Raw genomic sequence first — 72,089 nt, forward strand, 5'->3', positions numbered from 1 at the left:
GGAGAATAGTATTTAGACTGAGCTGAAACCCATCCTACACACCGTTTGTGGGAATGCTCTGTAAGATAACCCATAACCTTTTGTCTGTTGTGGTGTTAGATGCCTTAGGAAGCTGAGAATCTGGAATTATTAGAATATTAAAATTATAATTAAATTAATTGGAAAAGAATAGAATATTCTAATTACTCACAGAGGGTATCAAACAACTGTCCTGAAACAGACAAAATCTAGTATTTGAGATGTGAGGGCTAAGCCAGAGAATTCCAAACTGCAGGATTAATATTTAAGCATAGTGGTGCATAGACAGTTGGAAACATGTAACAAGCAGAGTGGTTCTTATAGCATCACCAGAGAAAGATGGTAGTTGGATATGTAAAAAATAAATCCAGAAACATATGTCAAATAATTAAGGGTTGTTGAGTATTCACCATGTCCAGACAATATCTAGTTAGTACTTTATAAACAGTAGCCCCTTTAATTTTCTCAAAGACTTAGTGAACTATAAACTATATTATCCTTGTTTTAAAGATGAGGAAATTTATGTTTAGATGATGAAATAATGGGCCTAAGGAAATATAGCTGTGGAAAAAATGGAGTTAGGATTTTTAGCTCAAATTCTGAGCATAACCTATTAGTTCTGTCAGTCTTACTAATATACGTGTATTATTTTCTACACATCTAAATATCTGTTCTCTGAAACTGGTCTGTCTTCTGATGTTGTCTACAAAGAGCAGCACTCTGGAATCTAGAACAAAAGCTGCCTTTTCATTTTGCCTTAACTATGGGTAGTAAAATTTTAATTACCTTTTGTTTAGAAAGTGCTACAAGACCTGAACTGTAATCAGTGCTGGAAGTGGGCACACCGAGGGGTTGTTGATTTCCCTGGTGAATTCGAGTATCATTTATGGAAATGTAATTACAGTGGAGTCCTGTTATAACGATCAATTTGGGCAACCCCCATTTGATCATTACATCCAAATGATCACCACATACAGCCCATAAAACAGTGAGCCTCTCAAACCAGACAGGCTCCACAGTCAAATATCCATCTTGCAAAAACAGTGTTATTACCACTAAGTACTTCAGATCCAGCACAGGTCAGTAGAGTTATTGGCTCTAATTAGCCCCTCTAAAGGCCTTAAGGTTTTTTAGCTAAATCATAATGGCTTATATAAAAGGCTTGAAATTCAACTAAGTCAACAAGTATTTATTATGCACCTGCTGTGTACTCCAAATGGGCTCAGCCACTGTGGAGAAAGCAAAGTAAATAGATATTTCCTTGTGTGGCTTACTATGAGCTTAAGAAATTGTGTAAACCAATCAAACAGTTCTGCCTAAGATTAGTAGGTAGCCACCAAACCGCCATGTTACATTACTGGTTAGTGTCAGAGGTAAGAGCTCCAATGCCAGTAAGAAAAAGAGTTTGGAGCAATATCTTCTATGATAAACGTGACAGAAAGGAAGGGGAAAGGAAACAAAAGTATAATCGTTCCCACTGAACAGGCAGTGCCTTAAATCAAACCGGGTTTCGTTTCACATTCCAGATACAGCGAATCCTAACCCAGCAGAGAGAACAATCAAGTTCTCTCTTCCATACAGATGTCCATGACTTGTAAATGGCTTTCTACTTTGCTGAGTTCTGAGGGATCCACAGTCCAAATTCAGCCTCTTGGTGGGAAAGCGAAGACACTACCGATGTTCCAGACGTGGGGACCACAAGTTGATGCCATAAGCACCATGCTGAACATGTCCTCCCTGTGGATTCTTGGCATTTCACACTCTATGCATTGGTAAGCATCCTGTCTACCTCTGTCTCCCATCACAGGGATGCTCAATTCAGGAAATAGAAGAGAATCTGTGTCCTGAGTGGAGACCAACTGGCCAGCTAGACAGGGCCGAACAACCTGGGGGAAGAATCTTTCAGGAAGGATGAAGCACCCTTGAAAGTTTGGCTTATCTTAAGCCATGCTAAAGAGATGGTGGGATAATTATCCTTTTAATGAGATAATATACTTTTCCCTTCCCAGAATTCTCTCCTTCCGCACAGTAGCTTACCGTGGCTTTGTAAGTCTGCTGACTTTTTCAGTTACTCGAAGTGTAACATTGCTGTGTCTCCTCCTCCTTTCTGTGTTCTAAGCACGCTTCCTCTTGTGGCTGCGCTTCCTTAATCTAAAGTCCTCTCCCTGCCATGAGGTTGCTTGTTCACCATCCGGCTGGCTGACCTCCATGACGGCTCAGCTCAAAAGAGATGGCTGTTTTTCAATCTCTTCTTTTGTCTCCTTCTTCCAGGCAGCTGCTGAGCTTTACAACTTGCCTGCACTGGAGTTTTTCACTTAAATTTTTAAAAATAAAAATTTCCTCAAACTTCCATTTGAATCTGCTCTTCAATTCCTTTATTAATGAGACTAAGGACTCCAAAAGGGCACATCAATTTCCTTTGCAGGGTCTGGCATAAATAAATAGACAAAATCAAAACTTCACATTAAAATTACACAGAAAACACTTCACATAGCACAGCTCATAGGAGGCTGTTCTCCTTCCCAGCTTTCCCATGTTAGTTTCTGTCCCTCGCTCTCACATTACCTGGGGTATATCGCCTTTCTTGGTCACCATTGGGCAAAAATTACAGTCACACAATAATTCCCATGATGGAATTAGTCCTCGAATTCTTTGGGTATTTAAAGAAGAAAGTCTAAATACTTCTTAAGCTTCACTATCTCTGTTTCTCTTTTGCCCACCCCACTCTTGACAATACAGGAAAGAAATGTGGTTCAGAGAAATCAAATCTTATGGGCTCCTTTTGTTCTGAGAACCAATACTGACATTTGCCCTGCACACTGAAGACCCCGCCACCATAATCACTGAAAATGGGTCCCCAGTAGCTTCCTAGGAAGAAGACAGTTGCAGATGGGAGCTCATTCTCAACAACAGGGTGGTGACAGAAGGACAGTCATTCTAACAACTCTAAAGGTGATTTAGACTTCCTGACTATGGCTCAGATGTTTTCGGCATTGGGGGACACTTATTCCTAGACCCACAGTTCTATGGGGTAAGACTTAGAAAGCGAGATTGCTTACGAGTGCAATGATTATACAGCAGGATTTAAGAATGAAGAAAGAGCTTCTTTAAATTTAGAATCAAGAAAATGGCCATTTTTAAAAATAAATAGGCATTGGAAAAGAGATCATAAATTTTAGACTCACAAGAAGCCAAAGAGGCTGTGGCTGCTCTGGTAAAAACAAATGAGCGCATCGTCTTGGCAGGCCCCCAGGCGGGAAGGGACAGCCAGACGACCTGCACCGAGGCTAGCATTTTAAGAAGCACATTTGGTAAATGCATTCTTCCCCAAGAAAAATAAAGAGACGAAGAGATTGGGATCAGCCGAAACTAGAATTCCTCCAATACTCATAGCAAGCACAAAAATAAAACCAACACATCCTATTTTTCTATGACTTTTTCCACATATCTCTTTTTGAAACATAATTTTTCCTATCTTTTTTACAATCCACAGACACAAGTTACTTCTTAGATTATCTTCTACTGATGTTTTCTAATTTTCTCTTAGAGTGGTGAGACCCAAGAGTTGGGGTAGTTTCCTACTTTGAGAGGTGACTGTAGTCTTTCAGCTCAAAGGCATGAGCAGGTTTGAGAGAGCTGGAGCTGAGTTTGGTCTAAATCCCTTCGCAGCTTCCTCATCATCTAGTTCAATCAAGCACTGGGGTCAGTGCAGAAAGCACAGTGCTCCCAACCCCTAAGGCCTCTGCTAGTGTCCCCTCTGCAAAGTCCTGGCTGGCACTCAAAGGTCGTCTGAGCATGCGGGAACTACTGGATCCTGACACCATTCCTACCTTAGCTGTTAGTGATTGGAGTTTCCAGTGAACAGGCTTATAAACAGGAACTACCAGCTGTCCAAGTGCTAAGTAGATGTTAAAATGACAAAGTGCCAGGAGAGGTTTACTTCACAGGGATACCTGTGACCGGGGCGGTAAAGGGAGGAGGGTGTGCTAGGTTTTCTTGGACTATCTACACCTGTCTATAGATCCACAAGAGTTTGAGTGAGACACTTGGAGTGCAATCACAGATCAATCATGATGTGTAACCTTGGATAATTTATGAATTTCTGATTAAGGGGACCAGCTAGTAATTCTCTAATAGAGTTCTGAGGCCTCAGTCTGACAACACATTACCTAGTGTTGCTCTACATTACCTAGTACCACACATGTCAGGCCATCCATAAATGCTATTTACGACTTTTTCTTAAGTATTTCCAATTTTATAATGTTACCAAAGAGGTAACCTTTAATGCATTCATTATTCTGGTGTGATTTCTCAGAGTTTTTAATTCAGGGTTTGATACATGTTTAAGAAAGACAGCACCCCTCACCTTGCTTGTCTTTGAATGCTGAATATGAATTCTTCAGTTTGCCCCTCCACCAAGTAAGCCCTTAAGCATCTCATATTTCCCTATCGGTTGCTTATTTGCTTCACTGAGCTCATTCAAGATCCAGAAAGACACAGCCCTACATGTGCAGAAACCCTCATGAGTCTAAGGCCAGACAGGTGACAGCTTCAGGCACCAGCCCCTCCTGGGAAGAACCAACTTAGCTTAAAGCAGTTATTATATGTGTCATTTGGAGCCGTTCCTTTGCCCAAGACAAATATGAGATATCAGCCTCAGATTGGGAAATGCAGACACTGATGGATGACAAAGACTCATTCAATTACAATTAGGACCAAACAAACAGCCTTTTAAGATGAAGCTCAAAGTGGAAAGTGGTGGTGGTGGTGGGGGAATCCTGTCCTGCTGTACTGATAGGTTCCTGTTGCTAAATGAGCGTGGCAGCAGACAGGTTACACAGAATGCTGTTGGCAGTCAAGATGACAGTGACATTAGTGGCATTTGGGAAAGAAAACAAATTGGCATCATCAAAATACAGCATACAGCTTATAAATTTATTTCTTTGTTTTTTTCTTTCAGAACTTACATAGCATACATATGTACAGCAACAGCTGAGTGGAGTGTGGTGATGGTGCTGTACAGAATACTTAACAGCCACACATATTTACATAGTTCTGAGCACCAATCGTGCTGTTACATATTGCTTTTTTAAAGAGAGTTCAGCAGAGCGAGAGCCACTAAGGAGTTATAGAGTAATTTGGGGAGTGACCTGAACTCAGTTTGGTCTCTATGACATGGTAGTTTTCCCTTTCTTCATTAGAAAACGGAAACAGTAACACCTACCATAAAAAGTAGTTGCCCTTACTGAGCTCAAAAACAGCAGATCTTGTTGTCTCTTAGCTGCCTGCTACTCTCATTATAAATAGAGTGTGAATATTGGACATCCTTCCTTTTGTCTGCCAGAGAATTTAATGTACCTTAATTTGAGACGTTTACCCTAACCATTCTGAATTATAAATGACTATTGATTTTGTCATCTCCCCTCATCCGCTGACACCTTTTTAAGAGAGGGACTCAATGAATATTTTCTGAAAACATAAATTGGTGCACGGATAACATTAATTAAGCAGTCAAAAGTCAGGCTCCTCTTGCACCTTACCAAACATTATCCACTCTCTGATGCTCAGTTAAAAGATCATCAAAAATATTATCATCTAAATAATTTCTCCTGTGGGCCATCAGGGAAAATCAACTACTAGTATTATTTTGGGTAACTGTGTTGCCTAGTTCCTCCTCACATTATTGTTGACTTAAAACAAACAATATCAGTGCTGAGACTAGAGAGTCCCAGGGTTTTCATGAATAATTGCTGCATTTATGCACATATGTCTCAATTTCATATTTAAATGTTAATATATCTTTATCCATAAAGTATTCATAAAATCCAAGTGTTATATATTGATATTAGAAACATCAAATAATTTGTATTAGAAATATGCAAAATTCTATTTTTGCATAATAAGTTTCCTAAATATTGATGATAGAATGATAATCCACACAAGGACCTATATTCTTGGGGAATAAGCACATAAGACACAGCCTTTGCAAAATTCTACTTGAGCCTAAAGACAATATTTATATATGTCTCCTGGAAAAAAATATCAAGCTGAAAAAGACAGTAAGGATGAATGTAAACAGATAGTATACATAAACTCATACAATGCTAATGTATGTGTTTGGATATAATATGTATGTATATGCATGTATGCCCACAAAGGCACACAAATAGAAATATATTAGATTGTTAAAATGTGTGGCCATGAAGTTAACTCTAGAAAGAGATTATTGCTGGGCCATTTCATTCATTTAACACTACTCTCTCCCCTAGTAAGTACAATGCAGAGTGTAAATGCAGCCACTTGGAAACGGTAATGCCTTCCCTCAGTGAAAAAAGCATTCCTTTCTATTTCCAAAGGGCTGATAAACACTATTCTTAGAAAACCAAGTAACCATAGGCCAAAAATGAAGAGAACTAAAAAAGAACTGAAATATAATTTCATGATGAAAAAATGATACTCCAATTAGTTTCCCTCAGCAAACGTTGTGCCATATTGAAGTGCTTTTTGCTAAACTTCCAGTAGTTTTGTATTGGAGGCCATACATCCCTGTGGATTGTCATCCCCTTTATGGCCCCATCAACCTTTGACCCTATCCTGCATTCACTGCATTGAGAATGAATTGCACTGGCGACGTTTGTATTCCATTTTCTTCCTCTTCGACGTGTGTTATTCAGATGCACTGAACCCATACAATGTTATGAAGTAAAAGCTACCCTTATGACCTGTAAAGATGAATGTCACTTTCTGAGGTATTGAGGAAGGTTTGAGCCCTGGGAGAACATGCTACCCTCCCTAACAGCAATCATGCATCACTGTGATGTTTCAGAAGAAATGATCTTCTCCCCTCTCAAAGAAAAATAGCAGGTATGTGAGGTAGTTGTTTTACTCACAACAAGGTCAGGGAACAAAGCCCTTGGAAACCAAATGAGGAAATTGGGGCAGGAGGATAATTATTTTAGAATCTTTCTGGGAATACGTTAACCAGTCAAGACAGCATTTATTTTAAAGGGTGGCATTATAAATTTGCATGGAAATTTTTCTGAACATTTTTGTCACTTTCAGAGAGATCTATTACAATATGTAGTGCTGAAGGGAACATGTTGACATGTCAGCGAGCTAAAACAAATGTGAAGAAAGAAACTGAAAATAGCTGGCTGTGAAGAAAGCATTAAAAAGTGATGGGTGGCACTCAGCATTATACACTGAGTTTTCTTAGAAGGAATTAGGAAGGTGTGTGTGTGTGTGTGTGTGTGTGTGTGTGTCTGTGTGTGTGTGTCTGTGTGTGTGTGTCTGTGTGATTGTGTCTGTGTATGTTTATAGGTAGATAGGTAGGTAGGTAGGTAGGGAGTGAGTGAGTGAGTGAGTGAGTGAGTGAGTGAGTGAGTGAGTGAGTCTTGAATATCTCAGGCCGGCTTCAAACTCAATGTTCATCCAATAATGATCTTGAACTTCTGATCTTCCACCCTCTACCACATGAGTGCTGAGATTACAGGCATATGCCATTTACCAGGATGGTAGGATGAAATCCAGTACTTCCTTCATGCTAGACAAATATTCCAAGTGAACAACATCCTTGGTGCTAACATCTGCCTATCTTTGCTTTTCTGTTGCCCGTAGGGAGACAAAGGAAGAAACAACAGCTAAACTATTCTTTGCATAGCTTATTCCTGAAAAAGCTCTGTGCTAATAAATGCCACTATAAAATCCCAAAATGATCCCTCTTTCCTTATTGATCTTCAATTGGAATTCTTCTTCATATTTGACATTAGGAAGCCTTTTTCTGAGCCATGTGAGGTTCAACTGCCTTTTCTGTTCTAGTGGTTCCTTAAACATGCGTTTTCTGGGAAAAATTCACTGGATTGTGGTGAAGCAAGAATTTTAGAAGGTAATTTTATTCAATTTAGATGGCTTTGTTTAATTCTGTTATTTTGCTTTCTAGCTCGATATGCTAGAAGCCTTTCCTCTTAAAATAATGCTAACACTATATGTTCATTTTCATTGTGCTGCCTATAATTTCACTAGACTACAATATCTAAAATAATCTGGACCACCATATGCAGCCATGCAAGACATTTCTTCCCAACCTCCAATAAAGTCAATGAATCAAGCAGTTATCTACACATTTCTTTTATAAAGAAAATATACTATGCTTTACCCTGTAGTACAAAGGAGTAACTTGTAGTGCTTATGATTTTAACAATGAGTGTTACACACATCCCTTCTCTTTTAAAAAATCCTCATTTTGATAGTTTTGATAAGGAAATGTGAGAACATCCATAAATTTTTAAAAATAGTAATTTTATTACCATATAATGATCCACAATAATATGGGTCATATTAGTCATTACTACTAGTAGCATGTACCAGGCTTAAGTACTCTGTACCTTTTAGATCAATGATGAGAGGTAAAAGAGATAATGCATGTGAAATGTGTGCTAAAGCTGAGGGAGTTATTTATCTGTGAAGATTTTAATTATCGTAGCACAGCCATACAAACTACAGGAAAAACTGTGGCAGAATTTTAAAGTCACAGTGCACATGACAGCTGGCACATTCTCATCTGCTGGGCTGAATTGGTTCTGGCTGAGCCTCTAGATCAGGATGCAATGTGCTTTTGTTCTCAGACACGAGTCTTTATTCTCATTGCCCCTCTTTCAGCCCTTCACCAAAGCAGAAATCTTATTCAGTGCTCTATACCTTAGTACATATGCCCTGAATGTTAGTGAGAATGACTGATATTAATCAGTATCTGAAATATCATTGTAAAAATCTGCATGGCAAAAGGAAATGTGGGACCAAGGGACCCAGCTTGGGTCAGTAACTTCCCTGAGGAGGTGACATTTGAACTCAGATTAATAGCATGATTAGAATTTAATGAAGTATTCCCTGCAAGGATAATGGTTGGGTTCAGGAGCCAGGAGAATGCATGATGGAATAAAGGAATTGAAGTCCAGCCTGGCCATAGCACACTTAGAAGATGGAGAACTATGTCAGGATAGGGTAAAAAAGTAAATTATTCCATCAGTACTGTGGAACAAATTGATATGTGTTCACAAACAGATATAAATATTTAATCTTTGACAAATAATAATTTTAACTAGAGTACTAAACTCAAAGAAATTTCTAGAAAGAAATTTGGATAACATAAATAGATGTGTGTGAGAGTGTGTATGTGTGTGTATGTGATATCATTTCTGCTTTAGCAAATAGAATAAATAGCAAAAAGAAGTAAAACTCAAAGACACAGAAATATCCTCTGACATAAATCATTGAAGAACTGAAAAGATAGGCTTTCTTAGCACAGTGATACTTTCAGAGAAAATAAAATTACAAAGGTAAATTGTGCAACATCAAAAATTGCAATGTAGTTTTTGCAAAAAAATTAACCTGGAATTCTGTTTAAATGGTATTTTTATTCAATTAAATTGTAAAGCATATTAAAAGAATATATATAGACAGCTTTACACATATATTAATGATGTCCCAATCTCCAGAACACACACATAAAAAGTTACTCTTATGGGTATTTTGTATAGCTATATAGGAAGAATAAGACACTAATAAAGAGGGATTAGAAACAGCTCAGCACTGAAAATGAGCTATTTTCACATTGAATGACAGGGAAAGTATAAGAAATTCAAACTCAGATATATCATGTCAAAGCACCAGGACTCCGGAAATACACCAACTATGCTGAAAATTACTAGAGGAGAAAAATAGTTTATCTATAGAAGAACAAACATCAGATAGATAGACATCAACAATAACAATGCCAGAAAGCAAGTAGAGTCAAATTAACTATCATTGTAGAATTCTATGAAAGAATCACTCATAATTGAGAATGAAATAAAGATATTTGCACTAAAACAAGATCTAAAATTCCCTGTCCCTCAAAGACCCTCACTGAAGGGAACAGTCACAGAGAAATGAGAGACATGTAAGACATATGGAACAACAAGAAAAGTAAGGTACACTTATTAGTCAACTTAACTAAAGCCATGTAAATAAGTAGTCAAAATCATTTGGGAAAGGCAAAAAGAAGGCAATCAGTTAACCCAACAGAAAAAGCAAGTTTTGTGGAGATAATGATTTGCTTGATTTCATGAAGTTAATTTGAAACACTAAAGGTTAGAGGTACTTTTCCAATAAGAACTCTTATTATTCTTGAGCAATTATTTTATTTACATCACTTCCTCCCCACACTTCCCCTTCCAAGTTCCTTTCCTACCCCCTCTACTCTCCGTCAGCTTTATGACCTCTTCATTAACTATTACTAGTACATATGTTTGCATATAACTACATACGTATGTATAAGTGTATCCTGCTGAGGCCGTTTAGCCTTGCTTGTATGGATATATGTTCAGAGGTGACTACTTGGGATTGGATAACCTATCAAGGGGAGTTGTCTTTGGAGAAGACTGATTCTCCCTCTTTTAGCAGCCATTATTTGATAGTAGCTTTTTAATTATGTGTATTTGTCTGCTTGTGGGTACGTGCACAGGTGCCCATAGTTGCCAGGAGAGGGTGTGGAATTTATAGGATGTCATGAATCACCAACACAAGGCTGAGAAACAACCCTCATCCTCCCCACCACAAGCCAAACCTCTTAATCATTGAAGAAACATCTCTTTAGCCTTCAAATAATATCTTTAAAACTTCAAAACCAAAAAGCTGAAAAACAGAGTAGGCATTTGATTAATAGAATTTGATTTGTCTACTTAAGGCAGAACAGATAGTATAAAAGAGAAAACAATCAAAATAGAAAATAATATTAGGATGACAGTGGTAATTCAAAATATGTCAAGAACCTCAGCAATAGAAATGTCTACATCTATTTGTAAACAGGAATCTGATGACTAGATGGGCCTAAAAGAACAATAATAGAACTGGATTCATTTATGAGAAATGTAGATATTTAAGAAAACAGAAATGTTTACAACAAAGCCGTGGGCAAATGGACGTGTGACAATCAGGTGATACAGTAACACACTTTAAACTTGATCACTAAATTGTAGATGGTTACTAATAGAGACAGTTATTTTATGAGAGAGAATTGACAGGAAGTGACTAAATCCTAGTACAATATATGCTTAAACATATAAATTAAAGGTACACTAAATAGCAGAATTATAAAGGAAAACTTTAAAATAAATAATTCTTACATTGAATTTATAAGAAAGCTCTTTAAAATTCACACAATTATGGAAACTTTTATTAAGACTTTTATAAACAAGCCTTCTCTTTTCTGATCTTCAGTTCTCTTACTTAACATATTTTCTAGTTTTGTCCATTATCCTCCACATATATAATCTCATTTTTCTTTACAGATAAATGAAATTTTTTTGTAGGGATGGGGAGGTGTAGTGGGCTTCTGGTAACTGTTACACCTACAAGGCAGGGCTGAGACCGGAGCCCTCAAGACCTGAGATCCGGCTCTTTTAGTTCCAGGATCCTGGACACTGGAGGTAGACCAAGCAGAGTTCTCCAGAGAACACTGCTGGACTGCATTTCACCTCTCTCAGACCCTGTAACCTATGCCTTTACTTGTAAGTCACGCCACAAAATAAATCTCCCTTTTAACTACGTGGAATTGTCTTAATAATTCAAGCACTATCTGGTGCTCATGTGAGGAAAATTCCAAAGGCCTGGCTGGCTCCCACCTTCAACCTCGTCTGTGGCTGCTGTGGCATGCTTTCCACACTTCCCTGTCTCTTCTTTCCTGCCTCTTTTAAAATCCCCCATCCTCCTGGAGACCAAACACTTACCCATTGGTGTCAGAAGTGGGAGCCCCACCCCTTAGGCTTGCCAGTTACCGGAAGCCTCAATGGGGGTAGTACTTCTGGGTCAAAGCTGGAACAGCTACCCACTACAGGGAGATTGCTCAGAACCTAGACTCCCTGCTTTGCAAACCCGACTACGGGCGTTTTGATGTGATGTGAAAGGGCTGGGGGGGTGACACTTACCTGTCACTCCAGCACCAGAAGGCAGAAATGGGATTCCTATGGCTGGGGTAATGATCCCTATAAGCTGGATAGCGAGGCAAGCCTACCTCCAAAGCCCTGTGTTTGATTGAAAGACTAGGACTCAAAGAATATGGCGATAGAGCACTTGAGGGAGATGCTTACATACATCCACAGGGATGCACATGTGCATTTGTACCCACAACCATGTGTCCAAACGCATGCCAATGTTCATCCACAATCATACAAACATGTATCCATACATGCATGAACATCATGCACATATACATATGAAAATAAGAAATAAATAAAATAAGAAAGAGTAAAATAAATTCTATTGTGTGCAGGTACATTTTCATTAGCCATTTGTCTGTTGATGACTGTCTAAGCTGACACCATTTTCTAGCTATTGTGAGCAGAGCAGAAGTTCACATGGGTATACAAGTATCTGCAGTAAGACTTAAAGTCCTTTAGGTATATACCCAGGAGTGGTTCACACTGAAATTCTGTTTTTGGTTTTATGAGAAACCTCCACACTGAGTTCCATAGTGGCTGCAGCAACCAGTTTACACTCCCAAAACAACACTGGGTCTTTTCTCAGATCCTTCCCAGCATTTGGTGCCATTTGTTTTGTTTGTTTGTTTGTTTGTTTGTTTGTTTGTTTGGCTGGTTGGCTGGTTGGTTAGCTGGTTGGTTGGTTTTTGTTTTACTTTTGATGACAGAAGTTCTAATTAAGATAAGGTGGAACCTCAAAGTAATCTCAAATTGCATTTTCTTGATTGCTAAATGTTTTGATCATCTTTTAAAATATTTTTTTGTCATTTGTTTCTCCCTTTGCCAACTCTGTGTATGGGTTAGCCCAATTTTTTTAAAAGTTGGTTGTTTCCTCATTATGTAGTTTTCTTCTAGACCGAAAACAAGAATTGTCTCTGATAACTAGACATATTTTCTAGTACCTCAATCTTTATTTAAAAAAATCCATTTTAAAGAATCAATAAGTTATAAACATAATAAACTTCATTAATTTTTTTAAAAAATGTGTACAAATATATGATAATACTTGTATTTGATTTGCAAATTTGAAAACAAATTATGAATAACTCAGGAGAAAAATTGGCAACGAATATCATCAGACAATTTTAAAGGGACCACTTGTGTGAACATGAATCACAGTTAGGGTTGTTTATGCAAAGGAGAAATACACATTTAAATGAAGTGAAAGATCCTATCCATCAAATTGCTCCAAAATAACTACTTATGTTAGATGCTGGAGACTAAACACAGCATCAGTAAATTTCATAGTATACAAACACAGGTAGTTAGAACAACTATCTTTGAGAAACATTGTCCCTATCTGCAAAAGTTAAGATATCTTATGGCTTCACAAGTCAATTTTGACTTGTAAAATCCAGGACTTATAAACTGTGGCTTTCAAAACATTTTGACATTCATGCAAAGATAAACAAACAATGTAAAAATGACTCCAAATTGCAAATCAGAACATACTTACAGTTGAGATAAAATTTTACAAGTGAGCTCCTCAGTCTTCTGTATCACACTTGAGAGAATCTTATTATTCTGAGCTGCTCTGATCTATCCTGTCCAGTTCTATTCTACTTCACTCCACTTTACCTCAATCAATCAATCAATTCTACTCTGGTCACAGACCATTCAACTGATGACATGACATGGATGTGTCTCTCAATTTGAAAGTCATCCTGTTATAGACATTCCCACACATATTCACAGTTGTCCACAGTGTTGTTTATTGAAGCTCTGTTGGCAAGGATGAAATATTGTCAACATTCTAAATGTCATCAAGCCAAAGAACCCATAGACAAGTAATTCATATTCATAGACTAGTGCTCCCTGGGACAGTTAAGCCATCCTTATACGTCTGGGACAGATTCTGCCCCATCCTGTTTTGCTAGTGTCCCATCTGGTTACTACAACCTCTACTGGAGTGTGGCAAGGATTGAATGAAAACTTAACAAGCCTATTCATAGGCATGCGAATGACCAAAACAAAAGGAAAAGACTCCATCCACAAATGCTCCTATTGCTTGGCTAGGTGTTAGTTTTCGGCATCATAGCATTAGTGATGTCTAATTTGTTTTTTGGAAGTTTATTGCTGGGACAATCAACAGTGGAATACATGTGGGTTAGGGAAGCTGGAAGATTCAGGTTCCAGGTTGTCCCTTCCTGGATGTTGTTATCCCTTCCTCTGCCCGGCGGTGTCTGTCGTAAGTCCAACAGGACCTCCTCTTGAGCTGCTTTCTCTGCCGGCCACCCATTAAATACTGACTTGCACTGTCCTAGGTGCAGGGTAGGTCAGAGACTATAGGAAGCCCAGGAACATTTGTGTCCAGGGCCAAGTACAGGGAATCACATGAACCTCTTCTTCAACTCCATCCAGGTGCCGGTACAAAGGTTATAATGTCTTTAGTATGAGCCATCAGCCTAATGTGAAGGACAAACATCCTTCAAACAGCAAACAAAAGCCCATACTGACAAATAAAGACAGCGAATGTGGGAGACAGAGTTTGGTGTTGTCTGCTGTCAGGCTTTTTGAGAAAGGAATCCCACAGCCTTGTGGCTAAGGCTGGCTGAATTATATGACCATCCTGTTCACATTTAATTCTTTCACAGCTCAAAAGAAAGCCATGATAATGTTGTCATCCACATCATAGCCTGATCTGATTTGCATTCTAGAACATTTGCCCTTCAGCTCCTGCTCCTGCTGCGGCTTCTAGCCTCCTTCTCTTCACCAGAATGCAGCGTGTTGACGAGGCCACTCCTTGGATGCTGTCTGCTAGCTATTATAAACATCACGTCTTCTAATCGAAGCTGAATCACTACAAATCAAAAGAAGAAAGAAAAGAGCCATCTCCTGCCACTTGTCCTGTCTTCTTCCTGCTCTGTGTCCACTCCCCCATTCAGGTGTTTCTCTTCTGTTCTGATTGCCCTCCACGTGAGCCCCCGTGGCTGGTGGAGGGTCCTTCTGACACACTGCACCTGGAGTACTTAGCTTACCTCCAGGTGATTACCTTTGCTGATTAGTGTTGTCAATTCCTCTTATCCTTTCAGCAAATTTAGTTGGGTCACCTTGAGGGCACTTCAGTTTTAATTTGAATACCTTTTTTGAACTTGCTTGTAGTCACTGACAGCTGTTCTCACTCAGTTTGCTCTGTGAGATAGATATTCTGCAGGTTTGCTCTTCTTGTCTACCTTCTAAGATATATTGAGTTCAAAAGCACTATCATGAAATTGGACTGAGGGTGGCTTCTGGGGTCACTACAGCTCTCCCTCCCCATAAGGACTGCCAGGGAAGTTGTGTCTAAAGAATGAAGCCTTATTCCATTTGAAGAAATTTCTGAAGAAAGGAGAATTTGTGGCCTCCTACAGTACACATTTTGGGGTGAAAGATCCCTGCCAGGTTATTTTTCCTTATATCTAAACTAAATCTAGCTTAACATTCCTTTTAGGACAGGCAAAGAACAAGGTGTTCATTTAATAGTTGAACTAAGATTTCTTTTTGCTCTGACATGCCCCAAGGTATTTTAGGATTGTTGTTGGATATGTCAGAGAGAAAATAGGTTTTATGTTATTTGGTCTGAATTTCCATTAGGTACCTGTTTGTCTGGACAAACAGGCAGGAATGCCCATCTTTAAATAATGAGCTTGGGGTTACCTGGGGAATTACTTACCAATGAATGTTACCTTCAGCATGAGGAAAAATAGCTGATAAAATCATTACCGAGGCTTATAAAACACCCAGGTGGGCAGTATGTGCAGCTTCAGACTGGATAAATCATGTTCCTCTCATCTCTCTGGGTTTTTTGAAAGAGTTAACAAAATACTGAAGTCTTGAGATGTAGCTGGCATTAAATATTTAGGCATTCAAAAGGCTTTTGATCAAGCCCCTAACCAGAAGACATTTAGGATCCATTGCAGCTTTTTGTAGGACCCAAGAGGTGAGAGGTAAAATTTTGTCTTGTAAAACCTTGATGTAAAAAAAAAGGATAACAATGAAAATGAAAGGCAGAAATAAATGATGTTGTTAGCCAGAAAGGAGGTTAATAGGAAAGTGCATTAGGGAATGGTATTGGAACCAGGATTCCTGTATATGTTAACACCAATCAATGTGGAAATGTTTCTGAATAATGAGGTTGCAAAATGTGTTGGTAACAGAGAATTATTTAGGCTAGTCAATGTGGGGTACATTTAAGTGACTCTACAAGGACCCAATAGAAATTAGATAGTTGAATAATCTGATGTCAGATAAAATTGAGTCAAGACAAGACAATGGACTTTATATTATAAGGAATAATTTAAGCTACTGATGCACACTGATAGATTTTGAATTAACCATAACCTTTCAGGAAAAAAGGTCTGACAGTCATTACATACGTCTCAATAAAGAATCTGGTCACAGCTAAGACGCTAGGAAAAGGCTCCGAAGCACAGAACTGTGATTATGAGATGCATATGAGAAGAGATGAGAAAGGCCAGGATTAGAAAGCAAAAGGAAATATGTTAGAAAAGGGTAAAAAAAAAAATGAAACATTAAAATAAAAAGGCCTATACAGTGCTTCTATTCTCTTACTCATATTACTAAATATCCAAGGAAATTAAATAACCTGAAGTTTAAATGAAAATGAGGGGAAATGCTTATGTAATTCATAGTTAACATTAAGAGTTTCCTGCATGGACTGTCATTGAGCTGGATGCCGACTACTGAGCAAGGTATCAGATGGGTTACAGCTTCACAGGGGTAGGCTGAGATTAAAGCTTCTCCATGAGATCCCATTAGAGACGGTGTGCGAATACGTCCTCTGAAGCTCTTTGCATGGCTTCTCTTGTACTGCTTCTGTCTCTCTCATTGGGTTAGAAATTTCTAAGAAGCAGAGATGTTTTTCCTTAAACAAAACCGTCTCCCTTATTGAGTGTCTAGGGACAGCTTTGCTTCTCAGGGAATAAGTATTTACAGATTTAGATGCTTTGTCAGGAAGAGTACAAAGGGTTAAAGAATGGAAAGGGGTGTTTTCTTACTCAAATCAATATGCCCCCACTATAATTGATATCTGCTTAACACACAGCACAGACATTGGGGGGGGGGATTAAAACAGGAAGGAGGGAAGAAAGAGAGGACACGGGTATTTTCTCATTTCTGACAAGACGCAGTTTAAGGTAATATATTAGTTGCACTTTTGCTGCAGTGATAAAGGGCCACTCACACAGAAAAGACTTTATCAAAGCTTAGGACTTCAGAGGTTTAGAGTCTACAAGAATGGAGACCACATGCCAGGTAGCAGGAGGAGCCTAAAACCGGCTGATCACATTTCATCCACACACAGGGAACAGAGAAAGCAACCTTGAAATGGAACAAGGCTATGAATTCTCAAAACACACGCATAATGATATACTTCCTATAGAAAGAATCCATATCTTAAAAGTTCCATAATATCCCCCAAATAGTGCCATCAACTTTGGACCAAGTTTTCAAATATTCAAAACTATGTGAGACATTTTTGTTCAAATCCTAACAAGCTGGAAACATTTATTTTGGCTTAAAGTTCAAGAATACATTCTGGCTGGCAAAGAAGTCAGAGTCATCGCAGCAAAACTGGGACTGATTGGTTACACTGTAACAGACTTTAAAATAGAGCGTTAGGAAATGGGGTTGAGCTTTAGAACCTCAGGTGCTATCCTCTGTGAGCACCCTAAAAATAAAATCTCAAAACCTTGCAAAACTACATTACCAGGTGAGGACCAAGTTTTCAAACACATGAGCATCTGGGGGACATTTCACATTCAAACCACAACATGAAGAGACTGAAACCATTGATCATGCCTGTGTTGTTTTACCAACCACTAAAGAACCAGACTTAATAGCCACTAGGTTCCACCTATTTGGCAAACGAAATGGTGTTTCTATGTGTCTTTCTTGTCTACTCTCTGGAATATACAAGACCAGAAGGAGTTGATTTTCATGCATTCCTTCGGGGTTATCTGCTTTAAAAAACAAAACAAAACAAGAAAAGAAAAGGAAAGAAACCATACACAGGAACATATGTAGTCATCTTAGAACAAATTTTGAAGAATCCAGTTCATTACAATGCCTTAGAAATACATTATTTTTCTTTAAAAAAATGTCATTTCCTTGAGCCTGGTCATTAAATAATATTTATTGAGCACCTTGGACACTTGTGAGAGAAACAACGAACAGATAACTATTTGTCATCTCCAAAAATTTGGGAAATCTTTGGAAATCAAAAAAGTTTAGAGGCAATTAGAATATAGTGTAATAAGCCCTCTAAGGTGATGTCAGAACCCAGAGAAATAGCATGAAGCCCGGGATTCAGGGCAAAGCAAGACTTCCTAGGGAAATCTATATTAACTTGAAAACTACAAGAGTAGAAGAACAAGGGTGGAGTCTGGAAAGTTGGGACCAGGGCCAACATGAGCTGTGAAAGGCCAAACAGCAGCTCCAGCCTGTACAATAAAGACAAGATAAATATTTCACCCAAGACATCTTAGAGTTAATGCTGGTAAGTTTTCATTCAGGGAAATGCCAATGAGCAGTGCAAAAAACAAAGCTGAAAGCAAATGCAAAAGTCGGAGCTGTGGACATTGACTTAATTTTAAGTTTTCCTAGGATTGGATAGTATAGCAACAGTTGCAAGGGATCTGTTGGTGGAGGGTGCTGGAGATGAGGGGCAACTGACCATGGCAGAGATCTGAGACTCATCAAAGAAGAAGAAAGAAATGGAACCTTGGTTAAGAAAAGTCTTAGGCTAGGGTGCTACTCTAAGAAATAGTAAGACTAGCCATGAGAAATTCTGGAGCCCACATTGACTTTGAAGGAGTCCATATTACTCTGCAATAGGCATGTCTTCACGGGTGTATCTGTTAAAGTTCACCAGAGAAACTTAACTGAGGTATATGTGTGGAAATATGTGTAGTTGGTTTTTTTACGCTTTGCTGTTTGGGGGCCTGTCACCTAGCTCCCAAATAAATACATGGATTCTTGTTCTTTCTTATGAATGTCTGGCCTTAGCTTGGCTTATTTCTAGCCAGGTTTTCTTAATTTAAACTATCCCATCTATCTTTCACCTCTGGGTTTTTACCTTTCTCTATTCTATATACCTTTCATTACTCCTTACTCTGTATCTGGCTGTCTAGTAGGGTGGTTGGCCCCTGGTGTCCTCCTCTCCTCCTTTTCTCAATCCTCACTTCTTCTTTCCTCCCTTGAACCTAGATTTCTCCTCCTATTTATTTTTCTGCCTGCCAGCCCCATCTATTTCTCTCTCCTGTCTAGCTTTTGGCCATTCATCTCATTATTAGACTAATTTGGTGCTTTAGACAGACAAAGTGACACAGCTTTACAGAGTTAAAGAAATCCAACATAAAAGAATGCAACACATCTCTGCATCATTAAACAAATATTCCACAACATAAATGTAACAAATCTTTAATATTCCACAACACATATGCCTTTATAATATACACACATACATATTGCATATATATATATATATATATATAGTCACACAGAACATAGCCATATTCTGATAAGATAATGTTACCTAGTAATAAAATCATCTTAATTTGTCTAAACTTGGACTGTATTTGTACAATGATGAAATTGCCCAATCATACACTTCTCAGAATGTATTTATATGACTAAATGACCATAAAAATATAGAAAAAGAAAGGAAATTTCAGGGAATTGGTTCTGACTATTGAAGCTGATGATTCCAGAATCTGTAAGGCTGGTTATAAATCCAAGGAAGAGTTGTAATTTGAATCTAAATGCTATATGATGGAAAAGTTTCCTCTTTTTCCAGGGAGGCCAGATTTTTTCTAGTGATACTCTCACCTGATTGGATGACACCCATCAAAATCATATAGGTTAATCCAAGCTTTACTTGAAGTCTACCAAAGTAGATGTAAACCACTTATTAAAAATATTCACAGAAACATCTAGGTCTTACAGGCTTTTCCAGCCTTTTGACTTTGTGACATGTCAGTATTAGCTGCAAAGTTTACAATGAAGCTACAAAAATTTAAACCACCACCTTGGATCATGTTGGTGCCCAAGGGCCATGCTGCAGCTGGGGCCATACAGATCTGAGTGGCACATACTGCTACCCAGTGCCATGGTGACACCCAGGCCAGGGCTGTAGCTGGGGGTCATGTCTGGGCCCATGGCCCTACTGCAGCCAGGGTCTGTGCTGATGTCCATGGCTCCTGTTGTCATGGAAAGCCATACTGATTACAGGGGTCTAGGCTGCCACCTAGGGCCATGATGATATCCAGATCTAGCTGCTGCTAAGGACCATGTCTGGGTCAGTAGTCCTACCTCAGCCTTGGTCTGTGTTGAAGTTCATGGTCCATATTGCTACCAGAGCCCACACAGAGGCCTGAGGTCTGGGCTGCAACCTGTAGTCTTATTGGAGTCTAAGGGCCATGCTGCAACCAGTGCCCTACAGAACTGGGTGACAGATGCTGTCAAGGTGTCATCTAGTCCCAGGATGTTTTTGAGGGCCATTTCTAGGTCCGTGGCCCTATAGAGGCTATGGTCTGGATTGATGTCTGTGGCTCCTGTTGCCACCAAAGGCTGCATGGATGCCTAGGGTCAGGTCAGTCACCTGAGTCCATGTTGGTGTCTGAGGACAGTACTGCAGCTAGGGCCACACAGATCTGAGTGGCTTGTGTTGCTACCCAATGGTATGGTGATGTACAGGCCAGACTGAGGCTGAGGGCCATGCCTGCGTCAATGGCCCTACTGCAGCCATTGAAGGCCATTTGAATGCCCAAGGGCTGAGGCCATATTGATGTCTGAGGGCCATGCTGCTGCTGGGGCCTTGCCAATCTGAGTGGCCTGCACTACCACCTTGGGCAATGGTGACATCCAGAACCGGCTACCACTGAGGACCATATCTGGGTCCTCAGTCGTACAGCGGCTAGGTTCTGTGTTGAAGTCCAAGGTCCATGTTGCCACCAAAGGTCACACAGAAGCCCAGGATTGGGCCTTAAACCTGGGACCTTGTTGGTGTCCAGGGACCATGCTACCACCAGAGCCACCTGATCTGAATGGGCAGTGCTTCCCACCCAGAGCCAGGATGTTGTCCAGGTCCCGAGATGCTCCCAAAGGCCATGTCTAGGTCTGGGGTTCAGCTGTAGCTGGGGTCTGCTTTTGCCTAAATAGGGAAGAAATTGAGTTAAAATCCATCTTCCTGCTATAGTCTGAATGTGAACTACCCACTATAGACTCCTGGTTTGAACACTTGTTTCCTGGCTGGTGGTGCTATATGACCTTGAGGATTAGAGCTTAGGCCCATTTATGCTTCTTGTCCTCTGTCTGCTTCCTGTTCTGCCAAGATATGAAAAGATGGGGAGTACCTACCAGCCCCATGCTCCTACCACCATGAGCTTCCTGCTGCCATTTTTCAACACATGTACTAGTACCCTGACAAACCATGTACCAAAATAAGTCTTTCCTCCCTTAGGTTCAGTCTTGTTCAAGTACTGATTATAGTGATGACAGAGTAAGTAGTACACTTCCTTATCCCAAATCCCATCTTTTCCCCCACTTCCTTATCTTTGGGGAGCAGTCCAACTCTGAAGTGAAAAACCGACATGAGGTAGCAAACGATGAACATATCTGCCATGAGGCAAAGCACATGCCTCAGCTCACAAGCTTCATGTCTTAGGACAGTAGCAGTAATCCCTAGGGGAGTCCATCCTGGGTCCCATGGGTGAAAGTAAGTAGCCTCAGTGTGGAAAACAGTGGGCAGGAGGGCGGGATGTGGGCTGATCCTAGCACATCTTTGTGAAACCGAAATGAACTCACACATGGAGGCAGCTCTCCTTTGAAAATCTGTCACATTCACAATGAGGGTGATGAAAGCCCCTGTTCCTTGCCTTTTAGGGTGACTTCAATATGGCCAGACTTTGAAACATAATGCGGTACTGAATTTTGTATTGAATGTGGTGGTGCAATATTGAACCATAAAAGAAGGGGCTGGGATGGTGCTTTTCAAATACTTGCTGCTTAGGATCCCTTTGCCCTTTCCCACTTACAAGGTATGATCTTATCTATTGATATTTTCTGTCTGAAAAGACCCTCTCTCTATTCTACCAGGTTGCCCTATTTTTCATTGTGTAATAGGCTGTATTTTGAAAATGAATAGCCCCAAACAACTTGGATATATTGCTATTACTGTGCTTTTCTTTTGAAGAAATTGTCCACTTGGCATTTGCACTTTAATCAGACTCCATGCTGCTCTGATGGCAGCCCTCCTCCTTTGCTAGACCCCCTCACCACTACCACCCAGGCACTGACTCTTTTGTACATTTCAATGACTCCTGTCATTCCTAACACCAAGGGTGCCCCTCCTGACATCCTGAGAGGGTGTGACACAGCTGGAAGCTTTCTTCTGCCCTCTTTCCTTCAAGCCCCATTGCTGCCACTCTGAGCAATCAGCAGATGCACTGTTCGGCTCCCTTTATTCTTCTCATCGCTCCACTCTGCCCACCCTTGCTCTCGATGGCCACTTGAAATCCTCACGCATCACATGTGCTGGTCCTCATGGGCCCTGATTCTAAAGAGAACATGGCCGCAAGAAGCCGTTGGCAGGCCCAAAAAAATCCAGCAAGAGCTCTTTGCCAGTAAAATACTTTAGAGACAGCCTGCTCTGTAAGAACCGACTGTGGAGATGGTGGCATTTTAGCTGCAGCTTGGAGAATTTCTAAATAAGAATGATCAGGAGGCAGAATACAGTCTTACAGATAGAAATATCAGCAAGGAACATGCTGAAACTCAATGTTGCATTAATTTCAAGAGGCACACCTACCATTGAAGTGTTAACATGAACCTCAATGGACAATTTACACACTTTGAGAATTACAATAAACAGACTTATAAAAACATTGAAAAAAAGCAGAGAAGGCAAGGAAGGATCATCAACCAAGGTCATGGACTCCTGTGACAAATGGTTGATGACCTGATACTTAGTCATAGTCTAATACACACTGACCAGATGGGGGAAAAAATCCTTTAACTTCTGTTTCAGTCACAGCTGCATTGTGGTGAACACATATCTAAAGTGACTAGTTTCGGAAGGTTTAGTCCATGGTCACTAAGGATGAGCATCATGGCAGGGTACATGTGGAGGAGGAAGCTATTCACCTTATGGCTGTCAGGAAGCAGAAAGACCTAGGAAAGAACAAAAAGAAGACAAGCCTTTCAAACCATAGCTCCCATGGCCATTTCCTCCAGCTAGTCCTTATCTTCCAGTTTCAACCACCTTCCCAATTAGCATCACTAACTGGAGACTGTCCCTTAACACACGAGCCTGCAGGAGGACCATAGCACTTCTCTGGAGCTCACCCACAACATAGGGATGGAAGGTTCCTTTTCGAAACTTTGCTTTACAGTGGTGAAATTTGTCAAAGCAATTTATATAAAATAATTGCATGACCTCTCATACCCTGTTATCATCATCATGAATTTTTAGAGGTCCTTCCTACTCTGTCTATTTCATGTTTGTTTGTTTTCTTTGTACTTTTTCAGATTTGTATTTGGTGCAGCATGCTGTAAGTGTACAGTGGTCTCTGTGCATTCATAGGCAACACAAGCATTGTGACCCTCCATCTGCATCTAGGGCTTCCTAGCAACATGCAGCCCCTAGCTCATGCTCAAATTGCTTGGGGTTAATGTTTAAAACATTTGAATACAAATACTTCCATTTGGGGGCAAAATGACAAGATCTCTTTGTACAGTTGCATGTCGCAAGTTTACGTATTTAGAAAATGAAGAAAAGCCAGCAGAGTTATTTGAGAATTCAAGAGACACTGAACTTTAAAAATGATGCTTTGAAAATTGTAGAGCACTCTATGGAAGACAGACTGGGAGTGTGATATTGTGATCTCTTGTCTTCTCTGGGTATGTTCAGATACAAGTGGCCATTTCTTATGTTGTCTGCCAGCCCCTCTAATGAGATCTGAATTGGAGGGAATGGGAGCTGTTATGTGCGTCTCTTCCACACAGTGATTGGTCAGGTTAGGTCAGTCAGAGACTTTCCTTAAGTTTTTCCAAATTAGAAATAATACAACAGAGATTTTCCCTGCAGGAAGCCAAACGGGACAGCTTTCAGTGGCCCTTGTTCAGCCCCAAGGGACAAGCTGTTTTGAGTGAATGAACCCAACAGACAATCAAAAGCATAGAGTAGAAACAAAGAGAATCCTGAAGTGCCTTAAATCCCTGAAGCCTCAGAAGCCAGGCTGGTCCCTGATTTCTCCAGGCTTGGCTCTTCTGCCATTTCTTTAATTATATAATACTTTCTGTTAGTACACTTTTGAAAATTACTTTGAAGCAGATTTCTATCACAGTATAGAGAAAAACACAAAACTTTGGACTTCATGGAGGCTAGGAAAAGAAATCTTCATCTGCATTCTGATCTGAGTTGCCCTGAACCTACCCTTCAGGTTTTCTTACTCATGAAAGAGATGCCATCAATATGACCTACCTGCCTACAAGGCCAGGGAGACTCTGCTCTACAATGGTCTGGCCTCCTGCTTGGGTAAACACTGGGCTCTTTGTGGATTCCCCAGAATGTGTCTTTAAGAAGCCTAGCTGAAAGAGACACCAGGAGCAGAGCCATTTGGGGTAACTGGGGAGCAGGTAAGCATGAGGAAGACACTGAAGCAGGGGAGAAATTATCTTTAGCAAGACAAGACTGCTGCTGCCTGCCCCTTTCAGCCCAAGGCACCCAGTAATAGTTCCCCAAGTTTCCTATTTCCTGCCTGTTCAGTTCTGTAATCACATGTGCGGGGAGATTGGAAGTACTGTGCTTGTCAAAGAAGAAGTGTTGTTTCTAAGTGGAGCAGTTGGTGTACTGCTTTGTCTTCAAGTCAAGTGAAGGCATCCACCAGAATAGAAATGAGACAGTGTGGAGACTTAGCATGGCCAGTGAGACAGGGAGGGCCTTTGTTTCACCATCTGATCATGGTATTTTGATTCAGGCCACACTTTCACACTGGAGCTGTGAGCAAGCAACAGAGTTCAAGTAAAAATTAATTACCTGTATAAACATATTTGTAGAACTGCCACCCTCAAAACACAACACTCTCCACAGCTAAATAGGCCTATCATGATCCTTAGAACAATGAACTCTCTCAAAATGTCACCAAGCAAAAAGCATTCATTGCTTTGTCTATGGAATTGTAAAACTCTTCCATAAGAACACAACAGGAACATAGGCCCTTCAATATCACCTTCTGATGTCTGCCCTCTATTGCTACTGTTGCCATTTCATTGCTTATATTTGATATTACAGAGTTTTCTCAGTACTTTACATGAAGCCAGGTTGCTGTGTTTTTCCTCAGAAAGTTTTTAGCATGTCTTTTTATGTTGACCCTTCAGAATAAAGAAATGTTCTGAGCCAGCTGTAAAACACTTAACATTATCCTCATTTTTAAGGGTGTGAATGATAATAAATATAACTAATCTTATGACATTTATCTATGTTACTTTGATACGTCATACTTTTTAAGTCTCCATATCCTCATGTAAAATGAAATAGATATTTCAGCATCATTTTATAGAAAACAGTCATTTTCCCTGTAGTTATGTCTTATTCAGGGTAAATATTTATGTGTACACATTTCCTAGTAAGCCAACTCTACTAAAAATAGATTTATAAATGTCAGAACAAACAATTCCTTATATGTGTCACTTAATAGATTTTTATTTTTCTATTTCAATTTTTCCCAGATCCACTCAATTTTTTTAGATAATTAGATTTTAAGCATTATCCCTGAGCTTTTCAAGCTATATTGATCTAAATATGATTCATGTTGTCAATTGGGTTTTCTAAAACTTATCAGCCTGTACTCACACAAACCCAAGATGCGTGTCATTTCCTAGCTTGCTGCCCCTTTGCCCTGAATAATGTATAGTAAATCTGTAAGTACAGTAGCTTATGTCAAGGTGAATTATTGAGCTGAACGTTTAATATATGATCTGTAGAAAACAGTATATTTTCACCAAAGGCAAGCCATGAATCTCTATTGGGGAATGCACGTTCACTCTTTACATGTTTCTTTCATGTGTTGTGTTCTCAGCATGTATCAATACTTGTGGACAGCCTTAAATTTTCTGTGCATAAATGTGTTCCAGAATATATTGAGGTCTTCCATGCTTCTACAAGAACCTGGAACATGCTGGTTTATAAATGTATGAGACCATTAGTGGAATGCTCTGATGTTTACAACACACTTGTCTTAAAACAGCTTTACTTATCATGCCAACAATATGCTAGCTCATTTCTAAGCTAAAATGAGAGAGAAGCATGGAAGGAAATAAAATGAGAGCATCTCTTCAGTCATCATGGCATCATATGTATGCATATATATGTATATATTATTTCAATGTAATATATGTAGATAAACATGCACTGCGTGCGTGCGCGCGCGCGCACACACACACACACACACACACACACACACATATGCATACATGCACACACCTTCCAGATCTTACTTCCTTTCACAGATATAATCTCTTTTTGTGTTTTGATGTACTTCCTTCCAAAATATGTCTATCTATTTAAATAGGCATATCACTAACCCCAAATACATTTTTGTTTTCTTTGTTTTGACAGTCCATGAATTTATACCCAGACATATTTATGCTTTATATATCTTCTTGATTTTTTCTGGAATGTTTTTCACCATAATATGCACTAGGCTTTACTGTCTTATCCTGTTTCTGTTTAATCCAAAGTCTACCTTTTTGTGGTTTCCCAGCTCCTGTTAAGAAGGAGACCATGCTACACAAATTTTGCTTCCACCCCTTAACCACAACTTGTGTTATCAGTTCTTTTTACCTTATAGGTAACATTACATGCACAAAGCTTTTGTTTCTATACACTGATGTGCAAGATCTGGCCATTTAGGGGTCTGGTTTATTTATCATTCTGTTTCTAATCTCTGAAACAGGCACCTAATAGAAGCATATATTTGTTATGTTAATGAATTGTGAAATCCAAGCCAGATTCCCTGGCTTCCATCCCATCCAGCTCCAACATTCACTGGTAGTGTGATCCTGGCAGCTTATTTAGCTTCACAGTTCTTCAGTTTCCTCTTCAGTAAATATGATATATACCTATCATTTGAGTTGTAATTGATACATTCTATACCTCTAAAGTATATGGATCAGTGCCAACCATGTGGACCTCTCTGACTGTTTTGGCTTATAAATGTAGTGGTCACATCAGTGTAATTATAGGATGGAACTACTTCCTTAATCAACAAAATCTTAGATTCCCTTTGACCTCCATCACATATAGGCCTACCCTAGTTTTTGTTGATATACTTGTTTAATATTGGAATAATTTATCTCAGTGGATATAACCATTTCCATTTTGTTGGGGGAAAGCATTCTGGACAATTCTGTGCTATCAAGAGAAAATTAAAAGGCAAGTGAACATCAATGTATATACTTCCACTCATGCACACACAGTGTCAGGCTGGTTCCTATGTCTTCCATGAATCTCTTGGTCGTAGAACGTAATTACTCCAACATTTGAATATTGCTACCAAAAAATGTTGTCACTACATTCTTACCACAAGCAATGGAAAATATTGATTTCCAATATTATTATAAGAATTAAATAATTATTGATCTGTTGGGCATCAAGTAAAGTGTCTAAATGTGCATTTTATTAAAAGCTATTCATGTTAGCCAACTTTTGTGTTATTACTAAATTTCTGTATTCTCACACTTCTTTTTGTAAGATTACTTGTGATATACATACAATAAATAAACCCCAATTTGTTCTGTTTTGTAGATTGAGGAAATGTTTCCTGCTGTAGAATTTCTCTCTCTGTTTTCTCATCTCCTATACTTTCCTTCCTGTTGTTTATTGCTTTCATGTTCAGTTGTTGAAACAGTATAAAGTATCATCAAGTTTGTCCTTGATGCTTTCTAGAGCTAGTCTTCTATTTCTTCAACTCTTTTCATTGTTTTGTTTAAATGAACCATTAATCTGTAGTCCTTTGGTAGGTGTGTTTGGAGGTGTTCATACATATGCATGGGTGTATGCTCATATATGGTATGTATATGTATCTACCTAACTTAATTTTCTCTTGGAGAAACAGGCTAACTGTACAACAGTAACATACTGACAAATTTCTTTTCTAATAATGTTGACATCTTTCAATACCAAGCATCATATACACATAAACCTGCATTAAGGCTCTTGATTTTTATAAAGGGATTTGTGCATATATAAATATTATATTATTTTAATTACAATATTTTCATAAAATAAAATGGGAGTTTTGTTGTTTACATTTTGAAAGTTGTCACCTACTAAGATAAATTTCAGAGATTCTTGATGTCAAAATTAATTTACATAGTATTGCTGTCTACATTTTTCTAAAAATCTTTAATATCAGCTTTATTTAGTATTTGATCATTAGTACTATATGGATAATTGATATTAATTTAACTGTTTTGTAATAATGAATGTATTTATCAGGCAATCTCAAGTACTCCTCAACAAGAACCTCAGGTCAACAACTTTCTTCAAGATCAGTGTTTCTCAGTTTTAGCGTCATTTAATGTCTGGAAGACATTCCGTGAGATGCAGTGCGAGGTGTATCTAATAGATGCAAATCGCCCCTGTCTTCCCCTCCATCTCTCCCATTTCTCTTTTTCCATTCTCTTCCCTTTTCTTTTCTCTGCTCTCATAGCTCCTGCCCTTACTTCCCTTGCCTCTTCTTTTTCTTTCATATTCTCTTCTTGTTCTCCTCTCCCCTCTCCTGTGGACTCTTCTTCCTCTCCCTTCCTCCTTTGTCTCATCTCTCATTCTTCATTTCCTCCTCCTACTTCTTTCTCTTTAAGACATTTTTCTCCTGGTTGAGGAACACTGTTCTGAGTTGTTATTTTTCTAGATAAGATGATATTTTTAATCTAATACTAAAATACAGTGCTTACTCAAAAATGCATCAGAAAAGGCAAACATTTTTCCATCTTTACTTTTCTACAACTAAACAAACAGAGCAGAGGTCAAAAGAAAATGAGATGAATTAATAAGGTATCATTGGTACCACAGGATTCTGAAAGGGCACATGGCATTACCTTTCTTCTCAGGTGCTCCTTCTCAGTGTGACAGTTTAATTTTCTCTCCTGGAACTTCAGCCTACTTTCTTCTCTCTGTCTCAGCATCCTAGGGCTATCCCAGCTTTGGTTGATGCTGTGAGGACAAACGTGAGTTCTTCACAAACTAAAAATTCACATGCAATTGCATGATTGGTAGTATTTAACTCAACCAAGCAACTAAAAGAAAGAAAGAAAACTAGCCATGAAAGTATGGTACTGCTATACCAACAAGCTAAATATATGAGATGGACTTTCTACTGGATGAAAGGTAGAGGCCTGGAGGATCACAGGGATTTTGTAAGTATAGGCTGAAAGGGGAGTAAAAATTTGCTGTTTGTCACTTAAAGAGATGTTCACATCCTTAGCTATGAGGGAGCTACAAATCAAAATGACTCTGAGATTCCATCTTACACCTGTCAGAATGGTTAAGATAAAAAAACACAAGAGACAGCTCATGCTGGAGAGGATGTGGAACAAGGAGAACACTCCTCCATTGATGGTGGGAGCACAAACTTATACAGTCACTTTGGAAATCAATATGTCAGTTTCTCAGAAAATTGGGAATCAATCTACCCCAAGACCCAGTGGGGCATATACCCAAAGGATGCTCAATCATACAAGGACACTCATTCAACTATGTTCATAGCAGCTTTCTTCATAACAGTCAGAACCTAGAAATGACCTAGATGTCCCTCAATTGAAGAATGGATAAAGAAAATGTGGTACATTTAAACAAAAGAGTTACTCACTGGTTAAAAAAAAATGACATCAGGAAATTTGAAGGCAAATGTCTGGAAATAGAAAAAAAAATCAACCTGAGTGAGGCAACCTGGATCTAGAAAGACAAATACAGTGTGTATTCACTTATAAGTTGATATTAGCTGTCAAGTAAAAGATAGCTGTGCTACAATCCACAGACACAGGGAGACTAGGTAACAAGTAGTGCCCAAAGTGGGACACATAGCTCTTTCTGGGAAGAGGAAATTGAAGAAATCTTGTGGGCAGACGTGTGCCTGGTGGGGATGGGAACATGAGGACTGAGTTAGGGGATGAATGGAGGGGGACAGTATTAAAAGAGATGGCTGTAAATGGCAGGCATTTGGGGGTCATATAGAAACCTGGTGCAAGGGAAACTCCCAGGAACCTACAAGGATGACCCCCAGCTAAGACTCCTAGCAATGGTGGATAAGTAGCCTGAAATGGCCATCTTCTGTGACCAGGCAAGACTTCCAGTGGAAGGAATGGGACACCAACCAGCCACACAACCTTTGACCTACAGTCTGTCCTGCCTATGGGATGTGCTGGGGTAAAGATGGCACAGAGATTGTGGGAGTGGCCACCCAATGACTTGTCCAGCCTGAGACCTATGCCACAGGAGTGAGTCCATCTGTGACACTGCCTGGAGTGCTAGGAACCAGAGGTTGGATGGGCAGAGACCTAGCATAGAACCAAACAGGGTTGGAGAAAAAAAAATGTAATGATGCCAAATGATATTCTGCTATACTCATAGATTGATAACTACACCAATTGTTATCAGAGAACTTTCATCCAGTGACTGATGGAAACAGATGCCCACAGTCAAACATTAGGCTGAGCTCATGGTATCCTGCTGAAGAGAGGCAGAAAGAAACATAGAAGCCAGAGTACTTGGGAGCATCAGAAGGAAACCAACAGAAACAACTAACCTGGGCTCATAGGAGCTCACAACCAACAACCAAGGAAGCCTACATGGATCTGACCTAGGCCTTCTACAGATATATGACAGTTATATAGCTTGGTCTACTCATGGAACTCCTAACAGTGGAAGCAGGAGATGTCTCTATTGCTTTGGTTGTTTTTTTTTTTGGGGGGGGGGCCGGACCAATTCCTCATATTGAGTTGCCTTGCCCAGCCTTAATACAAGGGAAGTACTTAGTTTTACCTCAACTTGATATGTCATGCTTTGTTGATATTCACAGGAGGCCTGCCCCTTTATTAACAGAAACAGAGATATAAATGCAGGAGTGGGCAAAGGGAAAATGGGGGGAGGGAGTGGGAGGAGAGGAGGGAGATGAAATTGTGGTCGGGCTGTAAAATAAATAAATAATTTAATTTAAAAAATGAAAATAGGGGGGGAAAGTTCCACCTAGTTAAAAGGAAAATAAATTTTTCCTAATAATAAAAATAATAATAATAAAATAATAATAATGCTGTTTCTATTCCTAAAAACAGGATTCTGAGTTGTATATCTAAGGAACCTTTCAAAATACTACTGCCTGCAATAACATAGGAAATATAAATGATATCTGAAATTAGACAGAATAACAGACCCCAAAATGCTCACACCCTAATTCCAGTAATCTTTGAATATGTAGCTTACTTGGAAAGGACATTCTGCAGAAGGCATTGTGGTTATAGACATTGAGATGTAAAGATCAGTTACATCCTACAAATAGATTCAGTCTCATCATATGGCATTAGGAACACTATTCTTGGTTGCAGTTGATAGCGAGGTGTTGTGACTGTTGAGGCAATATCAGAAAGATATGTCATTTCTGGCTTTGAACAAGACAAAAAAAAATATATGACCTCGGGATATGGGAGCCCTCTCTACCAGACCCCACGAGGATGGTGCCTTTTGGCACCTTGATGTTACCCATTGAGAACTCTGTAAGACTCTGAACTACAAATCACAAGATGATGAGCTTCCATCATGGTGCTTTGCCTAGCAAAAATAGAAAATGAGTGAAAAATATCTAGTAATTATGGGGAACTGAGCATGGATATCCTGAACTATGTATTCAACCCAATCTCATTGTGTGAATTCAATATCAATGCATCCTCTTTGGGGATGTAACAAATATATGAAATTTTTATTTAATTCTAAAGGTTAAAAAATAAACATTTAAAGAAATGCACAGAGTATTTCATGGCTATGGTCACAGGGACACAGGATTTAACGAGAACATGTTCTTCATTTTGCCTCACACAGTGCCAGGTAATCAAGGCCATGAAATCCACGGCGGCCTCAGCCACAGATCTGAGGAATCCGAGGGCCTAGGACTGGATATCACTAAAATACTTGACCACTGAGTAGTACATCTGAAAGTGCTATGCATGCTGACATGCTTCTAACAGGGAAACCATGGGGACAGAGGTTGGAGGACTTGAAGCCCAAACTGAAGGTCAACACTCACATGGCTCTACTCTTTCATCACAGAAGAGTGCAGAAGTTGAGGACATTCAGGGTAGGGAGCAGTGGATTCCACCTCTTTTCAGTGGTTCAATATTTTTTTTCTTCAGGAGTATTTATCAGTCCTGTGGCCATTTTCACTCTCATCTTTTTAACATCTAACAAATTCAACAAATATTTCTAAGTGTATTCCTGATGAAGCACAGGGTTACCATGATGGCCTCTAGATTTGACTAAGGGACATCAACCAATACTATCTTATTCCATGATCTATGTTCTTAATTTTCATCTAATTGATTAACATCACAGAATTCTTACACTGTAAAATCATGCCTGATAACCTAAATAAAGAAACAGAAAACCCACACCAACCTGTCACACAGGGTATTTGCTGTGGAATAACAATTCTGCACATTGTGAAAATTTGTTGCTCTTATTGTTAATAAAAAGCTGACTGACCAATAGGCAAGATTTTCAGGGCAGAGAGAATGCTGGGAAGAAGAGTGGAGTCTCGGGAGTCGTGAGCAGACACAGAGGGGAGCAAAAGGAACATGTCATGTTAAAAGAAGGTACCGTTATGTGGCAGAGGGTAGTTAAGAAATATGGGTTGATTTAAAATGTTAGCTAATAACATTTATAATTAATAATAAGTCTTTGAGTGGTTATTTGGGAGTGGCTGCTGGGACACAGAGAAACTCTACTTACAAGTATTAAAACTTGACTCACACGCATTTTGGTAATTTCACAATCTAAAACCTATATAACAAGAGTGGAATTTATGTGTGCTGTAGGTTCTCATATTTCCAGTACAGTACCACATCAAACAAACCTTTTTACACATCAGTTCACCTTTCAATAACCAAAATTTTGAGGGGGCAGGCCATACTATCCAAGAGAAGTATTTGGCTCCAGTTATGAGATTACATAAGTTTTTGGAAGATAATATATAAAGTTTTGAGTATAGCCAAAATTCCCTAACTTCTGTCTAGTCATCCAACATTCTCCTGGATGGTTCAGACAGTGTAACATTATTGTTCAAGAAGTGGCTTATAGTCCAGTCAGGAGACACTGTCACCCATTAATCTTCCACTTCCTACCCCCACCTGTAACCACAAATTAAATTCAAGTGGCCACCAAATGAGGGAAGGGTTGGGGGTTGCTGTGGATATTGCTCTATATATAAATAAAACACTGATGGCCAGTTGCCAGGCAGGAAGTAGGTGGGACAAGGAGAGAGGAGAATTCTGGGAAGCGGAAGGCTGAGGAGAGAGACACTGCAGCCACCGCCAGGATAAGAAGATGTAAAGACGCCGGTAAGCCACCAGCCACGTGGCAAGGTATAGATTTATAAAAATGGGTTAATTTAAGATAAAAGAACAGTTAGCAAGAAGCCTGCCACGGCCATACAGTTTATAAGTGATACAAGCGTCTGAGTGATTATTTTATAAGTGGATTGTGGGACTGCTGTGCTTGGGGAACCTGGAGAGAAGCCCTCCAGCAACAAATGGCGCCCAACGGCTCGAGTTTCCACCTTAAACCTGAGAATATTTAATAACCAATTCTAAACAGAGCCAAAACCAGGTTCCTGCTTCTTGTCTCATACGGGCAGCTAGACGCTGCAAAATGCAGGTTTGAACACCGGGTTCCTGGCGGGTGCGTTTGATCAGCACTATGGCGGGAATGAGGCGTCTGCCAGAGGCACATTATGCTGTGTAGTAGATTTAGTCTTTACTAGTATTTAAAAAAAAGGTTTCTGGGCTACATGCTGCTTTGATAAAAGCTTAGACCCACTATTTCTGAGACTTGATGACTCCCAGAGCTGGCGGAAAACGTACCACTGCCATGTTGGGAAGCTGAAGTGGGCGGAGCCAGCAGCCACAGCGCTGTTTCAGGCTTAGAAGGATGCAGTTTAAAGCAATAGGCTCACAAAAAGACTGATTCAGATAACATCGTTTACAATGTGTGTAAAATATACGTAGGCTTGAAAGAGACAAAAAAATTAATGTAAAAAGCCACGTAAGATGAATATTACACAGACAATCTGGATTGTGTTGTCTTTGGGATTTTTAACTGCAAAAAAACATTTGATCAAAAAAGATGTTGAATTAAACCAATATGTGTATTTTAAAGGTAACTTGACTTCAAAATTTGGATTTAAGGATATGTTGCTTTGGAAAAGAGGTTCTGCTTTTGTTTCCACAGAAAGCCAGAGGCTATGGATTTGTTCCATATTAAGATACATCAGGTTTGACCAGCCAAGACCCCCTGAAAGATATCCGATGACACCATGGCCCAGATGATCCAACATCCAGAACGGTTTCAAGGCAACTGGCTCCCACAATACAGCCTCAAGGACTACCCCATAGGCCTAAAATTTTCTTTTGCGTCCCCATAAGATACAGCGCCCCCCTCCAGCAGGAAGTAGTAAGAGATGCTACGTCCAAATTCCCAAATATACCAAGCTGGCTTTAGAGGTGGAATTGGCTCACTCCCCCTCTAAACCCAGACATATTGCTTAAAAAAAAAATGGTTAAGAGATTCTTGTGTCCCAAATCAAAAGAGCCCTCTGGTGCGGGACAGAGAAAAACCAATATTTTTATTTAAAACAGGTTGATTATAGATGTGATCTCTTTCTAAAGAAGAAAAGGGGATATGATATAGATATATAGGATATAGAGATGATAAGATAAAAGGGTAGATTAATGAACCTACTTTTAAGAACAACTTGTTTAAAATGTTTTACATTGGTATAGATTTTAGTTTATGTTTAAAATGTTTTACATTGGTATAAATTTTAGTTTATTGATACAAACTTAAAGTTAATTTTCTTATACTGTATATATATATATTTCTATTCTTGTTTGAGGTATTGTGTTTATGTAACTCATTTAAAATTGTAATGGATAATTAAGAAATAGATTAATAATTAGTCATCTATGATAATCATATTTGTAGCCATGTTAGTTAAGTCTTCTAGGTATACATAGATATATTTCAGATAGATAGGTAATCTTCAAACACTTCATAGACCTAGAGAATATGGCATTTAAATAACTTAAAATTCTGTTGACGTGAGACACAATTGCTCCTGGCTGCACCAATTGATCCCGAGAGAATGTTGGGCTTCTAAGACATTTCCATTTGGAAGTTTGTCTTTTTGGCACAAAATGGCCTACTGGGCAAAGAACTGCCCTTGCCTTGATGGCTGACAGTACAAATGCAATGCTGTCCTTTCTGGACAAGCGGGACACAAGGAAAGCGACCACTGTACTCTGCCAAGACAGGGTAAGATGGTCTTTCAGAAATCCTGCTTCTGAAAATGGTCTGTCAGATACTCTAGGCCTGTAGCCAATTTAAATGCACCAACAATGCTAAGAAATATTAGGTGACTGTCCAGGCTGCCAGCTGTCTTGGTCTACTCTTGCAAGATTCCTGAACATTGCTTGCATCCATCTACCATTTCTCAGGTACCATTATGTTCCTTCTCAGGTCTTTGATGTGGTTGAAAACTAGATAGTTGTAATTTCCTCAGTTATGATAAAAGATAAGTTAGATATAAAACCTTAAATTCACAAATATTAGGACATCTTCTTTAATATTGTAACTGCAATTCGATAATTGTTTTGTTATATGTTATTTTACCATGTTAAAGTTAAAATCTTCCTTTTTAAAAAAAGAAGAAAAGGGGAAGTGCTGTGGATATTGCTCTATATATAAATAAAACACTGATGGCCAGTTGCCAGGCAGGAAGTAGGTGGGACAAGGAGAGAGGAGAATTCTGGGAAGCGGAAGGCTGGGACTGCGGGGCTTGGGGAACCTGGAGAGAAGCCCTCCAGCAACAGGGGGTGATTCTTATTTCTCTGAGTAATCTTTTTATCTTTGTCTGTATTCTACATTAAGGCCTTGCTTTGACTAGGGGTAAGAGCTTTGGCAGCATACTGCCTGGTGAATTTACCTGAAACATGCAATGGAATTGTGACATGTTCTCTGAATTTGCCAACTCCTAAGTAGAAGTAGACAGCATTTGAAGGAAAGCCCAGATAATGCCGGAGGCTCTGCTCAGGGTGCTTTGCTAGCATCTCCTATCAGGTCTAAGTTGTACACTGAACTGCTGTGGAAATGGTCTAGTGTGTGTTCAAGTAGAGAGTTACCTGTTCTTAAGTAGACAAAGCGAGAAGACCAAAATCTCAACCAATGTCTTCAAGGTTCATGGATCTTGCATAGTTTTTGAAGGTAACAGCTGTTCTATAGATGCAGTGAGTCCCAGCCAACAATGCTGTCCACCTTGTGTGTGTGTGTGTGTGTGTGTGTGTGTGTGTGTGTGTGTGTTAGTGTTCAGGTGGAAAGGCAGGGCAATAGCTAAGGACATACAGACCTGGTTTTAGTAGTTGCAGTTTAACTTTCCAGTAGTACTCTGTCCTTAAAAGACACTTGAAGTTTCCAGGGCTTACTGGTAAGTTTCTGTCCACCTAAAAAGGTATTATGGCCATTGCCTGGTTTTGTGTTTTTGGTTCAGTAGAAGTCTTCCATGGTGCCTGGTAACTACATAATGCAGAGTCCAGGTTTCTCTGCAATGAATCACTTTGCCAAATGTGATCCAGACTTGTTCACTACTGACAAGAACAAAACAGGTGGTGAGGGAAGTTTTCCCACTGTGAGAACATTTTCCTACAGTTAGGTCAGATTACACCTCTTGATGGAGAAATGAGAAATACTCATGTTAAATGGCATGGCTGAGAAGCTGAGAAACAAGAAGTTAAAAATGTTATTTAATCAACTTGGTGAAAGTGTCTCTTAGTGACCTGGATAACACAGGAGAACTACTAAATTGAGAAGAAAAGAATGAGGCAAGACAGATAATCGCCCAATGTCTAAGAGATATCCAAAACAAAGGTATAAATCAAATACGTGTCTCAGGACTCAATGTACTTTGCAAGTAGTAACCAACTTAAATGCCATAGGAACGCTGTGAAGATAAATGATTACTCTTTCTTCTTGTTCTCCTTTTACAAGTGAAGAATTAAAAGTCTTAGAAGTTGGGTAACTTGCCAAGACCACATAGAAATTAAACAATGGCAGAGGGCTGAAGCTCCTGTGGTGGGGCCAACATTCTTGACTCCAACAGGCCTCCCTGTGGACTCTCCACAGGTGGATAAACATGTGTTTGTAAAGCTCACGAGGAATGCACGATGATTAACAGAGCTAAGGCACTTAATATTTTAATCAGAAATGAATGCAATTAAAGTGAAAAAATAACCACAAGAAATATATGTAGGTTTGGGCAGCCGAAGGCTGTAATAATACCCTTGTCTTATAGTTTTCACTGTCTTTTTTGGGCTAAAATACTAAATCTGATATGAATCTGATCAGTTGGCAAAAAAGTCCATGCAACATACTTTTTTTTTCTGTCAAGATATTAAATTGTCCCAGGAAAGAAATAAAGAATTACTATGTGAAGAAGTTTTGCTAACTCAGCTTTGAGATATTTTCAATCCAGAGATGGCAAGGATAGAGTCTTTGGATAATTTCCATCTTTTGGTTTATGTAATAGTGGTTTTTAAACAGCATGATTTAACTTCTATGCTACTTTACAGGGTATCCTTGGAACACTTACCACTCTCATGCAGTCTTGAATATTGGTAAGGCATCTTGAGAGGAAAAAACATCCTGCTTCTAGTTTAAATCTGGAAGCCTGCTTTTGACCCCAACCCCAGATTTCTCCATAGTCAAACACTACATTCCATGTAAAATCATGACAGTAAATTTTCTTTTTAAGTGATACATACTTGTTTACACCAGGGATTAGCATTCAATGAATCTACAATTGGTTCCTTGGAAAATGACTTCAGCTTACTATACTAAATCTGGAAAACTAATTTCTTAACTCTTGATGATATGTCTATAGCAAGTAGAATTTTCTTCAAATCAATAACTTAATGAAACATTCACATACATGGCCTTTTAAAAACTACCTATTAAAATCTCAGCCAGTGATCTCAGGCTACTAAAGTTCTACAAATCAGTCTGAACAACTTGAATTAGAACATTGTTGGGTTGGCACCAGAGTGTAGGCCTAACAATTTGGATTTGTTCCAAGGTCAGAACACTACATCCTTGGCCAGAGCCAGCTGTCAGTGTAGATATATTATTTCATCAAAGCAGAATCAGGGTCAAGCATGAAGTTTGCTCTTATATCATCATTTGAGAATAAAAGGAAAGACATAAAAAGGAATAACAAAAAGAAAATATATTACCTTAAAGTGTACCTCATTTGCCTATGATTTAGTAAATTGTATTTATTTACAGAAAGAAGCATTCCCTAACTATTGCTAGCACTGACCTGCAGTGGGGGAAATAGTCTACTGTTAACCTCAGCTGGAAGATAGCCCATATCTTCCCTCTCACAGCTGCTGTGCATGCCTGTAACACCCTGCAAAAGACCCCTGTGTTCAACCCCAGCTTAGTGGTGACTGTGGCCAAGTGCAGGGTCATGTGGTGAGCACTCCCAGGCTTTGCACAACAGTGATACTGAATAGTTGTTTCCTGTGGACTCCAGCCAGCTTTCCACAAGCTGCTGTAGTCTGTTCTAGTATCGCTCCAATTTCTGGTCCTAACTGAGGTTTGAAAATAAATCCAGAAAGGAATGAATTCCCTTAACACATCGTTATCATTTTCTTGTCAGGACTTTGAACTTACAGTCTTTTTATTTGTAATATACTTTTCTTACATATAGTCAAAATAATTACCACTATCCTTTAACTGCTAACTTAAACATTACTCTTCTTACAGAGATTTCCTTTATTTGCCTTTGTGTTTCTAGAATATTTTGCATTTTCCTAGAATTTTTTTTTTCTCTTTCCATTTGGAAATTTTTGCTGATGCACAAAGGAGTTTAAAGAGATGTAGGTCAATGCTCATCAGAAAGAGATAAGAGGAGAAAATGTGGGAGATATGGCCCTTGCTGTGTAGGAGCCGAGATAACCCCAGAAGCCCACTTACATAGTGAGGAATCAATTCGGAGGCGAGTGTCTACCGTCACTTTAAGACTGAAATTCTGAGCACCCGGGACACTATGGTGTAAGTCTTAGAGTCTGAGCCTCAGGACACACTGAAATCTGATGCTAGAGAGCAGCAGAAGATGGCATCCACCTCCAGAAGAGAGGAAAGGAACCAGGAGGAGAAAAGAGGGTGGGAAAGTAGGAGGAAGAGAGGGAAAGGCAGAGGGGGACAAAGAGGATGAAAAGGTAGACAAACCAGTTGAGGGAGGAGGAAAGGAAGAGAGAGTGAGAAAGAGAATAAACAGGAAAGGACTCATGCTTGCCTGCGCTTGTGTTTTGTGTGGTCCCCCAGCCTATTAGGCGATGACATCCACACTGATGGAGAGCATAGGCTTTTCTCTTGAAAATAGAATCTAGCGATTCAAATGCTAATTCTTCTAGCAATGTCCTACTGGACAAGACTCAAACACTATTTTATCAATTGTCTGGATATACCTTAATCCAGTCAAGTCGACACCTAAGCTCAGCTATTATAAAGACTTTAATAAGGTGATCCACAACTGTGGTTAGTTAACATTTAACTTTATTCACTTCCAGTCCTCCCTTCTTTACTAGATTTGTCTCCATCCCTAGTTCTAATCACCTCCAAGCCCTGACTAAAAATAATCACTATCGTGAATTTTCATCTACATACTTCAAATCAATTCTTAGTACATACAGAAGCACATGCATTGAGAAAAATATTCCCATTGTAGTGTATATGTCTTTAGTTTAGAGTATTACCATACTATTCTTGTTGCCCATATATATTTTTCAAATGCATCAATACTATAAATATTGTAAAATATTTAGCTATTTTGTTAAATATCTACAAATGCCTCTCCTCTATTTGTACCATTATGCTGTGGTGGACAGTTCACAAGTCTTTCACCTCTATCTATGTCTCACTGACTGTCAGAGAACTCCATAACTATTTATTTGATGAACCATGTTTCTCTGGGTACACAACAGTGTCTGCTACTCTTCTGGTAAATGGTAGGACACAGAAGTTTGTTTTCCAAATCTTTCTATATTTGGGAATTTGATTGTTAGGTTGCTTCTTATCTTTAGTGATGCTTACAGCATAATTTGGAGAAAATGTCATTGGAGGCTAAATTTTGGTTGATTCAGATCTTTGACCTTAATTTAAAGTGGATTTCAGGAGTCATATAAATGCCATATATATGTCTTGGGAATAGTATAATATGTCATCATGGCTGAAAGTGTTGACCAAATTCACTCTTGAATATGATCAATCCCAAGTTTACCCCCCCCCCCATGACTCTGGATATTTCACTGTTCTCTCAACCTGCAATGTATCTTTAAGAAGTGATGAAGGCATATCATTACTTTTGCATCAACTGTGATCTGGGCAAAACAAACAAATGAAGAAAAGATTTAGTTTGGCTCACAGTTGTAAATGTTTCAGACCATCATGGTGAGACATTAATGACCGAAAAAAAGTAATTCATATTACAGCAATTATAAAGGGGAGGACATGTTGTTTTAACAGTCTCTCTGTCCCTTTTATTCTATTGGAGTCTTCTTGTTCATGGGATTGTACCAATATTGTTTGGGACAAGGTTTCTGCCATGAATTACAAAGGGCCTTTCCTTTCTACAAAGGGCCTCAGAGATATACCCACAAATCTGCTTGATAATCTGAATAGTTATTTAGTCAGTCAACTTGACAGTTAAGAAAGATTGTTATGGCCTGGGGCAATAGTTCAGTTGCTATATAATGTTTACCTAGTATGAAACAGCCCTAAGTTTGATTCCTAGAACCACATAAAACAAGGTATAATGGCAAATGCCTATAATACCATCATGTTTGGAATTGGGAGACTGGGGATCAGTAGTCACAGGTCATCTTTGGCTAGCTATATAAAAAGTTCATTGTCAGTTTAGGTTAACTGAAAACTTGTTTCAAAAGGGAAAAAAAGGATGATTGCAAGTCAAATCCTTGTCAATTTGACATCTAAGCACACCCCTTTAAGTAATAACACTATACTCTTTCCTCCCATAAGATTGTGAAAAATGCACCCAGTCCTTCTCTAATATTCTTCCTGGTCATAATTGTCTTCCCCAGTTCAGCATCTCTTCTGAGACTCAAAACAAACTCTTATCTGCAAACACTTTAGAATTAATTTCATGTGTATCATCAGGATTATTGGTATCTTCCATCCTTGCCAAGTGTGACTTTGTCCTTTCTTTAAAATACCAAATATCAAAAACACATAACATACTACATTTGCAATTACAAAGAGTAAATAACCCCATAACAAAAGAAGGGATGGTGGAATCAAAAGGAAGGACAAGAGCAAAGTAAGACTAACACTCAGCAGGGTAAACATTAAGTTCTGTGGTTCCATATGGTATTCAGAGTACATGGTATCATTCCATGAACTTCAGCAGCCTGAGGGAGCCCTACCCCATTTTCTTGCCCACTGTGTCTGCATAGTCCATTTCTTGGGTTGGCATGATGTGATGCCTACAATTTTCTTTGGCAAGTGTTCCATATTCCTGGTATATCCAGCTTCCTGGGGTCTCTACTGCATCTTTGGCTTGATGTCACAACTGCTCATGTTGTCCAGTCAAGGTATGCCCACAGGGTATTTTACCTTGATACATATTATCTGACCTCCTAGATATCCTTTGAAATTAAAATTAAAGCCTTGAAGACCTTGCTACTCTTGAATTTTGCATGCCCACATAACCAGCATTAATTGATAGTGCTAAAGTCTTTCGCCAGGAGGACCAGTAGCCCAGTCCCCTGGGACTATAGCTACAAGAGATTTTAGTTAGCTCAAAGTGGGCAAACATTCCCCGCCCCCCCGGCAGACTCATGTGAATAAAAGGCCCCAGAGCTCTTTTCTTAAACCAAAGTCTGTCCATAGAAACCCCTACACCTGTGGTTCTATAATGGTCAGAGTCCAATCAATTCCTGAGCTGCCTTTAAGACACCTTTCCTTTCCTATTGTCCCAGTATAAAGCATTTAGTGTCTATATAATTACCCCAATCTTCTTCCTTGGCACCTACTTTATGTATGCCCCCTTTTTCCCTGAAAAAAAAAAAACTGCAAGGTTTTCAACTTTTCTCTTTCTTGGTTGCTCATAATTCCAACTATAAATATAAGCCAAAGCAGCCAGCTGTCACCATATCACAGCCTGAATGCTGGGATGGCTTGAGTTTTCTTGTACAATTTAGGCCATTCTATCACCTTTATATAAAACCTATAGAGATAGCAGATCATGGACAAAATGTAGACTTTTTGCCACAAAATAACACAAACGGCCTGTAGTCCAGTTCCCAACACAATCCTAATTCCTATGTAAACCCTCATGAGGACAGGCTCTTCTTTTTAGTTTTTAATGGCATTTTGATATCTAGGCTTCTACCAGAATTGTACACTAAGCCCTGATGATGCCACTCTAGGCCTCCCTTTCTCAATTATATTAGTTGTTTTTCTCTTCATTGTGACAGAATAACTTAACATAGGAAAGGTTTATTTTGGCTCACAGTTTTGAGGATACAGTCTACCCTAGCTGGGAAAGAGGATGACATGGCTGGGGCTCTCTGTGGCAGTGGGATTCTATGACATCAGTTGCTTATATCTTAGTAGATTAAGAATCAGATTGATTGCAACTGAAAGCAGATAACACCTTCAAGGCCTGTTCCCATTCACCCAATTCTATCAGACATACTTCCTGCCCCAAATGCTTCACAGTCTCCAGATATAACACTACCAGCTGTGGGCCAAGAAATATTTCAAACACACTAGCCAGTTAAAGATATTTTGTATTTGAGTCTTACTTTTCTCACCACTTGCTCCCATAGGCTCGTGATCATCTAATATATTTAATCTAATGCAAAATATATTTAGTCCAGTTGAAATTTCTCTGTAGTTTCAACTGTCTCAAAAATTGTTCAAATCCAAAGTCATTTTTGTAATAAAGGCGAATTCTTAGCTATGAGTACCCATAGAACTAAAAGGAAACTTATAGATTCCTAATAAATGAGGAAACACAACAAACCTTTCAACTTCAGAAAGGAATCATGAGAGCTGAGCTGTGGACAACCATACCAACTCAAGACAAAAATATACCGGGCCACCATCCAACCCTCTAGCTCAATGTCCAGCATCAACTGAACTCCTGTGATCCTGTTACCTGATTCACATGTAGCCTGTCTCTTACGTTCACTCTTCTTCGAACCTTCAGCTTTCCTCAGTGACTACTTCATACCCCTGGTAGATCAAATGTCCTAGAGTCTCTACTACAACGTGGGTTTTATCCTTAAAACTTCACAACAACACAACTCCCTAAGGAACTTCATGCAGGGAAACTGCCCCTTCTATGCATTGCCAAGCCTCATAAGCTGTTTACTGGAACCTTGGTGCATGCACACCTTGGTGAACCCATAACTTTTTCTTTCTGCATAACTATAAAATGTACACTATGTAGCCAAAGTCAGCCTCTATGAAAACAATTTTCACTATTATCATTTCTACTGGCGTTCTGGTCTTCTGAAATCCCATCAGCATGACGCACTAACCTCCATTATTTAAACAATTCAAGGCCTTCTCTAGTCCACAGCTCTAAATTCTCCCACATTCCTCCCTCGTACCAGTTGCAAGGCCACAGAACCATGTAGATTTATCAAAGCAAGGACCCAACATTTGGAACCAACTTTCTGTTCTTATTACTTTTCTCATCACTGTGAAAGAAGACCTAACAAAAGCAATGTAAAAATGAAGATTTATTTAGACTCACAGTTTTAAGGGCACAATCCACCATTTAGAAAAATCATGGGGGGAAGGGACAACGGCTCCAAAATCCCCTTCTCAGACATTCTTGTGTTGCCAGCCATCCCTTGTTCCCCGGCATCTTCACAAGTTCCCCGAAAGGCACAACCAGCTAGAGATTCAGTGTTGAAGCACACAAGCCTGTGAAAGACCATTCACATTCAAATCATAATGGCATTTGTCCAGTTTTTTTCTTCTTATTCCCATAAACCAGAAACGTGGTTTAATAACTACATATTCAGGTATAGTCACTGCAAGAAGCACACTACTCTGGTATGCATTGACTTTCTGCAATTAGTCAAATTTTTATCACAATGACTACATACCTGATAAACAACTTAAGGGGAAGAGTTATTTATTTTGGTTCATAGTTTTAAAAGTTTCCATTGATCATGGTAGGGAGAACATGGCAGAGTTGAGTGATTTACATCAGAGTACCTAGGTAGGAAAAAAGAAAGAGAGAGAAGAGAAGGGGAGAGAGGTGGGATAGAAAGAAAAGAGAGAGAATGCTAAGAGCAGGAATGAGAGAGAATGCCTGCCTGAACTAAGGCTCTTATCCTTCCATTCTTTTATCCAATTGTACCCTCTAGCCTAGGGGATTGTGCTCCCCACATTCAGGGCAAATCTTTCCTCTTAGATAATCCTCTGTGCTAAAAGTATCCTTTTAGACATACCCAAAGATATACTCTATGGAACTCAACACTTCTTTAACCAACCAAGCTGACATTCATGATTAACTCTCCCATGTGGTGATCATAATTTATCACCAACAATAAGATGAAAACAACTTGCCTATAGCTGTGACAGCATTGTCTAACCTATCATGAACATTGGAAATCATTCTATCTGACATTTTTTTTAAAATTTAGAATATATTTATAATATAGTTCTTAATACTCTGAATCTGAAAACAATGTCACACATCAACACTGTCTATGGGCTTTAAAGATTTTAGAAACACCTTCTTAATAGTCACAAACAATGTCCATATGTTTTCAATAAATTACTGTACTTACAAGAGTAGATTCTTTGGTTCCAATCAAACCAGAGTCCAAATAACATTGACTAGTCTGTTGTATAAATTTGACCAAGCTATATCTCCTCTCTGGGATCCTGATTTTCATCTGATCACACATTCTGTCCCACATTCAGTCCTATAGGAGAATAAGAGGCTTCCGTAGGTCTTAAATGCTATTATTTCCACTTCCCACTATCAGCCTATAAGGGAGAGCTGATAAGCAAGTACTGAAAAAACAGGAATCTTAAAACATACACTACAATTCTGGTGTTGAAAAATTTTTGTGGCAAAGTCATTATAATTTTACATTTCTTTTCAATGTTGGCCTGGTTTATGTGTCAAGGTCAACAAATGGGATTTAGGATCACTTCTCACTCAAAGTTCAAAAATAAAACCTACATTGAAGCCCAGTGAAAAATAACTGGAGCAGGACTTTGAAGCCAGCATCAGGATCACACTAAAAGAAGGGAGCTCTCATGACCTTTCTGTAGTTTGACACCAAGGTAGCATGCCAAGCACAGATACGGGGAAGCTCTAGACCAACAAATAAAAATGTGTGGTTTTGCTTGTAGTAGCATTACCTATGGAGTCTTTGGAACTGAAGTAATACACAGGGAACTGGCAGCTGGATCAAATGTGGAGTACTGAGGTCCAGAATTTTACCACTAAATTTGTATGGATCTAATGTTGCCACTGAGTGTAGAGAAGCCACAGGGTCCAAAATGCCAGGAAATGCTTTGCTGGTTTCCTGCTTTTTGTAAGTTTTTCTTCTTGAAGCTGTGGCAAGAGCTCTCTAAGAGCAATGTTGCACCTAGCATGTTCTGTCTACCTCTTCCTCCCTATTGTTGAATCTCTGTCCAGCTTTCCAGGTCCATTCGTGAACTGAACGGGGTTTATTAGTGCTTTGTGGTGATATATTGTGTACCCTAATAAAATTTGCCTGAAGATCAGAGAACAGAACAAGCCGCTAGATTAAACATAGATGCTAGGCAGTGGTGGCACACATTTTTAACCCTAGCACTCATGAGGCAGAGATCCATCTGGATCTCTGTAAGTTCAGAGCCATCCTGAACCATATGAGATTGACTCAGTCTAGGAGAAAAACAGAGCCAGGCAGTGGTGGCACGCACCTTTAATCCCAGCACTTGAGATCTCACACCTTTAATCCAAGTATTTGGGGAGCACACAAATCATTAATCCCAGCACTAAGGAGGAAGTGATGGCTGGGTGGAGAAAGGTATATAAGGTGTGAGGAGACAGGAACTAGAGATTTTCAGGCTGAGTCCTAGAAATAAGATGTGGCAGTGGCTTGTTCCTTTGTCTCTCTGATCTTTCAGCATTTACCCCAATATCTGGCTCTGAATTTTTTATTAAAAGACCATTTAGGATTTTGAGCAACATCTGGCACCCTTTTAAAATTTGTGTTACAGTGGTTTATTTCACTTCTGTTAAGTATGAGACTTTGCCCAGTCCAGGAATCTTGAAGAATCTCCCTGCTTTTGAGCAAATGGTGTTTAGTTATCTTCTTGCTGCTCATCCAGATAATCACATCTTATCAAAAATCCTTCCCTGTGTTTTCATTCTTAATTGACACTTCTATAGTTCTATTTGTTTATCTGTGTTTTGTTTTGAGATTGGTACTCAGTATAGCTCAGGCTAGCTTTTAATTTTTGTTTATCCTCCTGCCTCAGCCTCGCAAGAACTAGGAATACAAGTATGTCCCACCATTACTAATGGAGTTGAGACTCATTATCAAGGGATTTATTTCCTCACCCACTAATTCTGAAGCAATTATAATGAATGACACATGTCTATTAACACGAAAATCTTTTGCAGATATTACAGCGCAAGGAAGAACTACTGAAGTTAAAACGGGGTTCAAAGCAAGGAGTGTTCATTTAGGATTTCAGCTGTATTCTAATGAAAGCAAGAAGAGTATTTAGGTTGTGGACATAATCAGAGACTGGGTGAGTAAGTAAAAAAAAATGAACAAATGACTGAGAGATGTCTCAGATTGGGATGATTTAAAAGAATTCCTTAGGCTATTTGAAAATGATATTTCTGGGCTCAACGCTGCCTTAGAAACTAAAAACCTTAACCAATCTTCTGCATATCTTTGTTTTCTAAGAATGCCTGTGGGAACTTTAGAAATGTAACACATACCAGGATGTGGAGGGGAGTGTGTTACTGACCTTGGGTGACACCTGGAATTTGACCTTCAGACTAAAGTATACCTTTCTGTTGCAATGTTTCACTTTTATAAGGCTTGTATGCATTTATGGCTTTAAGGCAGGAATTCTCTGAGGCCTCAGACATAAATTAAAGCCATATAGTGTCAGCTTCAATCAAGGTCCCTGTTTTTTAACATTTTTGACTTTCACTTAGAAAGACAGCACTGTGCTGGGAGGTGACTCCTTCTGATCAGTGTCCACATTTTTTTCCGGTCATTCTCAACTCCCTTTCAAAAGAATCTCCCAACAGAATTACATGAATACTGTGCCCCCAAGGTGAATGCACTGTTTGGAACAACAAAATATTGATTTCCCATTGTGTAGCTTCCATTTAATTTAAACCAAAAAGCAAGAAGGAGAAAGGGTTGGTGAGACTCTGGCGGGATAACCCTTCCAGTGAGCCTTAAAAGCTTCACATATTGCCAGTGTTGAATTTTGTTGACAGATATTTATTTCAATCACATTTTCTCCTTACATATCTCTCCAAAGCCTGCTTCTTCTTTTTTATTTTTTACTTAAAAAAAAAAAAAAAAAAGGAAGCTGAAGTCTTTCTTAAAGCCAGGCATTTCTAGCCCAGGGTGATTCCAAGAATTGATACAGTGAACATTAAATCCTAGCTGTTTGCCCAATTCAATCTCATTCATCATAGTTGGTTTAATTCTTAGGACTTACTCCAAAATAGCCTCTAAAGTTCCTGGCTGCTCTGTAGATGTAAGAAAAGGCAGTTTTCTACCACCTCCAGCAACATGTACTTTGTCTTTGTGATCCCATTATTGCTGCTCCGGGTCAAGAGCACTTAGACGCCCTCTTGAGTTGCTGTTCTAATCGCTTTGCATAGCCAGCATCTCCCCAAATATTTCCTGCATATAATATATTACCTGCATTCTTCCCTACTGACAAAAGTCAAAAAAGCATATTCCCAAGATGTCCTCCTTCCTTAACATGATCGTGTAATACCACAGAAAAGAAACTGAACATTGGTTATTGTGATTTTTTTTTCTGCTTTATGTAGTAATTGAAGGCTTCACTGTCTAATCCCTTTAGGTCTGAAGATAAAACGAATGTTGTTATCCAGTTTCATTTTTTTACTTGTTTAATGGATAATATAGACTGCTGTCTTAATATTAACTTGTAAGTACTTTGTGTACTCCTTTGCTGATTTGGTAATGAAAGTATAACTGTGTCAAATATTTAGTATGTATCGTTATGTTGTTAATAATTTGGTAAGGTATGTTATTAGTCAAAACAAAGAGGATCAGAAATTTTAACACATTTAGCTTATTACAGGGCCAAAGAATAGAAGCCTAAATGCAGACACTGACCTTCAGTTTCAAAGCCTGGATTTTAACCTCCATACAACTCTACTTATATCATCAGTGAATGGCTATTTGGGGAAATAATATTCACTAATAAAAAGAGAAAACATTTCCAATGCCATTACTTTTAAAAATGTGCAAGTGGTAGTCAAGAAGGGAAAAATCTATTTGCATTTCAAACTATAATACATTGATGCTGAAGAGTGTAGGTTTTCTGAGGGTCTTTATTTTCATTTAGTTCATTTACTTGTGATATATATATATATATATATATATATATATATATATATATATAGCAGTACTAGAGACTGAATGTAGTGCCTTATATATGTTCTTGCCCCAAGCCACATCAACAGCCCAACCAACAGTCCTTATAAGCCACAGAAAGAAGAATGGAGTGTATATACAATATTTACCTAACGGCTGCAGAAAAAAGTCCTACCATAAAAAGCTTGATCCTGAGCTTAAATGGTGCAACAGTTCCTAGTTTCCCTGACATTACCATCATTTAAATAGGTTTCTTAGTGTTAGATACATTCTCTTTTATGACTTCTGGTCAACATCCCTCCTGCTTTATGTCCAGTAAGAAACAGAAAACTCTATTTCCCTAATAATTTACTCAAAATGCATGGAAATGGCTTCTATTGCTTGAGTTACTTGACTCAGGTAATCTGTCTATATCCCAATCTACCCCTTGTCACCCATGGGAGACAGTGCACTAGTGGCCTTAATTTACTTAGGGATTGCCACTAAGATCCATCTGGGATGAGTTACACTCACAGAATACACAGAAGGGAAGCTACCACTAAGGATTTGTCTTAAGAGCTCATGATTCATGGGTACTATGCACTAAGAACAGAGAAATCACTAAGAAAAACTTGAACGGATGTTGTTACATGCTAAAGCTCCATCTGCCAAGATGATATCCAAAGGTTGATACAGAATGACTGAGTTAACCACTTACCATCTCGAAAGTAGACCTTCTATGCTTATCTTCTGAGTTTCTCTTGATATTCCAAATTATTTGGCAAGCTTTGGAGCATGGCTTAGACCCTCCTGGTTACCCTACTCAATGATGTTATAAAGTATGTTTGATTCATTACCATTACATACCTCTGCTCATGTCAATCATTCTTTTTTCCTTATTAGGTGGGTTATATCTTCAATTTAGTAATAAATTTCCAGGAGTCAGACCCTGGATAAGAAGGCCTGGGTATTATACTTTTAAAATAAATGGGATTTGAAATTGAAGATATGGACACACAAATCATTGTTGCTGTTACCGTGCTTCCCAACATGTCTAAGACATGAGACATAAATGCAAATGGTTTTATATAAATAGATACACTATTCAAGATCCATTTTTATTGTCAGAATTTATGTAGATGATTAATTATATGTAACAATGATTGAGGGGGGAAATTGAGATCAAAACATAAAAATCATATTTGTGTGAGTGTTTTTGATGTTTTTCTTTTGTACTCTGCTTTCCTTTTTTCATCTTGGGTTTTGTTTACTTTTTTCAAAATGTAGAAGATATACACCTTTAAAAATATTAGTGAGAACAATTTCCTTATGTATCCAGTGAGCTCTGAGAGTTCAGTGAGGCCATAGTTTGGAAACTTCTATCACAATGGTGAAATGTTATGTTTGCTATCATGCCAGCATGTAAGGTAGGTAATGGAAGCAGGTGTCATAAACATGATAGAACTGAGGCTCGGGCATGCTGTCCATACCATAGCCTTAAAACCTATTCTGATCACTTACAAAGACAGTGCTCTGAGAAGCTAGCAGATGTTGTTAAACAGCATATTGTCAAGATATTTAATCCTGTGTTCTCATTTTCTTCTAACTCTAAACAAACATTTCTATAGATACATATATACACATATACACACAAACACACATATATTTAAAGTGTCAAATATTTTAATTATATCTCCCCAGACAGTTTTAAATTCAGTAAAAAGTAGAGAGAAATGAGAAGACACTAGCATTTATTTAGCACTAGTTACGTGCCAAATCCTTTAACTAATATTTTTGAAAAGTTGTTACATAGCAACAAATGACACTACTTTGATAAGAAAATGCAGACTTTTCTGCCAAGTTAGTGAAAGGTCTATACTAAAGTGAAAAAAATCAAGCATGAGCCAAACTTGCAATTGTGCACAGTGCTGGGAAGGAAAGTCTGAGAGGAAGGTAACTGCACCATACTCATAAGTTAGAAGTTTAAGGAAGCTGTCCAAATATACAAAGTTATAAAAACTAGTGGGTATTACTCTATGCTTCCCTCAGACAGTGTTGGGTGGGGTGTCATTGACTTTCATTATGATATAACTGAAGGTTGAGAATCATTTCTGGGGACCCTTGCACAGCATCAATATCACCTGGAGTCCCAGAGGATTGTGCCTAGTTATCTGTATTTCTCTGATTGCTGTAGTAACAAGAACGAATATGTTTGAAATATCTTTTACTTCAAACCCAAAGTGCTTGAAAGGCTGGCGAAGTGAGGCAGCTCTGAGAGGATGGCTTAGGAGGTAACTGTCATTGGGTCGTAAAGAAGTATTGGCTTTGTGTGCAGAAGACTCATCTCCAGGCGTGCTTCCCAGCTTCACAGCAGACCAGGAAAATGAAAGGAGATGAAATTGACCACAATGCCACAGCATCTTGGAAGGCATTAGATTGTTAGCCGAGGAATTTATACTTACTTCCCCTAGAAGCCTTAGTGCATACAAGACAGAAGCTTGGCAGGGTAGCCAACGTGTTTGGACAAAGGAATTCAGATTTTCTTTGATGGGCCATGGTGAGGGGACTACTGCCAATTTGAGAATGTGAACACACCCTGAGCATGAGGATGGTCAGTACTGGTGCTCTAGCAGTGTGAGAGCTTGGGGAGAAAACTCCAAGTCTCAGGAAATCTAACTACAGAGGCTTTGTATCAGATTGACAGGAAGCAATAGGCTTCTCTAGAGTGGTGAAGAGAATTCTAAAAGGAAGAATAAATTTAAGGCCCCTCTGGCAGTGGGATCAGGATCCATCTCTGGTGTATGAGCTGGCTTTTTGGAGCCCGTTACCTATGGTGGGACACCTTGCACAACCTTGATGAAGCAGATGAGGCTTGGACCTACCTCTACTGAATGGACCAGGCTCTGCTGATTCCCTACAGGAAGCCTTACCATGTTGGAGGAAGGAATGAGGGGTGGGGGTTGGAAGGCTGGAGGGGCAGGAGGAGGTAGGAAAGGGGGATCTGTGGTTGCTATCTAAAATGAATAAAAAATTCCTTAATTAAAAAAAAGAAAAAAATTGAAGAGGACACACAACTTGGTGAAGACACAGAAGTCTCCTTTCCCTTCCTCTGAGCTCGCATCTTTGTGGGATGAACAACATGCAGGGAATCTTTCTATTTTTCTCTGTAATACAAATGAGCATTTTTTCATAGCTCATTTCTTAGTATATTGAAATCAAAATCAGAAGAGAAGGATGAGTATCTGGGGCTGTTAGTAATTTGATATAGAACTTTTCACCTCCAGGTCAGTGGCAAGTGAAACACATTTACATATTTTTAAGTGGATTTATTGCTCTTGAAGGGAGCCCTGTTTTAATCCTTGACATCAGAGTACTTTGGTGCCCACAGGCATTCAGACATTGATCGGGAAGTAGAAGAAGGGTCCAATTTCAACTGATTTTAATGTTTAGCTTTCCTTACAAGATCTTCTTAAATTGTTTTAATTAATCCTAATTATGATTCTATATTTAAAGGCTGTTATCTCCCTGATGACAAATTGGATATGGACCAATAAGTTGGGCTTATTTTAATTTGGAATGTGAGCTATCTAGTCACTTAAAATAATTATCCATATCAGAAAAATCAAGAAATTGACTATAATACTCCCTTTGTGCTAAAGGGGGGAGATGAATGATAGAAATTATTATAAATTTTAGTGGTAGGGATATGGCTTTTCCAATTTGAAAACAATAGTGCTAGTTACATTGATCTGAACATCAAGGAAATTATAAGTTACTATTTCTGGATGCCCAGTTAACACCCTAGAAATGACCATAATACATTCAACTCTGTTCAGTACTCCAGCCTCCAAGGCAACACATCCATAGCAACAAGCAATCATAATTTTCATCTCTTAACTGTGAAAAAAATCCAATTTCTTTAACTTCCTTTAACCTAAGCTTATATCAAGCAATATAATATAAATAGTTCTATCATTATTGATTGCATATATATTATAACAGGTATAATACAGAAGATGAGCACATCACAGTGAGCAAAATATAATACCTCGTCTTAGCCTTAATACTCTGAATAAAGAACATAAAGAAAGAATTGCATATACAATCCTTATTAGTGGCAGGAACACAGGGAATGCAGCGATAAGCAGATGGGGTTAGTCCTGGAAGGAGAGGAAGGTGGATTGACTATAATATTAAGTCATTGACTGGTGGTCCATTTGGGCCAAACTCATGTGTAGAAATAAGAAAACACTAGACGATGGTCACAATGGGAGACTTAGAGAATGTCTCAGAACTGTTTCCCTTGGTAGATAATGGGTGACTTTCTTCACTAACCTGCTCCCCAGTAGCCAAGTGTGACCTCATGGGCAACAATGTTCCCTTATTCCCAAATTATGTATACGTGAGTCCAAAATTATATGTATATGAGTAGTCCAAAACTTCCATGTCAGGATGCCCTGTGATACAAGGCTGGTCAGAACCTATGCTGGATGGCACAGCAAAGACTATGGAAAGCATGAACAAAGATGAAGGATGAACCTGGGGCAGAAAGGAGGGAGGGATAGGGTAAAATTGTCCTGACCATCTCCCCAGGGAGTCACAAGGAGAGAAAGAAATTAAAAATGGGAAAAAGAAGATGTTTGAAGGAAAAATTTAAGAATGAGGCCATGGGCCATTGAAAATATTAAGTTATATGTGTATAGCATCTAGTCCATAGTTCTTCATAGATAGCAAAAACAAGCAAGCAAAAAAAAATATTGCACAAGGTGACCATTGTCTAGTGTTTTCATTTATGAATCCAATGACACTATGAAGCATGATACATTTTTAATATAACTTGAGGACTGCTGAGATTGGAAGAATTCTTTTTATACTAATGAAATCTGAAAAAAAAGATAATTATATTTTTTCAAGTTTTTTTTTATCAGAATGTAATGTAAGATTTTTTTTTAACTTCACTTTCAATTTGCCAAGTTTCTTTAAGCTTCGCTGTATTAGAGAGGGTCAGCAAATGATTTGGTGTGTGTGTGTGTGTGTGTGTGTGTGTGTGTTTGTGTGTGTGAGTGTATGTGTGTGTGTATGTGTGTGTGTGTGTGAGAGTGTATGTGTGTGTATGTGTGTATGTGTGTGTGTGTGAGTGTTTTCTAACTAACTTTTAAAAATTTAAGAAAGAATAATTTAATGTTTAGCTGTTTCTGGAAACATCACTGACCTGAATGATGGTCTATACCAACTAAGGATTCCCTGAGGCTCCATAGCATTGAGATCATAACCTCCCCAACAGAACAGCAGGTTCAGGCAAGTCACTGTGCTGAGACACCACTTGGGGCCAGATTTTAATAGCTGACAGCTCATAATGGATTGACAAAAGCAAAACATCATTAACTTGAATCTACAAAGTCGACATTTCCATATGCAAATAGGAGCTAGCGCATATGTGCTGTGTACAAGTCTCATTGCTTGTTTAGTTGTCTGTATGTCCTTTCGTTTGCTTTCCTTTGTCTTTGCATTCCCAGTGGACAGAAAACACGTCTGGAAGCCCACTTTGCAGAACAACAACAGGTGCACAGACTGAGGCCTGACTAAATACTTTTTGATGGTAATGATGGTTATGTTGTTGATTTTTCTTTCACACAAAGCAGTGTCAGCACACAGGAGTAAAAGGATTGTCATGAACAATATGTTTGAACAGTGGGACAAAAAGGTTACCATGTATTTGTGTAACCAGGCAAGACTGAACTGACCCTGACAGTGTGGTGTCTAGAAAAAGCTTTCAATATCTTAGCTCAGGTTCAGAAAATCAATTCTTACAGATGACATTTCCTACATTGTAAATTAGATAATCTTTTCTTATTTATTCAAAGATGGAGCTGAGAAATTTCATTTGTTTATGCAAAGCACTGATATATTTATAATACACATACATCTAATTCTGCACGTACACACACACACACACACACACACACACACACACACACACACACACACATACCTAGTCCTGGCACTGAGAAAATTGTTTGTTTCTAGTTAGTGGGTGTTTCTTGAGAAATGGCACCTATCTTACAGACCTGTGCAGATTTTATATGATCAACAAATTTAAGTTATTATATTATTATCTCTCAAAATGTATCTATTGAGCTATGATTGATTAAGTGATTCAGGAAATAGTTACAAGATTTCCTTTGTGAAAAAACAACCTTGAATTCAGTGTGTCTGTAAGAACGCATCCCTGACGTCCATAGCCTGTTGAGATCTCTATTTCCTTTCTGTTTCCCCCGCTCTGGACATTTTAGCTTGTCGCTTCAGTCTGTTGTGTGTACAAATGTTGTGTGTTAAGATCAAGGAGTGGACACCTGGTTTGAGTCTCAGAGTTCCATCACTTACTCTCATAAAGATTTTGCTTTGGGCATTGCAGCTGGGATTCTCTCCATTCTTGTCGCAACTACCCAGGAAAGAGTAATGACAACTTCAACCCTCCACCCCTGCTTCCTCTCTACCTTGAGTCCTTTTACCAAAGGGGAAACACATGTTTCTCAAACTCAATTTTTGCTGATGAAAATTTTGTTCAATTTCACAGCTTGACTTCAGAATTTTCCCAAGTGATGGTAAATTCCATTCTCTTGCCAAACAAGGAAATAATCTACAAGCCTGTTTGAGAGGAAAACCTCCAAATTCCCCTCAAGCCTCAGTATCAGATAAATGTAAGAAAGAAAAGACTGGCATGTCAGCCTTTGCTAGTCAAGATACTACCTTGCAATTCAGGAAAAACATTTAATATGGGTTAAGGGAACACCGAGTTACTAAAATGTACCCTCTGAAGTACAGGTATTTACAGCAATGGTGTTTTTTGAAGCTGGACAGGCAAAGCTAGAAGTGAAACGGGAGCGGCTTAGAGTTGAACATTTGCACAATCAATCACAGAATTATAGTTGGCGAGCGTGTGCAGTGTTATTATCTCCCTTGCATTCATGGGTTCTATTGTTTTGATTGGGAAGGTTTGTTTCTACAGCTAATCTCTCTTTGTGAAAACTTTTACTTCTTTGTTGTTTATATGTATCAGTGTAAGTCTAAATTCCCTTTCTCCCCTTGGCTCTCCACAGCCCAGATTAAAAAGCCTTTCTATAGGTCACTTTCATTAAAGATGTCATCAAAATAAATGACTTGTAACAGGTAGGGGAAACCCAAACCGGGAGGGGTGGGCTGGAAGCTGACTTACCAGCGGCCCCAGAGGGAGGAAGCCTTCCTAGTCTTTGGGGGTTGTATACTTGTGTTTAGTTCTGGCCACACAAGCCTGTGTCCTAATGCCCACCAAACCTCCTCACCTGGGTGTTAAGGGCTGGTATTGAAAACAACAAAAAGCAGGTGAGACTGCTTAGCCCTGGGAAAGGTTTTAGATGTGAGCTAGTTTAGTTGTTTAATCCCCAGGCAAACCTACAGTCAAGCTAATCAGAGTGAGAGAAACCGCTTTCTTCATACGAGCTAGGGCTGTGAGAAATTGTTTTTCAGGGTGTTTTATAGCCAAACCCCTCCAAGGGCCTGGAAGAGCTCTCCAACCAGGGCACAAATATTCAAGGAGAGCCTGTTTGTTTTATGGTTATTTTTATCCTACAATAAACAGCTTAAATTTGCAGACTATACTTTTTGACTATAAAGTGGGTTATTTCTCAAGATGCTGGAGCCTTCCCATAACAGATGGAATAAATAGAAGAAAATGCTGAGAATACACCACTGAAATTCTGATTTATTCAATCATTAACAAAAAGAAGTGCAATTTCAATGGTAATAGAATGAAAACCCAACTGTTTCTGCTTGCCTTCTGAAAACTTGTTTTCTGTGGAGAATGCTGCTCTTAGGCAAACACCTATTTAAACCTCAGCAATGTATAATCTTAACTTCAGGCAGCATGGTTGCATAAGTTTGGTGATTTGTAAAACCTCTGCGATGAGAGGATGAAATATTAACATTCACTCGTGTAAGCAGCATCCGCAGCCTAAACACTGCCGCATGGGCAGGGAAGGCAGAGCGGCCCCAGGAAAGATGCTAAACCCTTCGCAAGTCTCCTCCAGCGCTTCTCAATGCACCTACTTTGAAGAAGCTCACAGTCCATGTGTGACACGTGAAAGCTTGGCACTAACCAGCACTAAGTGTGCCTTAGCCAAAATTAGGAAGGAGAGAAACAAAAGATAAAAAGGTGTAACAAAGGAAAGAGGAAGAGTTGTACAAGGATGGGAAGGAAGAGGGGAGATAAGGAAAGGTCATGAGGTGGTTAAATACAATCTGAATACATTCTATGCTTGAAAGAAAATGTCAAAATAAAATCCACTATTTAATGTAATTAATATATGCTAATAAAAACTTTTTTAAAAGATATTTAAGGGCAACAATACTTTAAAAAATCATCAGGAGGCTGCCTCCACATTGAAAACCACACTCAATGCTTCTTAAACCAGCTGTTTGGATACAATGAAGCTAAATAAAATACTGTTAAGTTTTAAAAAAAAGTGCAGGAAACCCAAAATGAAAATTTTCACAGTGCGTGTGTGTATATAAAGTCTGTGAGAATTCATACATGCACTATACATTTATATACAGAGTGTATCTAAAGTGAAATATCCACCTGGTTTGATTTCATGTCGTAATAAACCAGTAGGATATAGAGGTCTCAGCACACATGTGCTTTAACTGTTCATAGAACATCAAGTTCTTGAGTTGGATAGACTAACAAAATTGGAGCCTGGGGCATGGCTCTGTGACTAATTCATGATGTGACCTTGGCTAACTCAATTTTTTAACCTCCCAAAGTTCCCTGTTTTCATTTGGAACTTGGAAATAGGACTTCTAAAGGGTATGTAAAGAAACCCCTTCTAGCACTAAACTGTAGTTTTAAGATCTTGCTTCTGTTTGTTTTCAATTGAGTATTTTTCTTCTTTTAAATACAAACATAATAAGTGCGCATAGAATTATATTTCTGACTTGAACTATTTCTATCAAGCTAAAGAGAAATGATTCTGATACCAAGCCTTCTGTTTTATCCTTTATTACCTTTGTTTACATCATATTAAAAGTTCTCCAATAGCAAGTTGAAAATATTATCCACTCATCCTAAAATGAAAATTCAATGAGACCATTTGGAGGTAGGAGTCGTTTTGTTTTATGTATGTCTCTACATCATAGTCTTATATTACCCAGCCTGATCTATAATGCCTGGTTTTCAGTGACTCTCATGCTCTAGACTGCTGAGTTGCTGGACAATTAAACCATTTTATAATGGTGTGTGTGTGTGTGTGTGTGTGTGTGTGTGTGTGTGTGTGTATGTGTGTGTGTATACTCCCTCACAGTTATCTATTGCTGTCTTTATCTCTGCCTGGTTTCAATCTTTAACATTGTAGATTCAGAATAGATCCCGAAGTATTCTTCCTAAGAGTTTTAGTAAATTTAAGAGTTTTAATAAAGTTATATACACACTCATACACATAGTCTGGATAAATATCTTAAATCTACATGTTCTGAAATCTCTTCTCATAACATCCATGAACTACTACATCATTATTGTTCAAACCAGAGATTTTTTTAAATAACTTTTTTAAGAGTATAATATTGTTACATCATTTCCCCTTCCATTTATTTCCTCCTAACCTTCCCATGACTTTCTTTTACTTTGTTCTTTTCAAATTCATTGCCCCTTTTCTTTAATTATTGATATATGCTTGTGTATATATATATATATATATATATATATATATATATATATATATATATATATATATATGTCATTATATACATAGGAATATGTACATGGATATGGATAGATAGATAGATAGATAGATAGATAGATAGATAGATAGATGATAGATAGATACTCCTAAATTAAACCTGCTGAATCCGTAGAATGTTAGATCATTTGGTATTAGATAACAAATTGGTGTATTCTTCCATGGGGATGAAAACCATGCTGTCCATTTCCTGAATAGCTGCAGTAGTTTACGCCTCTTCATTTCTCTGTGCACACACAGTATCGTGCCTATCTCTCATTGCAGGTGTGTGTTTTGTTGGGGTTTGTTTACCATGGCATTGCGTGATTGTAAAAGACCTATTATGAATAAACCAATGCCTGAAATGAAGTGGAACCTTGATTTATTTGGGTAGGACCGTTTTCCAGGGCTGTAAATCATATTTTGGTGTTCATTTACCTTTGCATTCTTTCTGAGGCACCGGCACCGAGGCTGACGAATGGGAATCAAATGAAGTGTGCTAAGTGCCTCTGCTGGAGGGCTTCATCTCCCCACATGGCAGGGTGTGATTTATCTCTGCAATACATCACCTGACTTATTTTCCTTTACTTGTTTTATTTAGTGTTGTCACAAATAATATCAATTGGCCATTGACCATGAACCCTAAACAGTAGTAAATTAATGAAATAAGCTACATCTACGGAACTCATCTGCCCCCAATTTGATTAAAGCCATTTTAGTTGGGCCAAACCATTTATAGATGAACTCCATTTATTAGACAAGCAGCTTCATGGGTTCTCTGAAATTGTGGTGCATAGGATCTGCAGGCATTTTAATGAAACACTTAAAGTTGACTCTGATATCTCAATCACTAAGAGTATTTTATGTTTTTGGAATCTGCATCCTCACTCATCCTATGACTTTGGTGATAACTCAGCTATTTGAAGCAGCTGCACATTGATGGAAAGTGCTGTGCTTTTTCCTTGTTCTGGGGAAGAGAGTAAACACAGGCAAGGCTTGCCAGGTTTACTTAGTGTGGGGGTTTCTTGGGTAGCGTAGTCAAGTTGCCTCTCGGCACACAGGGCACAGAGGTGACTGTCCCAACTCTGCATTATACACCTAGTCCTGTGTCCTTCTGCAGAGCTAGGGGTCAAGAAGTAAGTCAGCCCAAAGGAATGTAGAGTTCCTAAGGGCCAGTTCACCTTGTGTTTGAACAGATGCGTTGCACCAAGGGAATGGCGTTATGAAAACAATCTGGCCCATTTCTTTCTAGTGGCTTTAGCAATTACAGGGGGCAGACATGTTCCAGCAAAAAGCACTTATCTACAAGGTCAGAAAAATGTCGGTAAATCCAAAGCCAGGGAAATACCACAAAGTTTGATATTAAAGCAAAGCGACAGCCTCTCAGCACTGAGGAAACTGCCACTAAAGAAGGATGCAGGAGAGCTGCAATGTGGGGCCACATACCCCAAAGGGAGTCAGAGTCACATGAGACATGACAGAGAGCAGAGGAAGGAAGCAAAAGGAGAAAAAAATCATAAAGCATGAGGTAAGAAGCCTTTTGAGAGGGATCCTTGTGATATTAACCAAGAAAAAAAAGGAAAACCTTGGCATAGCTTGTCTTTCTCCTGTACATAAAGGAAGGGGTAAGGTTGATATTGCAGTGATCGTCCACATCTTCCTGAAGATATATGCCCTCCTCGGGACTCCTCAGTCAATACCTGATTAAATCACTGGGAGGCAATCCCAGAAGTGCCTGGTGTTACAGTTAAAAGCATATTCAATATCCCTGTTTCTCTGAATTACTTGGTGCATCCCAGCACCTCAGACTCTCGAAGGTTTTCAAATAAGTTTAAAGTCTGAAATTATCAGTTATGATCCTTAGCCCACAAATTCTGCTAATGGCAATTTCCAAGAGTTATTTTATAATTTTCCAGATAGTGTTGTTAAATAATGTTAACCAAACCCAAAGTACTTTAGTTTAAAGAACTCTCTCTCTCTCTCTCTCTCTCTCTCTCTCTCTCTCTCTCTCTCTCTCTCTCTCTCTCTCTCTCTCTCCCCATGCATGTACACATATGTGTATGTGTGTGTGCATGTATATGTGCACCCATAGAGGCCAAAGGTGTCAGATCTCCTGGGCCTGAACTTATAGGTGTTTTTCAGCCACCTGATATGGGGATTGAGTTCCCCAGCAGAAGAGCAGAAAGAACCCTCAACTACTGAACCCTTTCTCTAGCTCTAAGTTATTTATTCGAAATAAAAACTAAAATACCCATTAAAATAATCAAATTAGAAGGAAAATGCAAGGAAGAAAAGAAGGAAAGAATGGACAGGTGGATGGGTGGATGGACAGATAGAGGATACGATTTGCATTCACTTACATATTCACCTTTCTTGTTACTTGGTGATTTTTGTGCCCCATTATATAAAAGTATTGTAATACTGAGTTTGAGGAGAAAGGAGCTAGAAAATAGCAAATAAAATATATCCAGATCTGCATGTATCAACACGAGTAATAATAATACCTATGCAATAAATGCTTGGAAGGAACAATAAGTCTATATCCTTCTCTGATAGCCAAAGTGTTCATATGAAGTTCTGAAGATGCCCAAGAAGAGAAAGTGTTTGCATATGATTTTACTTACACATAGAAAACATGTTTCACTACATTAGCTTTCTTTTCTTCCCCCCAGCGCCTCTGGCTAACAGGCTACAGCACCAGCATGCCACAGAATACAGCCTGAGAAGTGTTACTCCTACACACTCACAGAATCACCCTCTGTGCCTAACTCTCTCAGAGATTATAAGCAATAAAATGTGTCCCAAACAGAATGAACACAAGAAAAGCTAAGTTTATCAAAGGAATTCTTCACTAAGTCTTTAGAATACACTAATCAGAGAGCGGTTGGGAAAAGCCTACAGAAGATTCCAGCAGACATACTTTACCTACTTACCGCATTTTCTCTTTTTGAATTTGTAGAAGACATGAACTGGCTTTTGGAAACTGCAGTCTCTGTGCATGCTCCCTTGGTTGCCTGAATTGGTTATCTTGTGTGTGAACAAGCTGCTAAAATCTCTGTGAAATTAGTGAAGGCACCACACTGACATTCCTTGGATCTCTGGGAGACTTGCCAGCAGGGTCACCCTGGGCACTTCTCTGTGCCTACACTCTCTTCTACAGCAGCCACACTTACTCCCTACCTCTTGGATCCCTTTCTTGGTCACTGTCTTAATCCAGTGCTTTCCATGTTCCCCCAGGTTTGTGTCGTGTATGTTCTCCTTCACGTTTGTTCAGTAAGAGCTCATATTTGGTCTCTGTGTTTTCAGTTATCACCCTTAAACCTCCACCAGCTTCTTGTGTGTACCTTCATAGCTGAAGACACCTTTGTACTTCCAAATGCACCGGAATATTCTCCCATAAAATCGGACATATTTAGTTTAATAATTTAACACTAACCTTAATATCTGCTCTAAACCAAATCCATTTAATAAGGACCTTATTACTCTATGTATTATCAGCAGTTTATCAATTCAAACCTGTTTTATTTTTATATAAGTTAAGGAAACCTTGAAGTATAAAATTGTGTGTGTGTGTGTGTGTGTGTGTGTGTGTGTGTGTGTGTGTGTGTATATATATATATATATATTGGTTTTTTTGAGACAGGGTTTCTCTGTGTAGTTTTGCGCCTATCCTGGCACTCACTTTGTAGACCAGGCTGGCCTCGAACTCACAGAGATCCTCCTGGCTCTGCCTTCCAAGTACTGGGATTAAAGGCGTGTGCCACCACTGCCCCACTGTTTATATTTCTTGAGACAGGATCTTGCTATGCAACCACAGGTCATCTGGTCCTCACTATATTGCCCAGACTGGCCTAAAACACACAATAGTCCTCCTGCTTCACCTTTTGAGTGTTTGGATTACAAATGTGCATGACACACTTGACTCAAAATGTAAGTTTCTGTGGTGTTCTCTTTTTTTAATGTTTTGTTTTTTGTATCTTCTAAGTTGTTACAGAACAGAGGAAGCACAGGGAAACATGCAATGGGATAGATAATATTAGCCCAGTCTTCTCAGAAGCAGGGATCTTTAGGACATGTTTTGAAGAGTAGATTAAAGGGGCACAATGGTATTTCAGGATACAAATATTTATAAGTTATGTTAAAGCATGCAAATTTTTTTGCATGCCAGGAGATGGGTCAAGTAGGGATTCTAAGGCTTGTTAAGATTTGAAAGAGTTTCTATAAATCAGGAAAAAGAAAAAAAATAAAAGATGCCCAGCTTGGCTTACTAGGGGCCTTCAACAGTTTGTTAAGCATTTGGACTTGGCTCTGAAGCTTAGAGAGGTCAGCAGAATCCAAGCCGAAGTGCACGAACATGTTTGCATGTTAGAATGGTCAAACTGATGTGAGAAGAGAGTGCAGGAAGAAGGCAACAATCTCCCACGGAGCTTTCCAGACTCCATGGTGCTCTGTGTTAATTCTGCTGCTGCTGGCTGATATTATCAGACCTCATTGCACAAAACAATTAAAAAGCATTCTATCCCCTCTCTTTGACCTGTTGTGTGAAAAGTAAACCCTTCTGCCTGACTTTCATCTTCTTCTTTATTTGCTTAAGGATTTGTTATCCCCTGTATCTGTCCATAATAAACATTTTAATAAAACGACATAAGCAAGAGGTTTCCTAACAGTGCCTGATAGAGTGAGATGTGCAACAAAACTTAGGGAGAGTAGAAGTGTGGAGTGTGAGGAGCAGCATGTTCTAGCTCAGCTCAGATGGGAAGCCCTGTGATTGCCCAATCTCAGGTGCCCCTTCATGTCTGCCTCTGAGGCCAGCAATGATGCCTCCAGCACACACATGGAACTCAGGTCTCATCAAATCTTCTGGTCAGACATCCTACTTATCTCTACTTACAATGTATTCACAAGGCTTCACACCTTGGCTTAGGACTCTCACACAGCATGCATGCCTTCACTGCACACACACAAGCATTCTTTGCGTTTTAACCCAGGTTCAAATTATTCCATGCCATTTTTTCTATTTAATCAAGAGTTATATTTCAATTATCTTTGCCATCTATTTTATATGTAGAATAATCCTGGGCATTCTTTAAATCTATTACAGAATTCATCTTCTGATTTCTCTACACAAGAAAAAGAGACAGTATGCTAATACTTCAAAAACTAAGTGAAAGTATAATTTGGGGATTGAAGTTCTAAAGTATTTGTGTTAGTAATCATTTTAAAAATTAATTACCCCACATAACAGCATATGCCTTCAATCCTGTTGAGAAGCTGAGGCAGGTGTATCACTGCAAGTTTGAAGTTAGCCTGGCTACATAGTGAGTTCTAGGTCAGCCTAGGAGGTATAGATGGAGACTTTGTCTGAGAAAACCATAGAAAAAAATAATTGAAATGTTGAATTTTTTATTAAGACAAATATTGATGATACAAACAAATACAGCTAGCCAAGCTTTTTGAATTTGGCAAATATAAGAGCATTAAAGTTGTTACTCTTCGGTCTTTGTACAGAAAAAAAAATCTATCTTCCAATTTTATAGGGGAAAACTATGAAGAAAAATTTAATATTATTTCAGATATTAAATGCCATTGATTACCTGAGCCATTAACACATTTTGAAATGATGTCCCCATGCTGCAGTAGATAGCCCTACATGCTTGAGTACACAGGCAGCATTAAATGGTCTCAGTGGTTTTTTTAAAAGAAAAAAGAGCATGTGGGATGGAAGAGTGGGTAGGTGGAACTGGACAGAAGGAAACGGGGATTGATTTGATCCAACATGTTATAAGCATGTATAAAATTCTCAAACAAGAAAAAATTACATGGGAGATATATTGAGACTTATTGAGAAGAATTTCTGCCTAAAGAAAGTCAAGTCAGGAAAACCTGTCTTGGTGAAACAAATGCTGGGAATTGCTGTGGCACCATCACCAGTTCACACTCAGGGGACCTTGCCAGTCATAGTAATCTGATCAGCCACACAAGGAAGTCACTGGCTTCCCAACAATCCACCTTAAGATTGGTTCCCAGCAGTCCTGGCTTCCCACCTTCCCCAGATAAGATAACTCAAATGCAATTTGTGAGTGTTGTAAACGGAACTGCTCCTTCACCTCGGGCACAGCTGGCATGTATTGATAGATTGGACAGACTCAACCTACGTAAATCTAACATGCTGCTGTTAGAGACCTTGTCTCAGTTTGTCTCATTGCCCCAACATCATGCAGCAAACTGCATGAAATTAAGAACTTAGTCCTGAAGTCTGAAACCAAGGTGTAAACAGAACTCATTCTCTTTCAGGGATGAGAGAAGGATTTGTTTGACAATGCTATCTTTGGTTTGTAGATAGCCATCTGCTTCTTGGCACATTATTCTCCCTGTATGATGGTCTGCCCTCTAATTTCCTCTCTTTACATGGATACTAACCATACCAGATTAGGGCAAATCCTATTGACCCCATCTTAAACTGATTACTACTGTAAAGACTCTCCTTCCAAATCAGGTCACATTTGTAAGCTCTGAGTCTGGACTTCAACAGGCAAATGGGGGAGGAAGGGGGGTTCAGCACATAACACAAACTTTCTCATTTTTATTGAGTCATCACTTAAACTTTTACTTCTTTTCTGCATAAACATTATAAGTGATTTAAATACAAATCAGAAGCAGCAATTAAGCTAGTTTTTCAAAACTAAATAGATTTAAATAATAATAGAAATATTCAAATGTTAGGCTCTTTTGCTAGCTGTTTTAATTTGGACAATCAATGGTTTTGTAATATAATATAAACTATGAATTATGAAATGCCCACTATACATCTTGCATGAACCAGAATTTATGGCACTAAATGCTACTTAGTCCATAGGCAGAGTAGAGAGTTTTTTGACCTGTTATGGGAGATGCTGGTGAGTTCTCAAACCTCGGGAGTGTGCAGTCAATTTGTAGCTACAATCTGATATCACAGCAAAAACAATCTCATTTTAATGTACAAATATTCTAGAAAGTATTGGAATTTCAAACCAATTGTTAACTGAAAAAAGATTGTGCTAAGTGTAACTTTGCTAGTTTTCTTCCTTTCAATGACTCTGTAATACTGACCAACACACTCCGTGTCTGATACTATAGCTGGAGACCAAAAACTGGATAAATTATTTAAAAGTTGAAGTTCATAGGCTGGATTTGGAAGCTCACACCTATAATCTAAACTGCTGGGAAGGCTGATGTAGGAAGGTATTGAATTCAAAGCTAGAATCAGCTACATAGCATGTTTTAGATCTGCTTGAGCTACATAACAAGACCCTGTCTTAAAACAACAGCAAAACAAATGCTTATTTGGCTATGGTTATGGAAAATTCTTTACTGAGGAACCATACCAGGTAAGGGCCTTCTCAATGCCTCATGGCATGGAAGAGGGCCAGAGGTCGCCAGATACAAAGAAAACAAAAGTCATTGGGTCTATGCTGGAAGCCACCTTCCCAAATGAGAAGGATCCTTGTATTAAAAATACATTAATCTATAGTGGACGACTCATGACTTAATAGCTTCCAAAGGTCTTACTTCCTCCCATAATCACAGTTACACCATGTCATTAAATTTCTACATAAACTTAGGTGGAGACAGTCAGATCCAAGCACCAATGAAGCATCTCTTTCACATGCTATGGCTTTCCAAATTAAGTCCAATGAACCATTATCTTTTTCCTGAATTGCTGATTTATGGTCTTGACTAGATGAACACCTTAATTTCTTATTCAATAAAAATAAATTATTCTATGTACCAACCATTGTTGAAAGTTACTTGAAGTAATTTAATAAATATCAATGTCCTGGTAGGGTTAATCCTGAGATAGAAGGAAATGTTATTCTGGCTTTCTACAAATTGTCATCTATACAACACCCAGCATATTTCAAAGAGAACATGGGCCTTGTCTCACTGCCTGTTGAAAACCTTTTCATATTGTTTAATCGCTCTCAATCAATATCTGAAATTCTTGTTGTGACCTTCAAGGAGTTATTTAATTCTCTTCCCACCCTTGCTGCCTTGTTACTCCTCTACCTTATGGTAGCCACACTCATGGTCCTTCTAAAATGGTGACAGTCATGCATCTGTCTCAAGTTTCCTTGTCTATCTTTCCTTCTTCTCTCTTCTAAGTAGAGAAACAAAGACTCAGTCTCTCAGCAGAAACATCACCTCAGGGATGTTTCCTTAATGCCCAACTAAGCACAATGCCCCTGCGGCACTTCCACTGTCTAATTTACAACAGCTGTAAATAATTATGTGTATATTTCTCTCATAGTATTGAACTCTCTTAGAATAAAGACTACATAGGATTACTGCTCTTGCCTTTAATCTACTATAGTACTGAGTCAATAAATAGAATTCAATACATATGTGAGAGAAATGAGTTAGAAAAGAGAATATTCTAATTGTTGATGAAACCTAAAGTAAAATACAATGAGTTTGCAGTGGACACCATTGTAAGTGGTGGTAGTCTAAGTGGTTACCACAAAACTTCAGAGATGATCCCCAAGCTGTTATCCCTGTCCTGAACATTCATTTCAAGCTAATCCTATAACCTGCTTTTGGGAAGCAGGATACCTTGGTCAAAACAGCCTGACTGCGTATTTTCTGTATCCAAGAGATTCATAATGTGTTTTAGGAGGTCCTGTTAAGAGTTCCAAGAAGTCTTTCAATAAAAGAAAAGGTTTATCAAGCCTCTCCTTCCCCAGAATAGCTAACATTACTGAGGAACACTTGCTGGGAAATGCTGTTTTAAGATATGACAAGCCAGGTTCTCATTCTTGTATTTAAAAGTAATTTACATGGAAAATTCCATTCTGCACTGTTCTTTGTCTCAAAAGAAATCCTGGAGACCTCATCTTCCCTTGTTTTGTAAATGAGCTCGCCTAGTTTGCATTCCTGTTTCTGTAATAAACACCATGACCAAATCAACTTGGGGAGAAAAAGATTTATTTCGGCTTGCAGGTAAATAGTTCATCATGAGATGCAGTGGAAACAATGCAAGTGCTCTAGGCAGGTATCTGCAGGCAGGGCCGAAGCAGATCATAGAGAACACGGCCTCCTAGCTTCCTCAGCTGGTTTGTAGAGTCCAGGTCTGTCTGTCTAGGGATAGCACTGCCCGCATGGGCTAAGTCCTCTGACATCAATTATCAATTAAGAAAATGACTCACAGACACAGCCAAAATCTAATCTGATCCAGACAATTCTTCAGTTGAAATTTGCTCTTCCCAAGTGACTCTAGGATTATGTCAGGTTGACAGTTGAAGCCAAATGACACTGAAAATTAATGTACAGAATTAAACATCTTATAAAATCTCTTGATATTTTAAAAGAAGTATATAACTTTGGATAGCTGAGCTTTAATACCTATGAATTTATAATACTATAAATGGCTACTTTCTACCTAGAATTACTTTAGCCTACTTATAATGTTATAAGCCATCAGGCCCCAAACATTTTGAGTTTGGTACTTGTTTATTTAGTTACACATCATATAAGTATACAATGCACTCGTATATTATTCATTTTATGACACACACTAAAATAAAAATTTCAAAGGTTGAAGTAAAACCAATTTAAAAAGAGGTCCAGAAATCTTCTCTCCACTATTTGGTGGATCATTTTGCTTGCTTTCTAGATTATATACATACACTTCACCTTAGAAATAATTATTAACTCTCTCTGGGTTAGAGCAAGACTCGGGATTATGGCTTAAAAACAAGCATAGAAACATTTGAAGGGTTACTGCTTTCCTTCAAACATCTCAGCTCCTGTATCTGAGATGTGGCCAGATTAAGCAGGTAGAAAGACTAACTGAGTCTGTAGAGATAACACCTAAAATGGGCAAACCATCTATTTTTACACCCTTTGTTTCAAGAATGAGATGTGAAATTTTCTGTCCTGGTCATGCTAGCCGGGCCTACCTACTTGTCCTGTGGCCTACAAGAGCCTAGTAGCAAAGAACACGATACCCCAGGGACCAAGTTACCAAGGCTGCCAATCAATTTAGGATGTGAATAATATACCATGGATTTAGAAAACAAAGATTGCGAAGGGTTAGTGTTAGGTGTTTTCTTACTATTCCAACTCATGGACAATTTTGGAGAATAGTTTCAGTCTTGGGTAGCATTGTCTGTGATAAATTCACCTGTGATAGCTGGCATTCAGTGCATGTTGATTCTCTTCTTTACAGAGACTGCCCTCACAGAGGATTCAGCATAGATTCATAGAACAGGGAGTTTAGAAACATTAAATTTGAGAATTGTTTATTACTCAAATCAAAAATTGCCAGCATCTCAGTAAGCAGCATTTGAGAAGGGAAGCTACCTATGCTTTGTAGGAAAAGGGAAATGAGATGAGGTTAATTTACATAGTAATCAAATTGAAGGCTGTATGACTTGAGACATTGTACTTCACCCCTTTGAACTGCCATAAAAGATGATTCATCTCTGTTTTCTCTATATTATGCAATTATCACTATTATCTCAAACTTCATCTCAAAATATTTGGAACAGTGACAGTATACTTAACACTAACCACATGGTATTTTGTTAAAATTTCATGATGATGTAGATGATGATGATTAGTGTGTGTGTGTGTGTGTGTGTATGTCCGTGTGTGTGTGTGTGTGTGTCCGTGTGTGTGTGTGTGTGTGTGTGTGTGTGTGTGTGTGTATGTATGTGTCTGCAGATACCTGTGCAGGTCAGAAAAGGATGTCAAATCTTCTGGAACTGGAATTACAGGTGGTTATGAGCAGCCTGACATGGGTGCTGGGAACTGAATTCTAGTCCTCTGCAAGAGCTTCCAGTACTCTTAAAACCTCAGCCATAACTCCAACCTCAGATGATGTTCCTCATTGTAATTATTTATGTTATTTTAACTATAATGGAAGACATGAGAAGTATCTATGATCCAAAGTGTGGGTAAGGAAGGACTAACTCTGCTGTGCAACCTTTTGTATGGATTCACTCGACTATATTAAACCTGTGACCATATGCAAACTGACAACTTTGATTAAGGAATTTTCAATTTGAACTTGACTTAATCTTTAGTTCAAGTGGGAAATCTGGTAGCAAGGCTTTCTCTCCTCTGTAGTCTGTCAAACACTGTGATCCATAGAGACAGGGAAATTAAGCCAAGGAAATACACCATACATAAAACTTGGTGAAATGAACCAAAACAAACAAACCAATAACAACAACAAAAAAAAAAAAACAGAAAACAAGAACAAAACAAAACAAAAACATGCAATTCACAGGGCAAAGCTAAATGACGTCTACATTTTATATTGAAACAAATTCCACAAATTAAAACTCCTAAGAAAATGAGTTGCAAATAATTCACCCATCAATCTTGATTTTGAGTATTCTAGAACAAGTGTTTGAGCTGCAATGCATTTGGGCCAATTGTCAAAGTCCTCCACCAGAGACGAGGTTAAAAATTAATCAGCAATAGCCTTTTCTAGGCTTTGTGTGTTGTATTAGTCTAATCAGCTACTCCCCTGCAGGGGAAAGGCTGGAATTAGAGTTGTCAAGATGAAGTAAATTGGAAGTAGAAATGATGAATTCTCCCTTTTCCTCAAAAGAAAACACAGATCTTTAAAAGGTAAATTTTCTTTTTACAAAGTGGGAATTTGCCTCCTTCATCTAATATGTTAAAATAGATCCACTATTACCCTTTGAAAGTCAGGGCCAGTCCATGAAGGGGGCCTGAGTGGGACAAAAAGAGCTTCAGACTTGGTGTTCTAATCCATTCTCTGCAGAATAACAAATGGTTGTCTTTCCATTGTGGTGTATTTTCTAGCTCAACACCCCCACACATATACACATCTGCAAAAAATTTAGAAAATAACACTTGTTGTGAATGTGTTTTCAAGGTCTAGGAGATTGCAGATTCTTTAACTCTTTATGATCCCGGCATAGTCAAGGCTATGAAGAAATTACTTTCTTAACATGAAAGTCTGGCTAATGAGGAACACCTGTGGAACCATAAACTTCCCCAAACCGACAAATTTCCCATCGATGCCACAAAGATAGACCATCATCAGACACCTTCCGTTTGGAGGAGGGTAAGCTACAAAATAATGTACAATCAGCTTGCAGTACAAGGACATGTCTTTCTTACCAGGCAAGCATTGGCATCATTAGTTCAACACCCTCAAGGCAAAGTTGTAATGACCTATGGATCATTGCATGATGGAGGTCACAGGAGAGCCATTTAACTGGATTCCTAACATGAGTTATTCATGAAAAAAAAGGACGTAATTGAAGTGTTTCTATGCTTGGATGCTATAATATATTTTTAATAAAAATAAGAACAGTGATAGAAAAAGCAGAAAAGAAAGGTAAGTATCCCACAGCAACTGAGGCTGTTTTACAGAGACGAAGCATATTCTCTGTCCCTGGGGTAAAAGTGTGTGGATAAACATGCAAGAAGGCTATGTCACTGGTATGTGTCACCCATCATACTATCACCAGCAGGAACAACTGCAGAAAATAGCCCATTATTTTTCCATAATAAACTGGCTTTTTTCCCTCCTACTGGCACACCCTTGGGATTCTTTGACATTACTTCAGTCTAGTTATTGGTGGATAGCTTCAATAATTACCCTCACAATCTAAAGTTAACATTTTCCGTATCACTTTAGTATATGCCAAATATTATAAAATTTTATTTTTAAGGTTATCTTTTACAGCATTACATATTCAAAAGTGCAAGTTTGTAAATATAAAAGACTATTTTTCTAAGATGTTCCTTTCTTACTGAAATTAGTATGTCAAGACACCTATTCAGTATAACTTCATCATGCTCTGGGAAGGACTAATGAATGAAAGCTAACAGCTCCCAGCTGGAGACTCCAGTATGTCTAACTCACACCTAAGGCAATAGCCTATGCATAAGGGAGTTCTCTGAAAATATGTGCCCTGAAATGTACAAGCTCAAATGAGAACTGGGTGGAAGTCTTCACTGAAAAAGCTCTAATTGTGCTGAGCACAGACAACAACAACAATTTTTTCCCAAGAATCACGACAGGATCCCTGGCATTCAGCAAAGTAGAGTTAATGGCAAGCACAGACATAAGCCACCACTTAAGTCACAACACAGAAGAAAAGCAACCTGTGCATCACAAAAGTTTCTAGGGATTTTTTTAAACCTACAAGGACATTGGACCTCAGCTGATGCTTGCCCTTCCTTGCTGAAGCCTGAGGAGGTGGGATGATTTATACTAGGAACCAAGGTTCAAGCACAGCCAGCTCTGATCCACAAAACCAACGTATAAATTATCTGTCCTGTCTCAAAGACCATAATGCAAATAGAAAGAGTGGATTTGAGAGGTGGCAAATAATGT

The 72,089-nt window shown here is 38.7% G+C and overlaps 2 long non-coding RNA genes across 3 annotated transcripts in view; one reads left to right on the forward strand and one right to left on the reverse strand.

The window, feature by feature from the left end:
- The window catches only part of LOC143274016 (uncharacterized), a 21,809-nt gene extending 19,682 nt beyond the window's left edge, over positions 1-2,127 (forward strand). For both annotated transcript variants that reach the window (XR_013052425.1, XR_013052426.1), the window contains exon 4: positions 1,545-2,127. This is a non-coding gene — a long non-coding RNA (uncharacterized LOC143274016). The remainder of the gene's footprint in view (positions 1-1,544) is intronic.
- A 20,899-nt stretch (positions 2,128-23,026) lies between these two features.
- LOC143273781 (uncharacterized) lies at positions 23,027-23,570 on the reverse strand. Its single transcript, XR_013051959.1, has 2 exons — positions 23,476-23,570; positions 23,027-23,201 (listed from the first exon to the last, which is right to left on the reverse strand). It is a non-coding gene; the product is annotated as an uncharacterized LOC143273781 (long non-coding RNA).
- Positions 23,571-72,089: the final 48,519 nt, after the last annotated feature.

Source organism: Peromyscus maniculatus, chromosome 6 (genome assembly GCF_049852395.1).
Source record: "Peromyscus maniculatus bairdii isolate BWxNUB_F1_BW_parent chromosome 6, HU_Pman_BW_mat_3.1, whole genome shotgun sequence".
Taxonomy (NCBI): domain Eukaryota; kingdom Metazoa; phylum Chordata; class Mammalia; order Rodentia; family Cricetidae; genus Peromyscus; species Peromyscus maniculatus.